A 71,479-nucleotide genomic window follows, 5' to 3' on the forward strand; every position below is an offset into this window, starting at 1 on the left:
AACCAACACTTGACAAATGTGCAGGAGAAAGGGCATACACATTAATTAATATCACTTGCATGAATGCATCACAGGGATAAAAAGAAGCAATGAGGTTTGAGAGCTTACATTAAAGCCGGGTGGGGGTAATGCTGTCCACTTATTGGAGAAAATAGGGTAATTAGAGGAACAGATGGAAGTAGAGAGGTTATGACAGGGAGTGTCTGCAAATGGTGTCAACTTCCTTTTGCCTGGCTGGTAATTAGTTCATATTCCCTGGCTGAAGAAACTTCACAGACAAGATTCATGACAATCTACTTCTTTTTGAAGGGTCTGTTAGGCAGCTATGAGAACAAGGGCAGAGAAAACTCCGATTTGCTGTTTTTCCACTCAAAATAACCAACATACCAAAGCATTCTATTTTGGATGACATTCTCATTTCTCTCTCCATTCCTCTGTGTGTGTGTGTGTGTGTGTGTGTGTGTGTGTGTGTAATAGTGAACACAAAGACAAATGTGCTTTTCCTCAGGCTTGGGTGCTGTCCAGACCTTAGCCTAATTTTGTTCAAAGGTGGCGCTCTACTACTTGAGCCACACCTCCACTTCGCCACAGCTCCACTTCTAGCTTTCTGAAGCCTAATTGGAGATAAGAGTCTCCTGGAGTTTCCTGCCCAGGCTTGAATCTTGATTGGACAAGTGAAAGACCCCCGGCGGCGTGGGGTGTCCTTCAATCAGAAGAGACCCTTCCCCAAGGAACAACGAGACCACTTGTGCGGATGCAATCAGCAAGAGGTTTATTCGGGCAAGCCCTCGGCTCCCAGGTGCACTCAACCTCGAGATCCACAAGGTTCGGGTTGAGTGTCTGAGAACCGGTTACACGGGTACCCGGGGCAACAAAGTCTATCGGGAGACTTGCGCGCCGAGTGCTTGAAAGCACCCTCTTTTTATGGACAGCAGAAGCGAGGTTACAGAAGCGAGATGCGTGGTTACAGGGGGATGATTGGTTAATTTTAAATTACGTTCAGGGTGGGGATTGGTCAGGTTAAGCTAGCCAGATGGGGTAGGTGGGGTTGGGGGAAGGCTGACGTGTCGGTACTTGCCCGGACAAGTCTGTGCGGGTCGTTATGCACCGAAACTGTTCGTTCCCTGATTTTGACAAGTGATTTACTACATCCTGCCTCACCCTAGCATTAAGGCTGAGTTTTACGGGAAGGAATGTGGTGGTCGGCTATTTTACCGGAATGCCTGGTTTTAAGGCATGTACTAGGGTCATGCTAGGGTCTGCCGGCGGTGACTCAGAGGCTCGAGGTTTCGTTTCCTGGTTAGCGGCCTGCACTTATCTCCAGGGAGGGGAAGGTTTAGTGTTAGCGCAAGCAAGTTTACAGAAGCAAAACCAGCAGTTAGCAATTGTATAATATAATAACTCCAACTTTAATTTTTAATCTTTTGCTGGGCTCACTAGGGGCTTCGGGAGGAGCGTCTGGGGTCTTTCATTCCCCCATTTTCTTTTTGTATGAATGAAATCCTTCATTCAACTGGAGATTCCTCCGTCAATTTAAGTTGGTGGTATTGTTGGGTTAATACTAGGGCCTGTACGACCGATAGGCGGTCCTTTATAAATTGTATTAGGCGATTGATGATGCAGGGGCCCACAGTAAGGATTAACATAAGGAGTATTAATGGTCCCATTAATGAGGATATCAGGGTAGTAAACCAGGGAGACTTATTCCACAACCCTTCATACCAAGTTTGTTGAGACTCAAATTCTCGCTGTCTATTGTTCAGTCTTTCCTTAAGTTTATCTAGGGACTTGATTATTACTCCTGTCTTATTGACATAAAAACAACATTTTTCCCTTAAAGCTACACATAAGCCCCCTTCCTTTAAGAACAGTAGGTCCAATCCTCTTCGATTTTGAAGGACTACTTCAGCTAAGGAGTTTACTGAGTCCGTTAGTGTTTGGACGGTGTTTGCCAAAGTCTTTAAGTCGTTATTCATGGCTTGCTGGAGGTCTGAATAGTAATCCACTCTTGTCAGGGCGGTGGTTCCTGTGGCAATCCCAGCCGATATCCCTCCTATACCTAGAAGGACAGCCAATGTAATAGACACGAGCTCTCTTTTGCCTCTATGAGTTGGTCGGTCAAAGTATTGGAGGACAACGCTGTCAGGATGGTAAGTGATGCGAGGCCAGATCTGTACTAATACATAATAATCCTTACTTTGATTAAAAATAGCTGCCGACACACAGGGGGTTAGGCCTGTATTGCAAGCCCAATAGAGCCCAGTTTGGGGAACCAAGTAATGGGATCCAGGGGATACAGCCTGGTTGTTATTGCACAGTCTTTGATGGGAAGGGGGGATATTACCTAAACACGTCCCGCTCTCAGATACTTCTGGGAGTGTCAGCTGGTGGGAAGGCAGTGAGTTGCAGATGGAAGGGGGGTTGGAGTGGATGGAAAAATTGGCTTTTACAGCAATGCCTTCATAGTATGGAGGATTGGAGACCAGGCATAGCCAACAGCTCTCGGTGCGACTGGGATCAGAATAATTTAAAGCAGTATATGCTCCCTTTACAAGGTCAATGAGCCTGTCCCCTGCCTCTGATGCGGCCAGGACCGGCATTGAGGCGGATAGGTAGGGGGAACTGATCGCAGAAGGGGGTGGAACGGGGGCACTGAGCAAGGGGGTTTGTGGAGGATGTCTAGCAGTGAGGACTCTGGGTTTTGATAAAACTGGGTTGGGCCCGATTGGCAGGACGGGTGTTATTGTTTGCCTGCGTAGTCTGATTTGGAATGTCACTCCATAGGGTCCAGATCCAATTGTATGCCATCTAATTCCCCACTGTCTGCCTGCCATCCATAGGGCAGGAAGTAAAGCTCTTCCTCTGTCTGTAAAGGATATTTTTAAAGGCAGGCACGTACTTTTGAAGTAGCATGAAGTACCCCAGGGCCGTCCTTTTTTTACATTAATCAGGTCCCAAGTTGAACTTGGGTTCCAATATGCGTCACCCGTGGTCTCACAACCCCAAGAGGCACAAAAGTAGTCACTCTCCTGTCCACACTGGTTAGATGCTGCTCTACCTTCTCGAGGGCAAACATAAAAATCAACCTTGGCTAAACTCGTCCTTTTGTCCGGGGAACAGCATCCTGCATTAAAGCCCCCCATATTGGGTATGCCCGAGCAGTCTTTTACCGGGAGCTTATCAAAGGTGAAACCGGGCAGGTCCCAGGGGCGGGGCGATCCGGCTACTAATTGGCAAACATCTGGGGTTAGATCTGGCCACCAAGCTCCCCACGGATGGCGGTCGGAGCTGATCTGCCAGACTACATCTGCTGTGCCAGACAAAATCTGCCAGGTCTGTCGCACGGGCTGGTGGGGATTGGGAGAAGCAAAACTCAATAGGGATAGGAATAGCAAGTAAGCAAAGGGAATCATATTTGCGTAAGTCTTATCTTTAAAGGATTTTGAGTGCGCTGAACTTTCCAGTCCGGGTCTGTTGAGGTCTCTTCCGGGGTCCGGGCGGCCTTGACGTGGGACGCGTGGATCCAGGCGGCGATTCCGTCCACTTTCACGGCTGTAGGAGTGGTGAGGAGAACGATGTATGGTCCTTTCCACCGTGGTTCCAAGTTTTTGGTCTGATGGCGGCGGACCCACACAGAATCTCCTATTTGGAAACGATGAGGCACGACAGGGTCGTTTTGTTGGTCCCGGTATACTGCCGCAAGAGGCTTCCAGACTTCACGCTGGACAATCTGAAGTGCCTGCAAGTGAGCTTGTAAAGAAGGGCTATTAGCATAGTCAGATATATGAGGGTCAAGAAAATTGACGGCCGGCGGGGGAGCTCCGTACAAGATTTTAAAAGGGGTAAGGCCATGGGGGCCAGGGGTATTGCGAGCGCGGTAGAGGGCAAGGGGCAGGAGGAACACCCAGTCCTTTGAGCCAGTTGCAAGTGTTAATTTGGTTAAAGTCTCCTTAATCGTTCTATTCATTCTTTCTACCTGCCCTGAGCTCTGGGGTCTGTAAGCACAGTGCAATTTCCAATCAATCCCCAACAGTTTGGCCACCAACTGACTTACCTGGGAGACGAACGCAGGCCCATTATCAGTCCCTAATACCTGTGGCATACCATATCGGGGAAAAATTTCTTCCATCAGCTTTTTTTGTTACCACTCTGGAGGTTTCATGTTTGGTAGGGAAAGCCTCTACCCAGCTTGAGAAGGTGTCCACAAATACTAGGAGATATCTGTAACCATACTGTCCAGGCTTAATCTCCGTGAAGTCGATCTCCCAGTGAGTCCCAGGTCGCTGTCCTCGTACCCGCACTCCTGGCCCTATTTTGGTCTTTCCAGCGTTGACACGGGCACATATTGTGCATTGATCTGTCACTGCTTGTAGGCTGTCCTCTTTTCCCAGAAGATGCATTAGCCCTTCCTCACGCTCAAGGAGGGTCTTCATTTTTCGGTTGCTAAGATGGGTTAGTTTGTGGAGGCGGTCTATCATTTGACGAGTCCACTTTCTTGGCCAAACAGTCTTCCCATCGTTAGTCCAAGCCCCTCTCTCAGGGTCAAAGGTGGCCCCCATTTTCTTTAGATCGTCCATGTCCTCTGGACTGTAGGGGAGCGGACTGGGTCTTTTTGTTTGCGGCTTGGTTGTCATGGGGAGGAGGACCGGGGTGGTTGGAGTTTCGGCTAGCGCTGCCTCCCGGGCCGCCCTATCAGCCAGTCGATTGCCTCTCGCTTCCGAGGTCTGTCCTTTTTGGTGTCCCGGACAGTGTATAATGCTCAGTTTTTGGGGCAAGAACAAGGCCTCCAATAGGGCCAGAATTTCCGGCTTATTTTTAATTTCCTTGCCCTCTGAGGTCAATAAGCCCCGCCTGCGATAGATTTCTCCATGCACATGGGCCGTAGCAAAAGCGTAGCGACTATCGGTGTAGACGTTAAGTCTCTTGCCTTTTGCCATTTTGAGTGCATGGGTCAGGGCGATCAGCTCGGCACGCTGTGCTGACGTCCCAGGCGGAAGTCCCTCCGCCCAAACTACCTCAGTCTCGGTGGTGACAGCAGCTCCGGCCTTCCTCTCGCCATGGTCCAAGAAGCTGCTCCCATCTGTATACCAAGTGAAATCAGCATCCCGGAGGGGCTGGTCGGTCAAGTCCGGTCGAGTTCCATGTACTTCGGCCAGGATCTGCAAGCAGTCATGGGGCTCCGCCTCCCCCGGTTGTGGCAGCAGGGTAGCGGGGTTCAGAGTTACTACAGGCCCGAACTGTATTCTGTCTTTATCTAGGAGCATGGCTTGGTAGTGGGTCATGCGGGCGTTAGAGAGCCATCGGTCTGGTGGTTGTTTGACCAGGGCCTCTACGGCATGTGGGGCCAGGATGACAAGTGGCTGGCCTAGGGTAAGCTTACCCGAGTCTTTTACCAGGACTGCAATCGCCGCAACCATCCGCAGGCACGGGGGCCATCCAGAAGCAACCGGATCCAGCTTTTTGGAGAGATAGGCCACAGGACGTCTCCAAGGCCCCAGCTTCTGGGTCAGGACTCCTTTTGCATATCCTTGCTTTTTATCTACAAACAGCTCAAAAGGTTTGGTTAGATCTGGCAACCCCAAAGCCGGGGAGTGTAAGAGCGCCTCCTTAATGTTTTGGAAGGCTTTTTGTTGGATCTCTTCCCAGACAAATAGCGTCCCTGGTTTTGTTAACGGGTACAGAGGGGCGGCTATCTCCGCGAAGCTGGGAATCCACAGTCGGCAGAATCCAGCTGTTCCCAGAAACTCTCGCAACTGTCTTGGACTCTGGGGTGGGGCAATATCCATAATTGCCCGTTTGCGAGACTCTGTCAGCCACCTCTGCCCGTCTTTGATCTGATATCCTAGATACGTTACTTGCTTCTGACAAATTTGCGCCTTTTTGGCGGAGGCCCTGTAGCCAATGGCACCCAGGGTCTGCAGGAGATCTTCAGTCCCTGAGTTGCAGTCCTCCTGTGTCTGGGCTGCCAGCAGGAGATCATCTACGTACTGGAGCAATATTAACGTGGGATGTTGAATTCTGAAGTCGGCTAGGTCCCGATGTAACGCCTCATCAAATAGTGTGGGGCTGTTCTTAAACCCCTGGGGCAGTCTAGTCCAAGTCAATTGCCCCGACACTCCCAGCTCTGGATCCTTCCATTCAAAGGCAAAAATAGGCTGGCTACTGGGATGGATTCTTAAGCAGAAAAACGCGTCCTTCAAGTCCAAGACAGTATACCAGATATGAGTGGGGGGCAAACTGCTCAGTAGGTTGTATGGATTAGGGACCGTGGGGTGAATGTCCTCAACCCGCTTATTAACTTCTCTCAAGTCCTGTACTGGTCTATAATCTTGAGTTCCCGGCTTTTTGACCGGGAGGAGCGGAGTATTCCAGGGAGACTGGCAGGGGGTTAGTATTCCTTGGTCTAACAGTCTCTTTATGTGAGGACGAATTCCCCGACGGGCCTCTTGGGACAGCGGGTATTGTTTTATAGACACAGGGGAGGCAGCGGCCTTTAGTTGGATAACTAAAGGAGCCTGGTGGACGGCTAAGCCTATGCCTCCCGTCTCAGCCCACGCTTGCGGGAACTTTCGCACCCAAGGCCGTATATGGGCGTCCTCTTTGTCCTGTCTTTGTTCATACAACCTGTACTCGTCCTCTATTCCGAGGGTCAGTACATGTAATGGCTGTCCCTTGGGCCCAGTAATGCGTGTCCCTGTCTCCTCAAAATGAATTTGTGCCTTTAATTTGGTTAACAAGTCTCTTCCCAGTAGAGGGTAAGGGCAGTCGGGAACATGCAAGAAGGAATGTGTTACCTTACCGGTGGCCAGTTGCACTCTTCGATCGGTGGTCCACCGATACCGCTTCCCTCCAGTGGCTCCTTGCACCCAGGCTGATCGGTCACTCAGGGGTCCGGGGGTCGTGGTCAATACCGAGTGTTGGGCCCCCGTATCCACCAGGAAGGTGACGGGTTGCCCCCCAACTTCCAGAGTTATCCTAGGCTCAGGGGGGGGCTCCTGGCCTGGACCCCCCTAATCGTCTAAGGTTAGCAAGGATGTCTGGGGTCTTGGTCTCCGATGTCCCCTGGGTCTCTTTGGGCAGTCTCTCATCCAGTGTCCTTTTTCCTTACAGTATGCACACTGGTCTTTTTCCAATGGGTGGCCCGATCTGTCTCCCTTCTGCTTTTCCTGCTCCTGTCGCTGCCCTGATACTATGGTGGCCAATAGCTTACTCATCTCCTTTGTTCTTTTACGATCACGTACACTTTCTCTCTCTTCAGCTTCCTTCCTCAGCCTTTCCTCTCTTTCTTCTGGTGTCTCTCTCTTATTATAAATGCGTTCGGCTTCCTTAAGCAAGTCCTGGAGGGACAATGTCTGAAGATCCTCCTGTCTCTCTAGCTTCTTTCTGATATCAGGAGCCGATTGCCAAATAAAAGACATAGCAACATTCGTAGCCTGCCCTGGATCCTCAGGGTCGTAAGGAGTGTAAATGCGATATGCCTCCTTAAGACGCTCAAGAAAAGCCGAAGGCGACTCCTCTACTTTCTGAACTACTTGCTTTACCTGCGCCAAATTGGTGGGCCGCCGAGCGGCCCCTTGGAGACCCACTATTAGCAACTGGCGGTAAAGGCGTAGGTGGTTCCTACCTGCATCCGTATTGAAGTCCCAATTGGGCCGTTCCAAGGGAAAAGCAGCATCTATCTCATTAGGCAGTTGAGTGGGACGCCCGTGGTCCCCAGGGACGTTCTTTCTCGCTTCGAGGAAAACACGCTGTTTTTCCTCGGTAGTCAACAGCACCTGCAATAGTTGCTGGCAATCGTCCCAAGTTGGTTGATGAGTCACTAAAATAGATTCAATTAAAGAGGTTAGTTTTGAGGGGTCTTTACTAAAGGGAGGGTTGTTAGTCTTCCAATTATACAAGTCTGAGGCCGAAAAGGGCCAATATTGCAGCTGGCCGTTCGTCCCTGCACGCAAGGGAAACACCTGAGAGGTGGAGGTAGAGTCCGGGACCTGCTCTCGGCGTCCGCGGAGTCGACCGGCCACCGGGGATGGTGCAGGGTCGGCAGGCGGTGGAGGGGCGGCAGCCACTGCTTCCTGAGGCTGCTGAGCATGTCCCTGATAGGGAGGCGGTTCTTCCGTCAACAAATCCAGGAGAACTTCTTCCCCTGGTGGCAGAACCTTTGGGGTGGCAGGTCTGCCTTTTTCCGGAGGCACCTGTTTTTCACTTTCTAGGGGAACAAGGGCTGGGTAAAGTGAGGAATGTGAGGGGGGTTGGGGAGCTGGAGAGGGGAGAAGAGGAGGAGGGAGTTGGGGTTGGGGAGTCAAGGACGGAAGGAGTGGGGACGGGAGTTGAGGTGCAGATGGAAGGGTTAAGGGGGTAGGGAGTTGGGGCGCCGGGGCGGGTAGGAAGGGTCTTATCCACGGGGGAGGATCAGAAATAAGAGCCTCCCAAGTGACAATATAGGGGACCTGGTCTGGGTGTCCGTGTGGTCCCGGATCCATGACTTTGGCCTTAACCTGTAAGGCAATGGTTAGGTTAAAGGTTCCTTCTGGTGGCCAACCACAGTTGAAAGTGGGCCATTCTGATGAACAAAAAGTTATCCATTTTCTTTTTTTAACTTCTACTGAAAGATTGTGAGCTGATGTTTGCACATCTTTCCAGTTCTGTAAAGTAAGGTTTAGTGGGGTCGCGACAGTTTGTCCCATTTTAAGACTTTAACGAACACAGACACAAGACAGACAACACTTAGCTTCGCTGCGCGTGTTTGCTCACAAACTGAAAGCAAAACCTGATGGAGACTTTATTGAGAGTCCGGATCTCTCGTCTCCCCTGATGAACCACGCGTCCTAGAGGACCGGGTTCCCTGACGGGCCACTTTTTCAGGCCACCCTGATGAGCCACTTTTTCAGGCTCGCAGAAGCCCCCAAGACGTCTCCTGGGGACCGCGGTCGGGAGTATGAGCTCGTCAGCTCCTCCACGGGTCCGCCTGATACAGACGAGAACGGCCGAACTCACCAGATTCGCAAGCGCACAGAAATTGGCTACACAAGACTTCAGACAACTTACAGACAGCACACAGACGACACACAGATGCTGGCCAGCTTACCTCCCGGAAATGGGTCGGTGGTCCCTGGGTGGGGGTCTCTATCCCGGACGAGCCCCCAGATGAAAGACCCCCGGCGGCGTGGGGTGTCCTTCAATCAGAAGAGACCCTTCCCCAAGGAACAACGAGACCACTTGTGCGGATGCAATCAGCAAGAGGTTTATTCGGGCAAGCCCTCGGCTCCCAGGTGCACTCAACCTCGAGATCCACAAGGTTCGGGTTGAGTGTCTGAGAACCGGTTACACGGGTACCCGGGGCAACAAAGTCTATCGGGAGACTTGCGCGCCGAGTGCTTGAAAGCACCCTCTTTTTATGGACAGCAGAAGCGAGGTTACAGAAGCGAGATGCGTGGTTACAGGGGGATGATTGGTTAATTTTAAATTACGTTCAGGGTGGGGATTGGTCAGGTTAAGCTAGCCAGATGGGGTAGGTGGGGTTGGGGGAAGGCTGACGTGTCGGTACTTGCCCGGACAAGTCTGTGCGGGTCGTTATGCACCGAAACTGTTCGTTCCCTGATTTTGACAAGTGATTTACTACATCCTGCCTCACCCTAGCATTAAGGCTGAGTTTTACGGGAAGGAATGTGGTGGTCGGCTATTTTACCGGAATGCCTGGTTTTAAGGCATGTACTAGGGTCATGCTAGGGTCTGCCGGCGGTGACTCAGAGGCTCGAGGTTTCGTTTCCTGGTTAGCGGCCTGCACTTATCTCCAGGGAGGGGAAGGTTTAGTGTTAGCGCAAGCAAGTTTACAGAAGCAAAACCAGCAGTTAGCAATTGTATAATATAATAACTCCAACTTTAATTTTTAATCTTTTGCTGGGCTCACTAGGGGCTTCGGGAGGAGCGTCTGGGGTCTTTCACAAGGATCCTCAGATCTTAGCCTCCTGAATAGCTAGGATTACAGGCATGAGTCCCCAGTGCCCAGCTTCCTTTACAGTGTAATGCTTTGTTCATTATAAGTAGTTTTGTTTGTTTTTTTTTTTTGGGGGGGGGTCCGGTCATGGGGCCTGAACTCTGGGCCTGGGCACTGTCCCTCAGCTCTTCAGCTCAAGGCTAGAGCTCTACCACTTGAGTCACAGCACCACTTCCGGCTTTTTTCTTTTTGCTTATGTGGTGCTGAGGAATGGAACCCAGGGCCTCAGCCATGCAAGGCAAGCACTCTACCACTGAGCCACCTTCCCAGCCCCATCATCACAAGTAGTTTTGAACTGTAGAATTCAATAATTCTGAATTGTAGAAACATTGCACTTAAACATAATTCACCTTGATTAGTTTTTGGAGTGCCTCTTCCATTATGAAGACTCTTGATCTCCAAATGAAACATTGGTGAGACCCGCCCCCAGTTTATTCTCAGACAACAAGATAAGGGCTGTGGGGATACACATCAGCAAAGAACAAAGCCCAGGTTTCTCCATGGTGCACCCTTTCCTGCGCCAGGCCTAATAGCGCCCCCCCCCCATTTTTGGGGGGGAAGGAGGGTCGGTCATGGGACTTGAACTCAGGGCCTGGGCTGAGCCTCTTTCAAGGCTAGTGCTCTAGCACTTGAGCCACAGCCTTTTCGTTTTCTATGTATGTGGTACTGAGGAATCGAACCCAGGGCTAGGAAGGCGCTCTACCACTGAATCAACTTCCCAGCCCCCTCCTAATCCTTAGCTATTCGTCCCCTCCACCCTCCTTCTTCGCCTATTGGAGGCGGAGGCCTGGGTAAAAGGCTCCTAGGTCCGGTTCAAGGGTCCTTCGCTGGGGGGGTTTCCAGGGTGTGAGGCGGGACGAGCGCTTGGCTTGCTGGGCGGGGCGGGTCGCGGTGGAGAGGATCGGGACCCCGCGAGCTGTTGAAGCGGGCGGTCAGAGGGAGAGCAGCGGGGGAAGGAAGGGGCAGGGGTGTCGGCCGGGGTGCAGACGGAGGACGGGAAGCGTGCGAGGGCGGGGCAGCGCGCCGGGGCCGCGGGAACGCCCGGGCCCGGGAGGCAGGCGCGGCGGCCCGCGTCCCGGGACGCAGCTGAGTGTGACCGTCCCTCCCTCCTCCAGGGACGGGGGCGTGGCGGGGGCGTGGCGGGGGCGTGGCGTCGGCACCGAGAGAGGCGGGGCGCCCAGACCGGCTCGCTGCGTCCGCGGGCAGGTGGCCGTCCGCCTGGGGAGTGAGCGCCTGGGGGACATCTGCCGGCTGGTGGCCGGTCCCTGCCGAGCTCCTGCTCCAGCCGGTGCCTGCGCGCGCCATGGTGGACCTGCTGGGCGGGCGGCACCTGGTGACCCGCGAGGGCAAGGCGGTGGAGGCGGAGGCGGCGCTGCAGAACAAGGTGGTGGCCCTGTACTTCGCGGCGCGCCGCTGCGCGCCCAGCCGCGACTTCACGCCGCTGCTCGGCGAGTTCTACGCGGCGCTGGTGGGCGAGGCGCGGCGGCCCGCGCCCTTCGAGGTGGTCTTCGTGTCGGCGGACGGCAGCGCGCAGGAGATGCTGGAGTTCATGCGCGAGCTGCACGGAGACTGGCTGGCGCTGCCCTTCCACGACCCCTACCGGCAGTGAGTGTGTGCGTGCGTGCGGGGGGGGGGGGTGCTGGGAGGGGCGCGGGCCGGGGGTTCCCCTCCCTGCTCCCCCCCCCCACCCCCAGGCCTCCTCTCCTGCATCCCGGTGCAGATCTCCATCTCTGAACTTCCTCCCGCCCTGCGGTGCCCGTCCTGGTTCAGGCAAATTCTGTACCATCGGTTTCAAACTCCCCCCCGGATTCGCAAAGCCACGCACAGTCAAAACTTGTCTCTGAACCCCGCAGAGTGTGGGGGTCCCGGGATCTGCGTTTCTCCGGAGCCCTGGGCTGGAGGGTGTCTTGATCACCGCGCCCTCCTGCGCGTGGTGGGCGCGGGGAGATCCCCGCCCGAGGTCGGCTGGATCCGAACTGTGAGCCGAACCTGCCAGGCCGTGCTGCGGGTGCAGGAATGCATTTCAATGCTATATAGCCCGTGGAGTTAGGCGATGTAAGTCTGGTTTTTGTAAATGTAGGAGGATCTCAGGTGGAGGCAAATGTTAGGATCTTGGTCCTGCTGTTGTTTTAGACCCTCAGCTCTCTGTTCTGGGTGTCTGGATTTGAGAGCGCACTTGGATTTAGTGCCTTTGAGAGCAAGGTGGGGTGGGGGGTGGGGGTGGGAGGAATAGGAGGAGTCTGGCTGGCCTTGGTATGATGGTGACAATGGGGTCCTGCGATGTAAGAGCCCCAGGTGAGGCTAAAATCACGTCATAAAGTACATTGCCCTTGCTTCTCCTCTCCTCCTCCCTCTTCATGCAGATGTGAATTTCTAGGTGTTGCTTGAGGCTGGTCTCTTGAGTGTATTCATTTCGGGGTTTAGTAAAGGGAGAATGGGAAGATAACTTTCGGATGTTTCATAGACACATAATTGACTGGAAGGAATCACATTATTCTCTTACACACACACTCGGGTGAGCTGGGCACACCACCCAAGTCAAAGTTATTCAACTGTGGGGAGCTGAAGGAACTCTGTTACAGCAGGATAATAGCCTTACTTACTAGCTGGGCGCTGGTGGCTCATGCTTGTAATCTTAGTTACTTGGGAGGTTGCTATCTGAGGATCGCAGTTCAAAGCCAGCCCAGGAAAGGAATACTTGTGAGACTCTTATCTCCAATTAACCACCGGAAAACCGAAAGTGGTGCTGTGACTCAAGTGGTAGAGCACTAGCCTTGAGCTGAAGAGCTGAAGGACAATGCCCAGGCCCAGAGTTCAAGCCCTATGACCAACGACCAAAAAAAAAAAAAGCCTAGGTGTGAATGACAGCCAATTAACTTTGCTAAGGATCTGTGAGAGAATCATATGATTTGCATGACACTCATGACACTCAGGTTCATATGACACTCGTGTGTGTGTGTGTGTGTGTGTGTGCCTGTGTGTGCCTGTGTGTGCCTGTGTGTGTGCCTGTCCTACTTCTTGAACTCAGGACCCAGGGCCTGGGCACTGTCCCTAAACTTTCTTCCTCAAGGCTAGCACTCTACCATTTTAACCTCAGGTCCACTTCTGGCTTTTTGGTAGTTAATTGGACATAAGAGTCTCATGGACTTTCCCTCCTGAGTAGCTAGAACGACAGGTATGGGCCACTGGTGCCCGGCTATATGCAGCTTTTTGAAAGGACACACTTGTTTTGAAAGTGAGGGGGATAGTGTGGTTAACTAGGCAAAGAACTCAGACTCTGGGTGAGCCCAGCTCTAGGAATGCCCACTGGGATGGTATGTAAGTTGTTTTATTCCTGAGCATAGACTACATGCAGTGGTTAGGGGTTGATTCGTTCCAGGAAAGGGCTCCCAGCAATGTGCAGCACTCTGGTCTATTGTTCCATTATACAGGAGTACCGGTGAGATACAGATTCCAGTTCTCCTATCCGGGGTCCATTTTTCTGCCCTGGCCCTTGTGCTGTCTCCAGGGCAGGGCAATTAGCCTTAGCCCCTGGGGGCAGTGTAGACTTGATTGAGAAGGATATCACTTTTGTTTCCTTACACAATTCACTGTGTCCTCTAGTGGTCTGGTTAGAACCTGTGGCTCTAACCTGCTGGCTGGAGGCAGATGAGCCCTGCTGAACATGGGATGGTCTTGTGTTTGGGTCTGCCCTGTATGCTTTTGGTCTGTCTGGTCATCTGGTCTTCATCTTCAGATGAATTTTTCTTTTGTGAACTTAGCTCTTTGCCTCTATCCCTTTCTGGGCAGAATGTGGTGAGCCCTGTCATTGCCATATGTAAACTAGGATGTAGGTATTGTGTGTGGTATACCCTAAATTCTGCTTATCACAGCCCAGGTTTATAGAATCACATCATGAGCCACTACCAAGAACAGTTCATAAATAGCTGGGTGTTGGTAGCTCACGTCTATAATCCTAGCTACTTAGGAGGTTGAGATTGGAGGATTGTGGTTTAAAGCTAGCCAAGAGCAGAAAAGTTCATGAGATTCTCATCTCCAATTAAACACCCCAAAGCAGAGCAGTGGTAGAGTGCCATCCTTGAGTGAAAAAGCTAAGAGATAGTGCCCAGGCCCTGAGTTTAAGTTCTAGTACTGGCTTGTGCACATGCAAGGATGCATGTATGCATGTACACACACACACACACACACACACACACACACACACAGTCTTGTTTGCCCTCTCTCCTTCCCCAGCCTGGCTGGCGGCAGGTGAGGAAGATACTCATTGGTGATCCCCTTTATTCAGGAAGAAGTGTAAGCTTAGAGTGTTAGAGTGTTCCTGTAACTTAACTCCCAGGTTGCTGTGCCCCCATTGAACTGGCTCTCCATTCAAGGGCACTTCTGATAGGTGCTGGTGGCTCACGCCTGTAATCCTAGCTACTCAGGAGGTTGAGATCTGAGAATCACAGTTTGAAGCCAGGCTGGGCAGGAAAGTTTGTGAGACTGTTATCTCCAATTAAACACCAAAAAAGCCAGAAGTGGAGCTGTGGCTCAAGTGGTAGGGTAATAGCCTTGAAGAAGCTTAGGCCCTGAGTTCAAGTCTCAGGACCGGCACCAAAAAAAACAAAAACAAGGCACTTCTGGTCTCAAACTGCCTTGCTCTAATTCTCCAGGGGTTCCCTGATTCCTGTTGCTCAAGGGACCAAGGCAAACATGGATTAGTATTTGGTATCCATGGTGTGTGTGTGTGTGTGTGTATGTGTGTGTGTATGTGTGTGTGTGTGTGCATGTTTGATGGGTGGCTGGAGCAAATGAACAAAAATGCTTTAGAGAGATTTGCTTGTTAACAGTCTACAGCCCACTGGGAATAACCTGGAGTTAGTAGTTGCTACGGCAACTTCTTAGGAAAGGAAACACCTTTAAGTGAAAGACAAGGTTATGACCCGGTTAGGTGATGGAGAGACAGACATTTCAACAGCACTCAGGACAAGGATGAACTGGGCTCTGGGATATTTTCCAAAACTGGTTAGATGACGATGACTTCCTCCTCCAAAGCATTTCTATTTTCTGTGGACATCACCCACAAGGGTGGAGAGGACTCCAGGGAAAGGTGGCTGTGGGCCTCTGTGGGCCTCTGTGGGCCTCTGTGGGCCTCTGTGGGCCTCTGTGGGCTTCTGCCTATCAGTTGCAAGGTTCTGTTTGTCCCTAGGTCAGAGGCAGTCATTTTGAAAACTTGAGGGCTAGCACTGGACTTTTCTAAGGTTAAGGGGGAGACAGTAACGGACAACCCCATCCTCTTAGGTTCCTCTCAGCCCAGCTTGCCTCACTCCCCCCGTCAGAATTCAATTTAGTGTTACAAGTGATGAAAAGAACAGTGATGTAGCTGAGTGCCAGTGTCTCAGGCCTATGACCCTAGCTACTCAGGGGAATGAGATCTGAGGTTTGAGGTTTGAAGCCAGCACAGAAAAACCCATCTGAATCTTTTCTCCAGTTGATCAGCAAAAATAGTCAGAAGTGGAGGTGGGGCTCAAGGGGTAAAGCACCACCTTTGAGGGAAAAAGCCAAACAAGAGAGTGAGAACCTGAGTTCAAGCCCCAGTACCAGCAGAAATAAAGTAATAAAATAAAGTAACATGATAAGATAAAACAAAAACTAAAATAAGAGAAAATAAACCAAGTGTTGGGCTAGGAATGTGGCTTAGTGGTAGAGTGCTTGCCTTGCATGCATGAAGCCCTGGGTTTGATTCCTCAGTACCACATAAACAGAAAAAGCTGGAAGTGGTGCTGTGGCTCAAGTGGGTAGAGTGCTAGCCTAGAGCACAGAGAAGCTCAGAGATAGTGCCCAGGCCCAGAGTTCAAGCCCCAGGACTGGCAAAAAATAAAATAAAATCAACAAAGTGTTAATAACTTAAAGAGCTTAAACAATAGATGGTCTGGGCTGGCTTAACGGAAACATCAGCAGCCAGGAGCTTCTCAGACGCCAGAGGCCACTGAGGATGGAGTTTCTGCTTGATGCTAGGGTACAGGAAAATTTGCCTGGTGAGTCAGTCTAGTCTCTCCTCAGGGTGGTAGAATGGCTGCAGTGGTACCATCTTCATACATTCTGCCTTTTCGGCACTCAGCAGATGTTCTGTATTCTGGTTCTGACCTTGCTGGTTAGTAGTTTCTGTGTGAATTAGGGGGGGCAGGAGGAATGTTGATTGAGTACTCACTGTCCCTCTGACCCAGTGTTTTTTAATTTTAGTTTTCATATTTTTCTACGAGGACTGGGATGTGAACTCGAGGCCCTTAGCTTTTTTGCTCAAGCTGGCACTATATCACTAGAGCTGTGGCTCATGTATTTCCAGACACTAATGGCAGCAGGACCCACCAGCCATCAGAACTGTAGTCCCTGACCTGGGGATAAAGCAGAGATTGTTTTGTTTTGGCATAGGTTAGCTGTAAGGGGTAGGGGGAAGTTTCTTGTGACGTTACCATACATACATATGATGTACCCCATCAACCTCACATCTTATCACCCCACCCTTAAAAATAGTTCAGCTGGTTTTTTTTTTTTTTTTGGTCGGCCGTGGGGCTTGAACTCTGGGCCTGGGTGCTGTCCCTCAGCTCTTCAGCTCAAGGCGAGCGCTCTACCACTTGAGCTACAGCGCCACTTCCGGTTTTCTGGTGGTTTATTGGAGATAAGAGTCTCACGGTCTCTCCTGCCCGGGCTGGCTTTGAACCGAGATCCTCAGATCTCAGCCTCCTGAGTAGCTAGGATTACAGGCGTGAGCCATCAGCGCCCGGCAGTTCAGCTGGTTTTATTGTTCTATTTTCACACATGCATGTATAGTAGATTCACCACTTTAAAAGCCTGCCCTGCTGGGGTCTCCAGGGCTTTCTGCCCTAGAGGAGGGAAGAGCAGCAGGTGCTGAGGAAGATAGAGGATGTCTGAGGACAGAGTGGGTCAGAGCATAGGTAGAGAAGTGTGGGTTTGGGGTCAACATCTGAGGCCTTCCTTGGGAAGCCAAGCACCCTGCATTCTCTGGTATGAATTAGCTATGTGATTTGGACACGGTGCTTCGTCCCCTTACACTCCAGATTCTTTCTCTCCACTGAAGGAATAACTGAGCCCACGTCCCAGGGTGGCTGTGAGAATTAAATGATTGATTCATGAGCAATTTGGCAAAAATAGAGGTGGGGGCGGATAATCACATAGCAAATACAATGGGTGTGCCAGGTGCTGGTGGCTCACATCTGTACTCTTAGCTCAGGAGGCTGAGATTCAAGGATGGAGGTTCAAAGCCAGCCCAGGTAGGAAAGTCTGTGAGACTCTTATGTCCAATTAACCACCAAAAAGCCAGAAGTGGAGCTGTGGTTCAAATTGTAGAGTGCTAGCGTTGATCAAAACAAAACAAAAAGCTAAGGGAGAGAACCTAAACCCTAAGTTCAAGCCCCAGGACCCATTCCAAAGAAAAAGAGGAGGAGGAGGAGGAAGAAGAAGAAGAAAAAGAAAAGAAATGCCGATGTAGTACCAGTCAGTTGGACTCAGGTTCTCCCAGTGATTTCTACGGGAGGTTCTGCTGCTGCTGGCATCCCAATTCTCTTGCTGCCCCTCAAATGTGCCTGGGATGAGTCCTAGTTTGAGGGGGTGGGGGTTGCTGAGTCTCTGAGATGACAGTCCTGCCAGGACTGGCCATAGCCATACTTTCCCAAAACCTAGCCAGCAAGCACTGTCTTATCCTTTCCCACCCATTCCTCAGAGTTCAGACACTGAATAACTGATTTGTCAAAATTACCATTAGGCCACTGTCATTTGGCCTCAGTTTTATGGCAAGTACTCTTAGGGTTTTTGCCTTTTCATTTTATGCTTTTATACCCTTGAGACATGTCAGTTTCAAATTTCAGCTGTGGTACAGGGTACTTAAATCCCTGTGGAGAGACATCTTTGCCACACCTTTCTCGACTCCTGTGTGGTTTCAGACCTGTGCAGGTCCTGCTGGATTCTTTTCAGACTTGGGCTTGATTGGCTGTATTTGTGAAGGGTCCAGTGCCTTTGAAACTTGCAGTTTTTCTTTTTCCTCCGTGTGCAAGTGGCTGGACCCCAGGGTCAATTGAGATTGCAGCTGGGGTGCTGATTGGGTGCAACGGTCCAGGAAAAGTCAAGGACCGCTTGCGTAGTATTTTCTTTTCTTTTTGTCCATTGTGGGGCTCAGGGCACTGTCCTTGAGCTCTTTTTGCTCAAGTCTAGCACTCTACCACTTAGAACCACAGTGCTACTTCCAGGGTTTTTTTTTTGTCCATCATGGAGCTTGAACTCTGGGTGCTGTCTCTCAGCTCTTCAGCTCGAGCCACATTGCCACTTCTGACTTTTTCTGTTTATGTGGTACTGAGGAATGGAACTCAGGGCCTCATGCAGGCAAGGCAAGCACTCTACCACTTAGCCACCTTTCCAGCCTGCCACTTCCAGTTTTAGAGTGGTTAATTGGAGGTAAGTCTCACAGGGACTTTCCTGCCTAGGCTGGCTTTGAACTGTGATCCTCAGATCTCAGCCTCCTGAGGAGTTAGGATCACAGATGTGAGTTACTGGAGCCTGGCTGTTGCTAGTATTTCTATGAGGAGGGTCAAATCTACACTGGGCCTCTGTGCTGGCAAGACCTGCCTGCCTGATTCCAGATACTTGTGGATCATCTCTTTTTTCTCTTCCTCAATCTTGCAGATTTCTTTTTTTTTTTCTTTTTTTTTTTTGGGGGGGGGGTCCAGTCGTGGGGCCTGAACTCTGGGCCTGGGCGCTGTCCCTCAGCTCTTCAGCTCAAGGCTAGCGCTCTATCACTTGAGCCACAGCGCCACTTCCGGCTTTTTTCTTTTTGTTTATGTGGTGCTGAGGAATCGAACCCAGGGCCTTGAGCATGCAAGGCAAGCACTCTACCACTGAGCCACCTTCCCAGCCCTATCTTGCAGATTTCTTGCACTTTTTAGAATTTCCAAAGAGCCAATTTGTGTTTTATTGTTCACCGATTTGTTGACTCATCCAGATTTTCTATCAAACGTAAAAATTCTGGGGTGCGTGTGTTCGTGCCTGCCTGTGTGCCTGCACCTGCTAGTCCTGGGACTTGAACTCAGGGCCTGGGTGCTGTCTCTGAGTGCTTTTTTGCTCAAGGCCAGCACTCTATTCCTTAAGCCACAGCTCCACTTAAGAGTCTCACGGAATTTCCTGCCTGAGCTGGCGTCTTACCTCAGATCTCAGCTCTTTTGTTTTTCCTGTGTGTGTGTGTGTGTGTGTGTGTGTGTGTGTGTGTGTGTGTGTGTGTGTCCATCATGGGGTTTGAACTCTGGGCCTGGGCACTGTCCCTCAGCTCTTCAGCTCAAGGCTAGTGCTCTGCCACTTGAGCCACAGCGCCACTTCTGATTTTCTGGTGGTTAATTGGAGATGAGTCTCATAGATGTTCCATCCCTGGGCTGGCTTTGAACTGTGATCCTCAGATCTCAGCCTCCTGAGTAGCTAGGATTACAGGCGTGAGCCACCAGTGCCCAACCAAGATCTCAGCAATTTTAGTAGCTCAGATTACAGGTGTGAGGCACCTGCCCTGTACTTGTTGAAAATTCTGTTTCAGTGTGTGTGTGTGTGTGTGTGTGTGTGTGTGCGTGTGTGTGTGTGTGTGTGTGCGTGTGTGTGTGTGTGTGTGCATGTGTGTGTGTGTGTGCGTACGTGCACTGGTACTGGGGCTTGAACTCAGGGTCTTGCACTCTTACTGTTTTTTTCACTCAATATTGGAGCTCCACCACTTGAACTATGCCTTTTTGTGGTTAATTGGAGATTAGAGTCACAGATTTTCCTGCCTGGGCTTTCTCTGAATCATGTTCATAAAACCTCAGCCTCCCGAGTAGGTATACTAGCAGGTATAAGCCACCAATGCCTGGTTAAATTTTCCTACTTTTTTTTGGTGGGGGGGGAGGTTGGTTTATTATTTTTTCATTGTTTTATCATTTCTTTAAGAATACTATTTTTTTTGTTAAGAAAAAGTTCTATGTAAGTACAGGTGCAATTTTTTTTCAGAATATTTTCAACTTGAGGTTGAATCTATGGATATGTTACACTTGGATATGGAAAGCTGACTGCATGCTCATATTTGGTTTTAAATATCTTATAGTTTGCATGGCTATTTCACATACAACATATAGCTACTTGATTTTTTTTTCTTTTGTTGGTTGTGGGGCTTGAACTCTGGGCCTGAGTGCTGTCCCTCAGCTCTTCAGCTCAAGGCTATCGCTCTACCACTTGAGCCACAGTGTCACTTTTGCTTTTTCTGTTTATGTGGTGCTGAGGAATCTAACTCAGGTCCTCATACATGCAAGGCAAGCACTCTACCACGGAGCCACCTTCCCAGCCCAGTTACTTGATTTCTAATCTCATTCTCAATAATCATTTCCTACTGGTTTCTAATTCCATGATATGGTTGGATGAAAACAGTCTTGTGTATTATTAGTCACTTGAGATTTATTAATGAGACTATGATTAGTTTTGCCATAGTTTCCCATGTCTTTGAAACAAGGTATAGTCTCACGTAGAAAAGTATGAACTTTCCCCTGCTTGAGTGAGTTTGTATTTGACTTGGGCACTGGAAGCAGTAGAAGGTCTTGATAGGGATTGAGGGAGAGAGTTTGCTAACAGGAGGGGCTCCTTGTGGTGAGTATTTTCTTCTTCTCAGGGAAAGCCTCAGAGCTCTACAAAGAGGAAATCAGATTACAGTCACCTTGAGGCCCTTGTGACCCACTCAGTAAACAAAAAGGGATTTGCCCCACTGCACTGTCTGAGGGAGGTAATCTCTAGAAGATTACTGGGAGATCTGCAGAACTACACGCAGTTGCTCCTGTCTCTCAAAGAATCCAAGGAACTGTAACAAAGACCACTTAGGGGTTCAGCTTAGGATGCAAAAGAGCTAATCACATCTGCCACACATCACTGAATTTGTTAGGGAGAGAGGGAGTCTCATATGGTTTTAGATGTATTTAGAAGTTTAAATTTCACCAGTATATGTACACCAGAGTTTTCTTCTCTTTTATATTTGTGTGTTTAGTTATGTATTTATTTGTTTGTGCCAGTCCTGGCACTTGAACTCAGGGCCTGGGCACTGTCCCTGAACTTCTTTTGCTCAAGGATAGTGCTCTACCACTTGAGCCAGAGCACCACTTCCAGCTTTTTCTGTTTATGTGGTACTGTGGAATTGAACCCAGGGCTTCATTCATGCTAGTCAAGCACTCTACCATTAAGCCACATTCCCAACTAGGATGTGTTTTCTCTTGAGAGAAGGATATACAAAAGGTTCCTGGCTTTATTTGTGTGTTTAGAGATGCACTGTAAGTTTTAAAATGGTAGGACTAGGAGTCAGAGTTCAGTGGTAACTGCTTAGCGTGTTTAAGACACTGGTTTTTGGGGCTGGGAAGGCGGCTCAGTGGTAGAGTGCTTGCCTTGCATACATAAGGCCCTGAGTTCAATTCCTCAGCACCACTTAAGCAGAAAAAGCCATAATGGCACTGTGGCTCAAGTGGTAGAGCTCTTGTCTTGAGCTGAAGAGCTGAGGGACAGTGCCCAGGCGCAGAATTCAAGCCCCATGACTGACCTAAATAAATAAATAAAATACACTGATTTTGATCCTCAGGACTTAAAAAAAAAAAAAAAGCTTAAAAATAGCAGTTAATTGAGGTGAGAAATTCAGTTTCTCAGGCAGGCTTGTCACCTGTTGAAGGTACCACCTTCTTACATGGCTGCTGGCCACAGTGTTTGGTAGTGTAAATGGACAACCAATACATCACTGCAGATGGTTCTGTGGTCAGGACTGGTATAGAATAGGAACCTATCACCTCAGCAGGCAGCCTGTCTGTACGTGTGCCACACCAAGGCCAGAACTGTGTGCTCTTCCCTCGTGCATGTGAAGAAGTGCTAACCCTCTGATCTGATCTGCTCTCCCACAGTGAACTGAAGAAGCTATACAACATCACTGCCATCCCCAAGCTTGTGATCGTGAAACAAAATGGGGAGGTCATCACCAACAAAGGGCGGAAGCAGATCCGGGAGCGAGGGCTGGCCTGCTTCCAGGACTGGGTGGAGGTGGCCGACGTCTTCCAGAATTTCTCAGGTTGAACAGAAGGGCCCTGGAGGGCTGGACAGGTGCAGCTCCTGGTAGTGTGAACACTGAAGAAAGATGAACTCCTTTGTTTCCCCTTCCTGGGCAAATTTTCATTTTCTTTCAAAACAGAAGTGGTAAACCATGACAAAATAAATTTTGCTAAGGGGGAAAAAAAAATTCTTCTCATCCTGTGCCTAGCAGGGATGCTCGTGTGTCTCCACTAAGCTCTCAGAAATCTATGCAAATGTTTATGTGTACAAACCTCTTCAGGGAAAATGATCTATTTATTGATAAAAACTTTTGGTCAGTCTCATTTTAATATTCTATAACTATATTCATTAATTAGATTTGTAGACTGTATACTTTAATAAATAAATATTTATACCTTGAGTGGTTCTGTTGTTTTTCTTTCTGATACTTGACCAAGTGCCATTAGGAGAAAAATGAGTCACTCAGTACATCCCATGCTTCAACTATTTATTTCTCCCCCCTCCTCCCCACCCATCTGAGGCCTTGAAGTCAGGGCCTGGGCACTGTTCCTGAGCTTTTCTGGGTTCAAGGTTAGCACTCTACTATTTGAGCCACAGCACCACTTACAGCCTTTTCTGTTTATGTGGTGCTGAGGAATCGAACCCAGGGCTTCATGCATGCTAGGCAAGCACTCTACCACTGAGCCACCTTCCCAGCCCAAGTATTTCTTTTTCGCAGTGAGAGTTTTAAATTATGTAGCTTCTTGAAATTTTTCTCTAAGTTATCTTTGTTTTTGTAAAATATCTAATACTATTTTTGTAGTGCTAAATATTTTTGTCGAAGTAGACTTCCTTTGCCTCCCTCTCTTTCCCTTCTTTTCTTTCTTCCCTTCCTTTCTCCATTCCCTTCTTTTCCTCCATCTCTTCTTCCCCTTCTTTTCTTCCCTCACTCCCTCTCTCCTTTCCTCCTTCCATCCCTCCCTCCCCCTTTTATATTTCTTTCTCCCTCCCATTCCTCCTCCTTTTCGTCTTCCTCTTTTCATTGTTAAGCAAGCACTCTTAACACCAAACTTCATCCTCGCTTCTTACTTTTTATTTTTATTCTTAATATTTTAAGAATTTTTAATTAACTTACATTAGTTTTACAGAGGAGAGCTTTCATTGTCACATTATAATGCTTCAATAGCATTTTAATAGCCTAGAGACAAATAAAAGTTTCAAGGCTATGTACTGTCATGCACTTAATGGCATTTTGCTCAGCATATCCATTGGTGGTCCCAGAAGATATAATGATGCCAAGAAATTTTTATCAGCTACTGACAACTACCATGTTTACCCAGTACCCTGCCTATACTCAGTCTGTGTCTGTCACTGCACAATGTAGGAGTATATGTACATCTTCGAGATAAATCTCAACATTTCCATGCACACAATCCCATGCCCTATAATCCCATACCACACATTCCCCGCCCCCACACAAACATCACACCACATAGCACACCCCCCCATACCACAAAACCCCCAACATTCATAACACATAATCCACACATATCACCTGTATTCAACACTACACACCTTACCACACAACACAAAATGGTCATTTTCCACACATGCCATGTAATGCACACATATAATAGCACATACACGCGTGCGCGAGCGCGCGCGCACACACACACACACACATACACACACATCTCCAGAGGAAGAGAGGAGATTAAGACACAATTAGGTGAATGGAAGTTGTTGGCTAGAGTGACTTACGTTGACTTCACAGACATAGGAGACACACCATACAGGTGTTCACCTTTATTTTGCAAAATTTTTGGAAACTTCCTCATGATTTAGTCACCTCTCCTTCGTAATCTTTTCAGTATTTTTGTCCGTTTAGTAAACTGAGGTTGCTTTTGCTCTCCTGTTTTGGTTAAAAATTGTCTCATTTGTTTGTTTCTATTTCTTTTCTCTCTTTTTTTTTGGGTCCTGTCATGGGGCCTGAACTCAGGTCCTGGGCGCTGTCCCTCAGCTCTTCAGCTCAAGGCTAGCACTCTACCACTTGAGCCACAGCGCCACTTCCGGCTTTTTTCTTTTTGCTTATGTGGTGCTGAGGAATCGAACCCAGAGCCTCAGGCGTGCAAGGCAAGCGCTCTACCACTGAGCCACCTTCCAGCCCTTCTTTTCTCTTTTGACCTGCTATGATCTCTATGTCTATGTTCCCCTAGAGTTTATGATTTGAATCCTAACTCCAAGATGATGACAGAGTGGAACAGAATGGAGGGCCCAAAATGAATCCACACACTTACAGCCCTCTGAGTTTTGACAAAGGAACCCAAAATATATGTTGGAATAAAAAAAAAAAAAACCTCTTCAACAAATGTAATGCTGAATGTATATGCAGAAGACAGAAACTAGATTCCTATCTCTAGTATCAATTCAAAGTGGATCAAAGACTTCAATGTCAGACCTGAAACCTTGAAACTACTATAGGAAAGAGTAAAGGAAACACTAGACTTTATTTGTAGAGGCAAGAATTTCCTGAGTAGAATTCCAGGAGCTTAACAATTAGAACTGACAAATGAGCTTACATCAAGCTAAAAAACAGTGAAGGTCATAGTCACTAAGCTAAAAATACAGCTATACATCTGACAAGGATCTAATTAGCAAGATACATTATTTCTCTCTAGGTTATTATAATGCTATTAAAGCATTATAATGTAAAAAAAACCCACTTAGTCTCCCAAAGAAATAATAATGTATGGGTAAAGATGCTAAATAGACACTTCTCAGAAGAAGAAGCATAAATGGCTGATGAATATGTTAAGAAATATTAAAAATCCCCAGTCATAAAAGAAATACAAATCAAAACAATAATGAGATCTCAATCATCAGAATTGCCATCATCAAGAATATGAACAATAAATGCTGTTAAGGTTGTAGGAAGAAGGCACTCGAATACACTTTCAGGGGGATGATAAATTAGTGTAATCACTATGGAAGTCAAAATAGAGACTCCTCAAAAACTAAAAATAGAACTACCCTATAATCCAGTCATACCACTCTTAGGCATTTATTGAAAAGATTGCAAGTCAGGATACAAATGTAGACACTTGCATACTCAGGTTTGTTGTGGCACTATCCACAATTGCCAAGTCAAGGAAATAGCCCAGATGTCCTACAACTGACATGGATCAAGAAGATATAAGCATGTATACTGGAATTTTATTCTTCCATTAGGAAGAATAGTACCTCATTTTTAGGGAAATTAATGGAACTGAAAAAATACGAGAGTGAAATAAATCAGGTTCAGAAAGAAAAAAAGGTGCACGTTTTCTTTAACATATGGAAGTTAGACCTACCTAAAATATAAAGCTATGAAAACATACAGGGCCGTATGCTGATATACACAACCAAAGTGATTAAAGTATGGTATGTGCAATGGTGGATTTCCATTGTGTTACCCATTTGAACAATGAACAGTCTAACAATATCATATCTGAGGAAAATGGTTAAGGGGAAGAGGGCAGATGACTAGAAAGAGGAATCCCCAATGTATCTAGAAATGTATCTAGAAAACATTAGGAGCTGGGTGGGGAGGGGATCAAATCAGGGAAAATGATGGAAGGAATTACACAAAGCCAAAAGTATTATGCACATAAATGGACATGTTAAATTGAAATCCTTTTGTATAGCTATCTGGAGACAAAAAAGAAAAAACCCACATAAATAAATAAAGAGGTAGGTTCTTTGAGAGGTGGTAAGATCCTAAGAGTGGAGCCCCCAAGAATTGGATTAGAGCCTTTATCTAGAAGCCCCAGTGAACTTGTTAGCCCCTTCCATCCTGAGATGACACAGAGAGGCAGGGCTACCTATGAACTAGACAGAGGGCCCTCATTAGACACAGAATATCCCAGCTCGGTAAGCTTAGACTTCAAGCCTCTAGAACTGTGGGCAGTACATTTCTGTTGTTATACACTCCCACATCTGTGATATTTTGTTTAAGGCAACGTGAATGAACTAAGAAAAAAAAACCTACAAATAATTGAACCTGAACTCTGCACTGGTTATCTTGAGTCTCTTTGTGAGACATTCAGATGCCTCTGGTGGCATGTCTACCCCGTTTTCTCAGGGAAATCTCTTCTGGAGGCTTCCAGGCTCCCTGCCATGCCAGGTTACCTACACTGGATACCTGATGCCTTGTGGTCAACTTGGCATTGTCCTTTGTAATCATCCCAAAGCGGCTCCACACCTCTTGCCTGCACTCAACACTCTTATTTTTCTGTCTTTGGTTTAGTCTCTTGCATAGAATATTGCCTCTCATACTGTCCTGAGAAGAAGTATATGGTAGCTAAAGCCTTTTAGCCTGTATCCTACACATACTTAATGGAAAATTGGCTGAGTGTAGAACTTTAGAAGTAACTTTCCCTCCGTGTTTTGAAATCCCTGTTGCGTAGTGCTCTTGTTTCTTTGTTGTATCTGGGAGGTCTGACCTTTTGGGTGCGGTCTGTTCTCTCTCAGAGTTCCTCAGACCCCTGACCTTCCTGCACGCTGCATTGGTGCAGTGACTAAGCCAGCCTCCTGCTTCATCCGGGTCCATAATGTGTGAGTTACAGTGGCTCCACCCATCTGTAAACACATACACTTACTTCCAAGAATTGTTTTTGAGAATTTTCTTTTTTTTTTTTTTTTTTTTTTTGAGAATTTTCTTTCTTCTGGTTTCTTGCCTTTGTCTTTCTATACTTCCTAGCATTTGGAGGTTAGACTTCCTTCCTAAATCAACTCTCCAATTTGATTGTGTGTGTGTGTGTGTGTGATCTGCCACCTATTATTATTTTTTGGTGATTTCCTCAAATTTACCTTCTAGCACCTTTATCTGCTGTCATGATTTTACTCCACAAGGTTCTTTGTTTTTCTGAGTCAGTTCTCTCTTTCTCTCCCCCCTTTCTTTACCCCCTCTCTCTTAACATCTGTTCTAGTTCCCCATAGGCAGTATTTTGCATCCCTCCCAGGTTATTAACCACATTCTAAAGTATCTTCTTCCAGCGTAGCCTCCGTTAACTCATGTAGCTCCTCAGCCCTGCGTGTTTTGGGAGGCTCTAAGGAGGATGTTAGCAATGTTTGGTAGCCCTGAACTCCTCTCTGGCCTGGTCTTGTCGGGAACATTTCTTTCTTGGGCTGGTCACATTTATCAGAAGATATTCTTTTACCTCCCATCAGAAGTGAGTGTGGCTATATCTTTTTATCAGGAATAGGCAAGGCTGTCAGATTGGCTGGAAGCATACCTGTTTATAAAAATGGAATTCCATTTTGGTGCTGCCACTTTCAGCTACATCTTACCCAAACAAGACAGCCCCTTCCCCTCTGGGGTGAAAGTCTTCACTCAGAACATGAGGAGAAGGAAACCAGGAGATCTGACCATTTAATGAAGAGATAGTTCCCATGCTTGAACTTCAAGGGTGTGTGTGGAGCTATTCCTCTGGCATAGGTCACTATGTTCTCATGGCCCCTGGTGTCAGCTTAAATTGTATTTGTGGGTCTGCAGTAGGCTCCATCCCTTTCACACTTCAATACACCTTTGTTCTGTCTCTCCTCATTCTTCTTCCTCTTCCTCCTTCTCTTTTTTCTTCTCCTCTTCCTTTCCTTCTCCTCTTTTTTGTTTCTGTTTTTCCATCATTTAGCAAGAAAAAAAAAATCCCCTTTCCCCCCATTTGATGGCTTTATTAGCGAGTGGAAGTAAGTGCACATGTTCAAACTGTATCTTAGTACTTTTCAAATATGTTGTTGCTTTGGCCATTACAAAGAGAATCTTCCCTCTTTCCCTACCTTCCCTACCTTCCCTATCTTCCCTGTCTCCCTTCCTCCTCCTCCTCCTTCTTTACGTTTTACTCTCTCTTTTCCTCATCCCTTCTTTCTTCCCTCTTTTTTTCTCTCCCTCCTTCTTTACCTCCTTCCCTCCTTCCATCCTTTTATTATTCTCTTGTTTTAATTTTTCTTCCCTCAAACTGGTTTTCCCTGACAAATGGAAAAAGGGCTTGCTGCCAGATACTTTGTTGTTGTTTCTTACAGTTCTTCCTTTGTATCTGGATTTTTCCAAGCACACGGTGTCTCCATCTTTAATGTTTGTCATCTTTATAATTTTTCTCTCTGTAGTTCTTCTCTGGCCTCCAATTAACATTTAAATATTGAAGAGGCAGACTGAGACTGTATGTGATGTTTCAGGTTCAAGTTTAATAACTTTGTCTAGGATATATTTGTTTTTTTTTTTTTTTATCATAATCAAAACTCCACTTTGTTGTTATCAAGTGTTTTAAAATTTTCACCAGGAATACTAAAATTTTAGATTCCATGTTAGCCACTATCCAATTGAGGATAATGATGATAATATTTTGGGGGTTGGAGGTACATGTTGGTAAAACTTGAGCCAATGAATGAAAGCATCTGATGCTAATTTTGAGTCCTGGTGTTGGACCTAAAAAAAAAAAAGAACAGAAATAATAATATTTATTATTTTCTTTGACTTATTACTATGGTGAATTACTCATAAATTTCCTCATTTGAATTATCCTTGCGATCCTGCCAGATAAATTCTACTTGGACTGTGGTTTATTGTTATTTTAATGACCTGTAGAATGAAACATACTAGTATTTTGTCTAGGATTTTTTGCAGGGATCTTTGTGTTGGCGTCTACCTGTGGGTCCCAGCCCTGGCCATTCCCAGCAGTGTGTTCCCTGCTTCTGCAGCCTTGTGCTGCCTGCCCATGGAGCTCAGCGCCCATCTTCCCTTTATGCACCCACCACCAGTGGGACCTCCACTGTACTTGGAAACTTTTCATGGAGTGCAACTTTGTTTTTGTTTGCTTTATAATTCCTAATGGTGTACTTTTCTTTTGGATGGAAAGGGTATGGCACCATATTGGCGTTGGATCTACATTAATGAATTATTGTGCCAGAACTAGTGCTTGAACTCAAGGCCTCACACTTTTTTTTTTCTTTTTTCTTTTTGTCAGCCATGGGGCTTGAACTCAGGGCCTGGGCGCTGTCTCTGAGCTTTTTCTCTCAGGTAGGCAAGCACTTGTACCACTTGGAGCCTCAGCACCACTTAACAGTTTTCTAAGTGGTTAATTGGAGATAAGAGTCTCATGGATTGATACTTGCTCATCTGATTGACTTCTGGGAATATAGGTTTAAATGGAAGAACCAACATTGTTTCAATGCCTCCCACTGACCAGAGCTTAGAGATGTAGGTGTTTTGGGAATTGTGAACAGGAAACTGAGTCTCGTAGATGGGAGAATCTTACAGACCTAAAAAAAAAATCTGAACGCTTGGCAGCGGCTGAGGTAGCATCAGTTTGAGGTGTGAGTGATGTAGCAGTTGCTATAGTGAGACATGCTGGTTCCAAGTGGGAGTTGTTAATTTAACTTATGGTAAATTCCTGGATTAGAAGATAGCGTGTGGGCCCACCAAATTCACCCCTGGTATCATTTGTTTGGAGAACTGCCCAGAGTAGATGAGAGGAGCTAGGTTTGCTGTCTAAATGTGACAAAGAATTGAAGGAAAGGACACCAGAAGATAGAGTAAGAATTTGGGAATTTAGCAAGGAGAAAAGTCCCAGATCATTTGTCTCCTGGTAACTGGCTGCTCTGGAGGACCTCCTGACCAGAGCTGCTTTGGGCCACTTTATCTGGTGTAAGGCCTGAACAGTTGGGAGGAGATGTTTAAAGAACAGAATGTCAAAAGACAGAGTGTAGGAGTAAAAGATGGATTACACAAGAACTGAGCTAGCTGGAAGTGAAAGGAACAGACTTCTGGGAAGAGAAAACAGGAGACCTGTGAAGTCTTCCTAGGTTGCTCCTCATCATGTTTTCCCCTTCCCCCTTCCCTGTTCATATGTCAATCAGAGTCCTGTCTTTCTCCGATTGGCTAGTGTAATGTTTATGTGTTCCTGTGAGCATCCTCATTGGATGCCTCAAAACACAGACAGGCTGGCACTGGGCCATGGGCCTTAGCCCCACTCCTCTGGAGCCGATATTGACCCTCTTCTCTTTTCCTATGTTGCCTACACAGTTCTAAATCTCCCTCACAGTGGGGTCATCTCCCCAGAAATATGTGCTCAGCAAAGGTGGGTGGTCCCTCCCCTGGGCTATGAGGGGTACAGGTTCCTCAGCGCTCAGATCCCATCCATACTCCTGGTGGAGTGTCTGTACTACCTCTTGGTCATATTTAGGGGACCCCCATCAGTGTTGTCCCCTGAAATCTCACCCCCAAACGAGATTGAGGGAGTTCTGGCTTCCTTTGCCCCCAATCACTGCTTGCTGTTGAGGCCTCAGGGCAAAGGTGAGAGGCTCCTCCAGCCTGGAGGCAGCTGTGAGGAGGGGCAGGCAGGGAGGAGGAAACGGAAGAGGAGGGAGGGATAATTGTGCAGAAACAAGTCCAAGTGCATAGACAGCTGTGATCAGGGGCTGGAGAGCTGTCAGAGCACTGGGCAAAGAGAGAGATGGGAAGCGCATAGACTTCTGAGTCATTCCTGGCTCTCGGAAGAGGAATGCAGTCCTCTGCTCCTTTCTTTCAGCCCATTTCTACCACCAGTGGAAAGGTGTATTCAGTGTCATTGCTGGTTAGTGGCCCTCTACTCATTCCCAGTGCTGTTGTGCAGCAGGTGTTGGAAGCAAGTCACTAGGCAGTGACAGGGGTCATGCCCACCTCTGCCTCTGCTACTTAATATCACACATTGGGATTCCCACAGCTCTGGCGGTTTCTGTCTGAGGTCAGGGTGCTGGTTTCTGGTGAGAACTCTTGCTGGCTGGTAAATACGGTGTCCTCACATGTTCCTCTCTGAATGTGGAGAGATAGATGTCTGGTCTCTTCCTTCTGCCTTGCTTTAGGTTACCTTTGCTTAGTTTTTCCACTTATGGCTGGAGCTCTACCACTTGAGCCATACCTCCATTTCTGTCTTGTTGCTAATGAGAGTAAGTGCTTCCCAAATGTTCCCACTCAGTCTGGTGTCATACTACAATCCTCAGATCGCAGCCTCCTGAGTAGCTGTGATTGCAGGTGTGAGCTACTGGTGTCTGGCTTTCCTTCCTCTTTTGAGATCCCACAGCTTCCACATTAGGGACCCACCCTATGACTGCATTTAACCTGAACTTGCTGCCCAAGGCCTCATTTCCAAACAGTGACCTTGGAGATTACAGCTACCCAACTGACAAATTGTGGGTGACATAATTTAGCTTATCACAAGAACTCTGAGAACTGAGAGTCATCATTGCCTAAAACATGGAGTCCAGGGCCTCTGTAGCAGGAGGCCATGGTGGTACCATCAGGACACCTTCAGTACCACCTTTTTTGTCTTCATTCTTGATGCATTTTGTGTCCAGACTAACCTTCGCCATTAAGGTGGGATGCAGGGAAATGTGACACATCAAATGCCCACGAATTTTAAAAAGTAGAGTGAAAACGGCATAAAAGTGCCTCTGGGAAGGTGCTTGTGAGTGTACCGAGAAGGTGCTTGTGATTTAGAACAGGCTATCAATGCCACTACAAGAATCAATGGACACAGGCTGGCTATCAAGAGTAAACATCCCCCTTCCTCTCGTGACCCAGGAGTGCCCCATCCCTGCTGCTTTTCCTGGATCTTTGTAGTTGGACAGATGTGTGAACATGGACAATGCAGTTCCCCATTATGATAGAGAAACAGACACATTTTTAAATTAATAACATTTATTTGGTGATAATCCATTATAAGAAATTTGGAAGCCACCTGAGAGGGCAGAAATGGAATAAAGGTCTCTCCTCAAGCCACATCGGGCCTGGCTATCACTTGCTGGCTATAATTTCCTTTCTTTGGCAAGGCCAGTTCAGATAGGAGCTGCTCCACACTGCCCCCTGGTGCCCACTTTCTGGGAAGCCCCTTGAATCTGAGCAAAGAATTCAACCTCTTCTGCTTAAGCTACCATGCAGGGGCCAGCTAGGAGCTGAGCCTTTCCTGGAAGCTCCGATATCATCCATAGGGGTTTTTCTGACCAATCTCTCTCCACACAGGGAAGAAGAGAGACAGTGGAAAACAGGGCCAAACCCTAGGGCAGAACTTTTCTTCCCCCTCCTTCTCCCCTCTCCGCCACCCACCTTGTGGCAGGTGTGTCGCCTACCTGCATCTGTCTGTGTGTGGCCACTGGCTCCCTGATGGGGAACTTGGAAGGAAGGAAGGGGACGTGGAGATTTCAGCTGACTTGATTTTCCGTTAATTAAGTGGATAGGTTTTCATAGATACCACAGGTGGTACCTCCTCTCTTCTCTGTGCCCTTGCCATTTACTCGGGCTCTGGTTGCTCTGTTATGCCACTGTGTTTAGCTTGGATAGACTTACCTCTTACTTGCAAGAGACAGTGACAATCCAAAGTGGCTGAAGAAGGGATTCGGTTAGCTCTTATTATGAAGCATCTGTGGGTTGGATGGGAGCAGGTGTGGTTTGACGAGGGATGGAGTGGCATTGGCAGGGCTGATGTCTGTTCCTTAGGGCTGGCTACTTCCTTGGATGGACTCTGGCCTAGGTATGGCTGGCCGAGGCAACAGCGTTGGTCTCCACGATTCTTGTTCTTGGATGTAAGGTTTGGACAGGATAGTTGGCCCTTCTGGTTGACCCAGCACTCTCAGAATCAAGCCTCCATCTCTGAGTCTCATTCCCTTCCCTTCCTGGGTGTCACTGTGGCTCAGGATATAGAATATTGACTGGCTGGGACTTGGCTACTCAGCCATTTCCTACAGCTGGCTTCAGGGGCATCTGCAAAACAGTCTCCCAGGACTGTGAGTCAGGGAGGAAGGAAGTCCTAGTGAAACTTGGGGCTGGTTACCAAAAAGAAGGGGGGTGGATGTGGACTGGATCCACTAGGTGGCTTCCCTTGAACCCTAAGAGGAGGGAGAGTAGAATGAAATTGCACAATTATTATTCTTTTTTTGGGGGGGGGGGGTCCAGTCGTGGGGCCTGAACTCTGGGCTTGGGCACTGTCCCTCAGCTCTTCAGCTCAAGGCTAGCACTCTACCACTTGAGCCACAGCGCCACTTCCGGCTTTTTTCTTATATGGTGCTGAGGAATCGAACCCAGGGCCTCAGGCATGCAAGGCAAGCGCTCTACCACTGAGCCAACTTCCCAGCCCACAATTATTATTCTTAAACTGGAATCTGGTGGGCTCACACCTGTAATCCTGGCTACTCAAGAGACAGCTCCAGAAGTTTGAAATTCAAAACAAGTCTCAACAGAAAAGTCTGAGAGATTTTTATCTCCAATTAACTATCAAAAACTGGGCTGGATGGGGCTGGGAAGGTGGCTCAGTGGTAGAGCACTTGCCTTGCATGCCTGAGGCCCTGGGTTCGATTCCTCAGCACCACATAAGCAAAAAGAAAAAAGCCGGAAGTGGTGCTGTGGCTCAAGTGGTAGAGCGCTAGCCTTGAGCTGAAGAGCTGAGGGACAGCGCCCAGGCCCAGAGTTCAGGCCCCACGACAAGACCCCCCCCCCAAAAAAAAAAACGGCTGGAGGTATAGTTCAAGAAGTAGAATACCAATGCTACTAAGCAAAGTGAGCAAGAGCCACTGAGTTTAAGCTCCAGATCAGATTATGTCTCCCTTGCTCTATCTCTCTCTCCCTCCTCCTCCCTCCCTCTCTCTCCCTCTCTCTCTGTTTCCCGTTGGGCATATGGTATATGCTTTCACTCTTTTGGCTTCTTTCTCCTTCTTTGGCACTAGGAAGCTTAGACTGGAAGATTGGAAGTTTGAGGCCATCCTTGGCTCCAAACTTCACAAATAAAACAAAACAACCAAGAAACACCCCTTCCACCCACCAACCAACTCTTTTTTTTTTTTGGTCCGGTCGTGGGGACTGAACTGTGGGCCTGAGTGCTGTCCCTCAGCTCTTCAGCTCAAGGCGACTGCTCTACCACTTGAGCCACAGCGCCACTTCTGGCTTTTTTTCTTTTTGCTTATGTAGTGCTGAGGAATTGAACCCAGGACCTCATGCATGCAAGGCAAGCCACCTTCCAGCCCCTCTTTTTTTTTTTTTTTTTGTCAGTTGTGGGGCCTGAACTCTGGGCCTGGGCACTGTCCCTCAGCTCTTCAGCTCAAGGCTAGTGCTCTACCACTTGAGCCACAGTGCCACTTCAGGGCCTCATGCATGCAAAGCAAGCGCTCTACCACTGAGCCACTTTCCCAGCTCCCCCAACCAACTCATCATTCCTTTCCTCCCTAAATTTATGTATGTGTATAAATCATATGTATTTACATATGCATTTTTGTGGTGCTAGGGATGTAAACCAGGGCTAGGCACCTGCTCTACCACTGAGCCACACCCTAAGTCCTACCTAAGAATAAAGGAGATGATTTCAGCTGATAGTTTCCTTTTCCCCTTCTCTCTCCTCCCCCTACTTCTCCTCTTCTGGTTTTTCTTCCCTCTCCTTCCCTGTCTCCCTCCCTCCTTCCCTCCCTCCCTCCCTCCCTTCCTTCCCTCTCTCCCTTCCTTCCTTCCCTTCTTTCCTTCCCTCTCTCCCTTCCTTCCCTCTCTCCCTTCCTTCCCTCTCTCCCTTCCTTCCCTCTCTCCCTTCCTTCTCTCCCTCCCTCCCTCCCTCCCTCCCTCCCTCCCTTCCTCCCTCCCTCCCTCCCTCCCTTCCTCCCTCCCTCCTTCCCTCCCTCCCTTCCTCTCTCTTCCTTCCTTCCTTCCTTCCTTCCTTCCTTCCTTCCTTCTTTCTTTCCTTCCTTCTTTCCTTCCTTCCTTCTTTCCTTCCTTCCTTCTTTCCCTCCCTCCCTCCCTATCTCCCCCCCCCTCCTTCCTTTCTTTATTCTATACCAAAGTTTCAACTCAGGGCCTCAAACTTGCTTAGTTTTTTTGCTCAGCTGATGCTCTCCCAGTTGAACCATGCCTCCAGCCTATCTTTTTGCTGGTTAATTTCAGATGGAGTCTCACAGACTTTTCTGCCTGGGATGGCTTTGAACTGGATCTTAGCCTCCCGAGGAGCTATGATGATAGGTTTGAGGTGCCGATGCCTGGCTCCCTCCCCTGTTTCCAGAGAAGCTCAGTTCTGTGCAGCTGTCCGTGGCTGGGATGATTTCTGGCTGTTTCTCTGGACTTGGACAACTGGACTCCCATCAGACTCCATGACAGAGGTGGTGCCAGCTCTGATACCCTGGGGAACCTCCCATTCCCATTGTCCTTCCTGCCGATCACAGCCTTTCCAAATGGAGGCTGGCTGGTACTGACTTTTTGCCCTGTGACATGAGAACATTTACTCAGTCTCCTCATTGCTATCAAAAGGTGAGATAATTGGATAGAAAGGTTTGGAAAGTTGTTGGTGGTAAAATCAGAGGGGCCAAAGCAGGTTGTCTTCCCAGGAACCGCAACAGTAGGTCCTGGAGGGCTTCCCCTGGGGGGCAGCAATTGGCCTTGCTCATCAGGCAGCCTCCCAGCACCCTATTTTCTTTGGAATATCAGGGTTCCCGCAGTTAGCGGCCTGAGCGGGATGCGGAGAATCCTGCCTGCAATGACTGTCTTCTGGGAAGACAGTTGTTTAAGTAGTGTTGATTCTCATTGTTGTCCATTTATGTTGGTATGGCAACACACTTTTCTCTAAAACAAAATTATTTATCCTAACGAGAGTTTAGTACCTTGTTCCCCTCTGAGGTACCCAGCTTTACTCCTCAGAGTTATTCACTGTTAAACTTTTGTGGGTTTTTGTTTTTGTGTTTGGTGTGTGCTAGTCCTGGGGCTTGAACTCAGGGCCTGGGTGCCTGAGCTTTTATGCTCAAGGCTCGCACTCTACCACTTGAGCCATAGATCCACTTCTGGCTTTTCTGGTAGTTAATTGGAGATAAGAGCCTCAGGGATTTACCTGCCTGGACTGGCTTTGAACCATGATCTTCAGATTATAGCCTCCTGAATAGCGAGGATTACAGATGTGAGCCACTGGTGCTTGATTTAAACTTTTTTTTCCAAAGGCTGCTTCTTCTGGAAATTACTTGCATGATATTAGTATGCTCATATTATTCTTTCTTGATTTAATCAATTTTAGACATTGTAGACTGGCTTTCTTTAGTGACAGATTTTCTGTGCTTCCTTCTTTCTTTCCTTCCTACCCTCCCTTCCTCCCTCTCTCTTTCTCTTAATTCTTCTTTCTTTCTCTCTTTTTCTTGCTCTCTCTCTGCCTCTTTCATTTCCTTTCTCTCTCTCTCATCTTTTCTTTCTTGTGCTAGTACCAACGCTTGAATTTACCTTACATTCTTACTCTGCTGTTTGCCCACAGTGTGGTGTGGGCTTGAGCCACACCTCCCATTCAGTTTTTTTTTGCTGGTTAGTAGGAGACAAAGTCTCACAGACTTTTCTGCCCAGGCTGGTTTCCAACCTTGATCCTCTGAATCTCAATCTCCAGAAGAGCCAGGATTATAGGTGTGCCTCCAGCACCTAGCATGCATTTATATTCTCTATCATATCTTCTAATATATTAAGTTCATAATCAATATTTATATTGCTCACTTAGGTCCCAAGGAATGAACAAGTATTACATACATTTCTGGTCCTGTGGAGTTTTTAGTTTCCCCTGGAGTTTCTAACTGCATTATTGTTTTCCATTGGTATAATTTTCTCGCCAAATTTCTTTTTAGTGTCCCCAAATGTTCAATTGAAAAATCGTTTTTTAGCATGTTTCCTCTTCCCAAGAACCTTGTCTTTTGGAAACTTCTATAAACCCACCGAGATCTGCACTGTTTGCTCTCTAGTGGCACATTATTTCTCTGGAGGGCAGACTTCACTTGGTGAGGGATTCAGTGCAAAAAGGAGCCAAAAAAGTGAGAGGGCAGCAGAGGGAGCCTGGGGGGCGGGGGAGGGGGCTCCAGCCTCCTAACCCGGACAGCCTTGGAGGGGGGTGGCTCCAGCCTCCTAACCCGGACAGCCTTGGGGACTGCCAGTGATGGAGTCTGCTACCAGCTGCCGTGTGGTCTCTGCTCTCTGCGGAAGAGAGAAACAAAAGTAGTAGAACCTCACTTGGTTTGTGGAATGGCATCAAAATTGATTCTAATTTTGATACTAAAACCCCCAGTGCTCTGAGTCCTGGAACATGAGCCATCTTCAGAAATATATTCTGAAATGTTTTTAAGATCCAGGAAGAGAGCTGGGCGCAGGTGGCTCACACCTGTAATCCTAGCTACTCAGGAAGCTGAGATCTGAGGTTCACAAGCCTGGGAAGGAAAGGCCATGAGACTTCTATCTCTTATTAGCCACCAACAAGCCAGACGTATAGCGGTGGTGCTAGTGGTAAAGCGCCAGCCTTGAATGAAAAAAACCTAATGGAGCCGGGCGCTGGTGGCTCACGCCTGTAATCCTAGCTACTCAGGAGGCTGAGATCTGAGGATCGCGGTTCAAAGCCAGCCTGGGCAGGAGAGACCGTGAGACTCCTATCTCCAATAAACCACCAGAAAACCGGAAGTGGCGCTGTAGCTCAAGTGGTAGAGCGCTCGCCTTGAGCTGAAGAGCTGAGGGACAGCACCCAGGCCCAGAGTTCAAGCCCCATGACCGACAAAAAAAAAAAAAAAAAAAAAACCTTATGGACAGCACTCAGGCCCTGAGTTCAAGCCTCACCCCCAGCATATATAAAAATAAATATATATAAATAAACAATGTAAATAAATAATATAAACAATGAAATAATATAAATAAATAAATATATAAATAAATATATAAATAAAATAAAACTATCAAAAATCCAGGGAAAGGACCTCTACTTCTGCCACTAAAGGAAAGGGAAAGCTCACATTTCCCCTTCGCACAGGCATCTGCCTGCAGTGTCTGAGGACTTCAGAGGACAAGGACGAAGGCAGGCAGTCTGCTCCATTTGGACGCGAGCCCTCTCCCTCTCAGCCCCCTCCCAGCATGGCTCCCTGGTGCTCATTGCCCCTGCAGTGGGCAGGCCCACATGAACCCCACACGGTGCATCCCCTGGATGCACCTATGCTCATTGGTGCCCTCTCACAAGGTCTGCACACACTCCTGTTGGGTGTGGCCTGAATAGAGGACCTCAGGCCTTCCCCAGGGGGGAGGTGCAGACAGCTGCCTGTATCCCCAACTCTGAGAGAGCCAGCCCCCTCCAGTGTACCCTGTAAAAGGAAAGCAGGGCCCAGGCTTGTCGGACAGGGATGTGTGAGTTGGGCAATGATGTCGTCTGAGGGGGTTGGGAGGAACTGGTCCTGAAGGCCCAGAGGCCTTTCCACTCTGCAAGCCGTGGAGGCTGGAAATGGAAGCAGTCCTCACAGCTTTAGATCGAAGGATTGCAAAGGAGGCCAGATACCGGCTCCATTCCTCAGCCTCTAGCTTATTTCTAAGGGAATTATTGACTTCATGACAGATAGTATTGTGGCTACCACAGTTTCTATGTCTAATTAATGAACTAACCAACCCTCATTTATGGACCATCTGCCAGTTCCTTGCTAAGCATTTTGCCAACATTAATTCACGTGTTTTTCACAAGTACCACCTGACATAGGCTCTAACCTTCACTGTTCCTTCACTCTACCTTTCAGTGTTCTGTCTAGAACACTGGAGCTCAGAGATACTTAGGGACTAGCCTAGTGTTACACAGCTTTTCCCTGTGGAAGTATCTGATTTCAGAGCTCAACTCTATTCAGAGTCTCATGCTGCAAAGTTCACACAGCATGCGTTCCTAGGACAAAATGATTCTCAAGGTTACAGAAAGAAAAGAGAGACATTAATTATTTTATTATATGTATTTTTAAATTTTTACTTAAAAATTTAACTTAACTCTTTTTGTGGAGGGGCACATGGCTGGTTCTCTACCCTTTGAACCATACCTTTAGTGCTGCTGGCTAACTAGAGATGAAGTCTTGTGGTCAGGCTGGCTTTGAACTGTGATCCTACAGATCTCAGCCCCTTGAGTAGCTTGAATTATAGGCATGAACCACTGTACCCTACTAGAGACATCAATTTTTACATCCCCCCCTACCCCTGATCCTAGGGCTTGAAATCTGGACTTGGGTGCTGTTTCTGAGCTTCTTTTGTTTAAGACTAGCACTCTTGAGCCACAGTGCTGCTTCCAGCTTTTTCTATGATTGGGAGATAAGAGTCTCATGGACTTTCCTGCCTGGCTTTCAAACTGCAATCCTCAGATCTCGCCTCCTGAGTAGCTAGGATTACAGATGTGAGCCACCAGTGCCAGGCTGAGACATCAATTTAGACATGTCCGACTTGCTGGGCTATGGAAAAAGGTATTGGTCCATGGGACAAGGTACTGCTGGAACTCAGATCCTATCCTGCAGGTGGGCAGGGACGGTAAGCAGGCATTGACAGAGGAGTGCTGCCTATTTGTGGCATGAGGTTCCATAACCTGTGCCATCCAAGATTTATAGTGTGTGTCCAGAATGGACAACATCGTCAAGAAGATGGACATCTTTCGAAAGGAACTGAGTTTAGGCTCCAAATTCCATCCTGTTCTGTCATTCTGCAGACACTTCCTTGATCCCCTGTCCTGCCATGATGTTCAGGGACTTGCTCGCTATGGGGTAAGGCAGAGAAGTCATAAAGTGGAATGTTCTTGGGGACAGAGGGAAGGCTGGAACACCACTGTGTGCCTGAGGCTGGTGGGAAGGGTTCTCTCCAGCAGCTGGATCCAGCCTAGTATAAATGTGCCCCTTGTCTAGAGACAGCTGTCCCTGCAGTCAGAGGCAGGTGGCCTCCTCTCTCCCATGAGCCCTTCCTCAGCTGGCACTCACTGAGCAGAAGACATGACACCTGCCAGGTACCTGAGGTAAGGCCAGGAAGGGCAGACATAAGGGTTCCAGGATAAACACAAGGTAGTAAATGAGCTCTAGTTCTCTAGTCATCATTGGACCATGATCTTCCTTCCCCTGGCCTTCCACATCGCTGGGATAACATGGAAGCACCACTTGATCTGGCTTATTAAGATGTGATCTCACTGTTTTTCTTTTTTTTTGTTGTTGTTGTTTTTGCCTAGACTGGTCTCAATCTGATTCTCCTGACCTCTGCTTCTCAAGTAGCTTGGATTACAAGCCACCCATTCAAGACCTTCGCCTTTCTATTATGGAAGGGTGAGTTGCTGAGCTGACGTGTCCCTCAGCTCCAAAAGTGACTGTTTGGTTTTTAAAATGGGGCAGTATGCGGGGCCCCAGCAAAGTTCCACTAGAACGATGAGTTCTGTGATGGGGAGAGAGGTTGAATACTTTTTGTAATAGCACTAGAGAGGCTGAGCAGGAGGAACACCTGAGTCTAACAGTTTGAGGCCAGCCTGACCTCTCATTAAGACCACCTGCTGAAACAAAAGCAATTGTGTACTGGAGTGTTGGTACCATGTTCTAGGAGCTGACTCATTCTTGGCAAAGCCAATCGTCGGTGGGATTCAAAGACCCCATACCAGCCCAGCACATTGCTAGAACAGTATTTGTTGATTCTTCTTTTATGTTACCATACATCATTGTGTGAGAAGGGTCTCACTGTAGCATTTCTATACATGTACAAGGTATGCCAACCACGTTCACCCCATCTATCACCCTCCTCCATCCCTCTCCCTTCTTAAAGCAACTTCAACAGGTTTCGTTGTTCTATTTTCAAACTAACTACTTGAACCATTTTCATCCTCATTTACCATCTTCTCACTGGCTCCCATTACACCACAGAACCTGTTTATGTTCCTGTCATTCACATTATTTATTAATTAATTTTTAGTGTGTATTGAAGGGGGGTTTACTCTGGTATTTCAGACATGAATATATATTTTCTAGAGAAATTCTATTGCTTTCCTTTTCCTCTCTCCTAGTCCTTCATTGATCCACTGTTAGGTTCTTTAAAAGAGGTAGTCGAGTAAGAACAGCACCACGCATGTGGTATCCAGGTAAGGGGTAGGTTTATTCATCGTTCAGGCTGGCACCAGGCCATCTTGGTCCTCCACGCGGTGGGGAAGGGCCTGGGAAAGAGAGCTGGGAGAGCTGGGAAAAAGAGAGAGCTGGGAAAGAAAAAGAGCTAGAAAAGAGAGAAAAGAGCTGGAAAAGAGCTAGAAGAGAGAGCATCTGGGAAAGGTGGGAAAGAGAGAGCTAGGAAAGAGAAGAGAGCTGGAAAGAGAAGAGAAGGAAAGAACTGAGAAAGAGCTAGAAAAGAGCAGAGAGATAGTGTCCGGGCCTGGGCTAGGCCTTATCTAGGGTTTGGGCAGAGAAAGGTGTGGCCACATCAAATTCAGATGTGACCTCAGCAGATGCAGGTGTGACCTCTTCCAGGTGTCCCAGTTGCCTAGGTAACGCAGGTACTGGGTGGAGACTTTGCTGCGAGGAGGGTGGAGTCTGCTCGCCATCCAGGAGCCGACCTTACATCCACAATTCCTTTGGGATTACCTATGCCAGTGTGTGTGAGTGTGTGTGTGCTCATGCACATGCACGTGAGTGTGTGCATTTATTAAAGATAAGAATCTCATGGACTTTCTTTTTTAAAATTTAATTTAAGGGCTGGGAAGGTAGCTCAATGGTAGAGTACTTGCCTTGCATGCATGAGGTCCTGGGTTCAATTCTTCAGCATCACATAAACATAAAAAGCCAGAAGTGGGCACTGTGGCTCAAGTGGTAGAGTGCTAGCCTTGAGCTGAGCTGAAGTGCTGAAGGACAGCACCCAGTCCCAGAGTTCAAGCCCCACGACCGATCAAAATTTTTTTTAAATTTAATTTTACTGTAAAGGTAATGTACAAAGGGATTACAGTTACATAAGTAAGACAAGTCCATTTATTGTCCAACCTTGTTACCCCCTCCCTCATTTTCCTCCCACTTTCCCTCCTCCCTGACTTCCTTTACCCCCCAAGTTGTAAAGTTCATTTCCAACATATTGTCTTGTGAGTATTGCTATTGCTTTGGTTCATTCTTTGTCAATTTTCTTTTCTTTTTTGTCAGTCGTGGGGCTTGAACTCTAGGCCTGGGTGCTGTCCCTCAGCTTTTCAGCTCAAAGTGAGTGCTCTACCACTTGAGCCACAGAGCCATTTCCAATTTTCTGGTGGTTTATTGGAGATAAGAGTCTCACGGACTTTCCAGCCTGGGCTGGCTTTGAACCCAGATATTCAGATCTCAGCCCCGTGAGTAGCTGGGATTACAGCCATGATCCACTGGTGCCCAGCTTACCTTTGTCCTTTGTCTCACCATTTTGTTACTCCCTTTCCCTTCCCCAAATCAGATAAGTGCATATACAAGACACAGGGTACCAAAATTAAAAACAGTGACAACAAGGGACAAACCAAAGGCGGGAAAACTCCCGAAGGAAAAAAGAAATAACTTACGCAATACATTAAAAAAACCCTTTGTTTCCATATCTTGGAGTCCATTTTGATTAGCATCATTTTATATGGTCATATGTACTGTACATAGCTATTGAGACTATTGTGGTCCTCACAGACTTTCTTGCCTGGCTTTACTTTGAATCTTTACCCTCAGATTTCAGCCTCCTGAGTAGCTAGGATTACATGCTACTGGTGTTGTTTTTATACATTGTTCCTATGTATTTCAAAATTATTCACATCTTTCTCCTTTTTCTCTCTCTCCTTCCCCTCAAATATTCCCATAGTTAGAATCACTTTTTATATATTAGTTGTTAATTTCTAACAGTAATCTTTATACACACACACACACACACATATTGTTGGTTGTGGCACTTGAACTCTGGGCCTGGGTGTTGTCCCTGAGCTCTTCAGCTCAAGGCTAGCAGTCTACCACTTGAGCACAGCACCACTTCTGGTTTTTGAGTGGTCAATTGGAGATAAGAGTCTCATGGAGGGGCTGGGGGTTTAGCCCAGCAGAAAGGCGCCCGCCTGGCGTGCGCAAGGCCCTGGGTTTGGTCCTCAGCCCTGGGGAAAAAAACCAAAAAAGAGTCTCATGGACTTTCCTGCCTGAGCTGCTTTGAACTGTGATCCTCAGATCTCAGCCACCTGAATAGCTAGGATTATAGGTGTGAGCCACTGGCACCCAGCTATACATATATTTATTAACACACATCCATTCTTTCAGTCTTTAATGGTTCTGAAATTGAGATGCATCTGATCATTAGCAACGAGACAGACTTTCTTGATTTCAGGTACAAGGTGGAGATTGGATACCCTCAACAGGCAAATCATTACTCAAAGTAAGAGGGGTAAAGCTGAACAAGAGTGACTAGGCTCCATGTCAGGCCTCTGCATGGCCAAGGCCTCCTGGCAGGCCTCTCAGCCTCCAGTGAGGCCACAGCCTCCAGGGATACTACCCAGGGTGGGCAGGGTCCTGGCCAGTGGGATTTGCAGGTGTCACATGGCCTCCTTTGTTCCTTGTGAGGGAGAAACAAATTCTTTTCCCTCTGGGTGGTCATAGCTCACAACAGCATGCAGTATGCACACACACAATATGCCCTCAGCAAGCATTGAGGGTTTTTGGAGATTCCACCAGCAGGGGTCCCATAACACCAGTTAAGAGCACCCTAGGAGAAATAAAACCAAGCCCTTTCCCTGCTGCTGCCACAATGGACAGTTTGCCTTTTCTCTCCAGCCTTTCTCAGGTGTGTGTGTACTCTTTCAAAAGTCTTTTCCCAAGATAATTCTTCCCAAACTTTTTTAATGGCTACATAATACTCCACTGCAGAGCCACACGTTTACTGTTCAGCATTTAAGTTGTTCTCCTTTTTGATCACTAGTTATAACACTTTGGAAATGGTGTGGTTGCACTTTTTTTTCTTCTTCTCAGTTTTGTTGTGTAAATTCCTAGAAGTGGAATGATTTGAGTCAGACATTTTGAAAACATTAAAAAAGTGTTCTTGGTACATATTGTTAAATTCTTATTTTCAAACATTGCTGCAATTCGATAATTTCACCAGTAGAGGTGAGTGTATGTGCGTGTTTGTGTGGGGTGCGCATGTGCATGCTTACGTGAACATATGTTGTATGCACACGTGAGTATGCTTGCTTGTGTGATGTGTTATTTGCAGGGAAACGGATGGATCTGGAAACCATCATATTAAATGAAGCAGGCCAGGTTCAGGAGGGCAAAGGTCACATGTTTCTTCTTATATGTAGATGTCAGACTGAAAATGTAAATTTATTTATTAACACATACAGTATCATGCATGTGCACACACACATATGATGAATCTGACTAAAGTATATATTTTTGTGAGATACCATGGTGAAAACCCTTTGAATAATTAACATACACTTTAACAAAAAAACTTGGTAAGCTGACTGTTTTGTCTGGGGTATAGATACTAGTGCAAGAGGGGGCAGGTGAATGGAGATGGGGAAGGAGACAAATATGGTCCAAATACTTGATATACATGTGGTAAATTGGAATAAAATAGTTTGATGAGATTGGTTTGGGAAGAGGAATAGGTAGAATGACGAAGGGGTGATTATGATCAAAATGTATTGCATATACAAATGCATTTATTAAACTGAACCCCCTTGGCACAACTAATTGATATTAGTTAAAAAAAAAGAAGAAAAGAACAATTCTTGGAAATGAAAGACTATGAATATCATTAAGGACTTAGATGTATGTACTGCCTGCTTTATCTTGAGAACAATTAAGAATGTTTCCTTGAAATGGCATATTTTATCCTTATTTATTTTTGATTGGCTACACATAATAATGGGTTTCATCATGACATTTTTGTACATGTATAAGCATATTTTGATCATATTTGTCCCTTCATCGCCTTTTGCCCGGTTCCCTTTTCTGAAGGTTCCTCTCTTACCGTAAAGTCTGTCTTTTATATTTATGTCATTTGATTACGTATGAGGATTTTGATTCCTTCAGGTATGTATGCAGGAATGGGATAGCTGGATCATATGATAACTATTTTTTTTTTTTTGCAAACTCAGGTATTTTATTCTGTAAAGCACATACGCACAAACTTCAAACACAAACAATGAACCGAAGGTGACTGCCATCGCAGATCATGCAGCAAGAGAGGTACATGGACCCACCGGCTCTCGCAGCCCCACAGTGCCTGCTGGAGGGCTGGAGACCACAGGAACCACAGACACCAGAAAGGGAAACTCAGAATCAAAACTGACTCAAGTTACAGAAGGAAGGACAGAGGAAAAAGGAAAGAGATCAATATGATCTGAAATAACCATTTTAACTGACCTACTGGATCTCTAGTCAAACAACCCTCTTGAACTCTTCTACCACTAAGGTCCACCAGCAAAACAGCACAAAATGAGGGCCCTGCCCACTAGAACCAGACCCAGTCCCTCTGAGGCCCAAGGTCCCTACCCCAACCCCAAGAGGCCCAGCTTTCCTGCAAACACTTGTTCACTTGAAGACCTCTGAGAGTCGCCTGCAATACAAGTGATGGGCTTTCAAGTATGTGAGACTTCAGGACAAGAGATATTGTCCAGGCATTTTTTGGCACTTCATCTCCTCATGCCCACCAGTGTCTGGCCCACCCAACCTCACCTTAGTCCAGTTCCCCCCAGGACTAAGGAACAGCAATGAACTGCATAGGGAAAACCAGCAAAATGGGATTTGAAATCTCCATACTGACTCCCCACCAACAGTGTACAAGAGTTTTTCTGGTTCATTCCCCCAGCATCCTTACCAGCTTTTGCTATTGTTGTCTTGGTGTTGCTATTCTGACTGGTATAGGATGGAAATTCTTGTAGTTTTGATTTCCTTTATGGCTAATAATGTTAAACATTTTTTCGTGTACTTCATTGGAGACATACCCAGTTCATGTTTCCTTTTATTGATTGCATTATTATTTTTTTTGGTGCTTAATTTTTTGTTTTCTTTATACATTCTGGATATGAGATCAGATTGGGTAATTGGCAAACGTTTTCTACCATATTGTAGGCTTTTGTTCATTCTTTGCTGTGTAGAGATTTTTAATTGGTTATCATTTTCTTTGTCAATTCTTGGCTAGTATTTCTTGAACACTTGGTCTTATTCAGAAAGTCATTTCCTATGCCTAGATCTTCCAATGTTTTCTTTATGTTTTTCTGCAGTACTTGAAAACTTACAGGCTTCACATTAAGGTCTTTGATCCATATTGAGTTTATTTTTGTATGGGGTAAGAAAAGAAGTCCAGCTTCAGTCTTCTATGTGTGAATATCTAGTTTTCCAGTACCATTTGTTGAAGAGGTTGTTTTTCTCCAATGTATGTTTTTGTCACTTTTCTTGGGAATCAAATGGCTGTCTGGCTGTGTGGATTTATTTCTGGGTCTTCTATTCTGTTTTATTGGTCTACATGTTCATTTGTGCCAATAGTAATGCTGTTTTTGTTACTATATATTCTAGTTCATCAAGCTTGTGTTAATGCCCTGAAGTTCTCTCCTCTGCATGCTCTAGTCTATTGGTGAGACTTTCCACTGAGTTTTTCTTTTTAACTTTGACTGGTAGAGCTTTTAATTTACATTATTTGTTTATTTTTCCATTAAACTCTCTATCTTTGTTGCACTACTCATTCATATCTTGCATTGTTTTCCTTAATTCACTCAGAATTTTTTTACACCAATCCTGGGGTTTGAACTCAGGGTCTGGCCACTGTCCCTGAGCCTCTCTGTGCTCAAGGCTAGTGCTCTAAAACTTGAGCCACAAAACCATTTCTGGCTTTTTCTGTTTATGTGGTACTGAGTAATCAAACCCAGGGCTTCCTGCATGCTAGGCAAGCATTCTACCACTAAGCCACCTTCCTCGCCCATTCAGAATTTTTATTTTTGGTAATTTATTGCAATTTATTGATCTTTTCAATCCAATATCTTTGGAGTCAGTTTTTAAAGAATTATACACTTTTAGAAAAGCTAAATTGCTGTGTTTTCTCATTAGTAGTAGCTTGCATTGTGTGTGTGTGTGTGTGTGTGTGTGTGTATGTGTGTGTGTATGTATGAGTACAGGGATTTGAACTCAGGGTCAGGAAACTTTTGCTCAAAGCTGGTACTCTACCACTTGAACCACACTACCACTTCCAGCTTTTTGTTGGTTCATTGAAAATAAGAGTCTCATGGACTTTTCTGTTGGGATTAGTTTCAAACTGTGGTTCTTGTATCTCAGCCTCTGAGTAGCTGGGATGACAAGTGTGAGTCATTGGTATCCAGAACAACCAAGTTTGAATTCTGTGTTGAGATGTACACATCTGCTGGGATGTTTGAGGGAGCAGTCTTCTCTTGGCTCTTGGTCCTGGGATATCTGGTTGTTGTGAAGTGATGCTTACATTTCCAACTAGATCTGGTAGCATACTTTTCCTTGTTACTTCTTTGGTGAGGACTGGTGTATTTTGATACATGGTAAGAGCCTAAGGATTCTGCTTTCTCTGTAGATCTCTGAAGAGGGGGGTACTTCTAGTAGATCAGGCAGATGTGTGGAGTACATAGGCTACTTCTCCCTCAGTCTAGTCAGCAGTGTACAGCATGAAAGAGTGTGGCAGCAACCTATGCTGTGGCCCCAGTAGGTGCTATGTTCACAGTCTTGTTGCTTCTCTCTATTGTCGCTATGGAGGTGAATAAAAAGGAGCAAGTCAAGCTGGGCACTGGTGGCTCAGGCCTGTCATCCTAGCTACTCAGGAGGCAGAGCTCTGAGGATCATGGTTCAAAGCCAGCCCAGGCAGAAAAGTCTGTGAGACTCTTATCTTCAATTAACCACCAGAAAACCAGAAGTGGAGCTGTGGCTCAAAGTGGTAAAGTGCTAACCTTGAGTGCTAACCTTGAGCTCAGGGACAGACATGTGGGCCCTGAGTTCAAGTTCTATGATCAGCCAAAAAAAAAAAATGGAGCAAGTCTTCAAGCTCCAACCGCCTTACCTCTATAAATTCTTCTTATAGATATGTGTGTGTGCATGTGTGCATGTGTGCATGTGTGGATGCTGGTCCTGGGGCTTGAACTTAGGGCCTGGGCACTGTCCCTGAACTTTTTGGCTCCAGGTTTAAGCTTTACCACTTGAGCCATACTTTCTTCCTTTATGGATTTTTTTTTTCATTAACTGGAGATGAGTCTCTCAGACTTCTCTGCCAGGGCTGACTTTGAACTGTGGTCCTCAGATCTCAGCTTCCTGAGTGGCTAGGTTTACAGGCATGAGCTGCTGGTACTCAGCCCAAACTCCCCTATTCTTTGAGTTAAAGTTCTGGCTGAAGTTCAAGTGGGATGGGCTGTATGATCTAGGTGTGCTGCCTCTCAGGTGGCCTGGGAAGGTAGCTCAATGGGAGAGCATCTAGCTACACCATGGATGAAACCCCCAGCACTGCAAGAAAAGGGAACCACGGGGGCTGGGAAGGTGGCTCAGTGGTAGAGCGCTTGCCTTGCATGCTCGAGGCCCTGGGTTCGATTCCTCAGCACCACATAAGCAAAAAGAAAAAAGCCAGAAGTGGCGCTGTGGCTCAAGGGGTAGAGCGCTAGCCTTGAGCTGAAGAGCTGAGGGACAGCACCCAGGCCCAGAGTTCAAGCCCCCGACCGGACCCCCCCCCCCCCCAAAAAAAAAAAGAAAGAAAAGGGAACCACGTATCAGTGAGGCAGATACAGAAACAAAATATAAACAAACGTATGCTGCAGCATTCACAGCAACAAAAATGGTGGGGTCAAAAACAATGGAAGCCAGATAGCTTTAAGAGATAATGAAAAACTAACAGAGAAGAAAATGGAGAGTGGGAAGCAAAAACGAAGAAGCAGATAAAAAGGGGAAAGGGAAAGCTATAATTACAAGAAAAAAGGAAACTAAATAAATAATGTAATACTTGATAATTAAGAGGGTGAAAGACAGAGAATAAGAAATAGAAAATATACAGAAAGAAAATAGAGAAAAAGTATTTGTATGTGTGTATGTGTGTATGTGTGTGTGTTGTACAGGTATATATGCATCAATCACTTAGCAAATACAAAAAATACAAGAACAGCACTAATTAAAGAAAAAATTTCTAGGTGCCTGTGGTTCACAGCTAATCTCAGCTATTCAGGTGGTCGGGATCTGAGGATCTTGGTTTGAAGCCAGTGGGGCAGACAAAATCTTGAGATGCTTATTTCAGTTAACCAGCAAAGAACTAGAACTAAAGGCATGCTCCGTAGCAGGGTATCATCCCTGAGTAAAAAAGCTGAGTGAGCGCATGAGGCTCTGAGTTCAAGACCTAGTACCAGCCCAAAGAAGAAAAAAAATAGAAAAAGTATTGTTTTCATTGAGCATATACACACTACCCTTTTTTTTTTTTTTGGTCAGCTGTGGGCTTGAACTCTGGGCCTGGGCGCTGTCCCTGAGCTCTTCAGTTCAAGGCTAGTGATGTACCACTTGAGCGACAGCACCACTTCCAGCTTTTTCTGCTTATATGGTGCTGAGGAATCGAACCCAGGGCCTCATGCATGCAAGGCAAGCACTTTACCACTGAGTCACCTTCCCAGCTTTTCTATCTCTTTTTGAGCCCCAAGAGCAAAATCTTGTGCATATTCATCCTTTTTCCTTTTGTGTGTTGCTTACTAATTGATCGGGGAGATGTTTTGGGACTGGAGCTGGTAGGGATAGCCTTGCTTCGCTGCTTGCTAGCACAAAGTTGTGCAGAATGCAAGTTTCCTAAGCTGGAGTTCACTCAGGGGCACAGCTGGTTGTATCTTCAGGACCAGGCTGATGTTGAGCTCCATTACATGTTTGTATTTCTGTGCCCTGTGAAGGCCACACAGAGGATGTCACAATAAATGTATTGGGTGAAGGTGTGCAGCAGGCCCCACACGTGGCAGCCCTTCCCACAACTGTCATTTTCTGAGGCCTAGTCCCTTCTTGCAATCATGTATGCCTGCTCAGTCAGTCCCTAGGTCCTCTTGAGCTGGCTAAGGCTATGGGAGTCACCAGCCTTACAAAACAGCAAGCTCTACTCCAGTCTGTGCTTCCCACACAATCTGGCTGGGTGTATTTTTCAATGAGCTTATTACTTCAGTGACATTCTGTTGGGTTCACACGGGGCTACCCAAGATAGATTCTGGCTGAGACAGCATGGAAATACTGGCTGTGAATTTGAAGGGAAAGGAAAATGTAGGGACTTGTTTCTCAAAGCAGTAATGTCGTGCACCATGTTAGAGCACTACACATTGTGTGTGTGTGTGTGTGTGTGTGTGTGTGTGATGGCTCTGGGGACTTGAACTCAGGGCCTGGCCATGGTCCCTTAGCTTTTGTGCTTCAGGATTCTGCTAGCTTTACTTCTGGCTTTTTTGGTGGTTAATTGGAGATGAAAATCTCACAGATTTTCTTGCTCATGCTGGCATTGAACTGTGATCCTCAGATCTCAGCCTCCTGAGTAGCTAGGATTACAGGCATGAGCCACTGGTGCCTGCCCAGCTGAGAGTCACACCTAGGTTGAGACATGCCGCGCACTTTTCAAGCACCAGCATGCAATGTAGCTTCTGGGTCAGCTGAAACGCAGACTCACACACTGTTTTGCATCTCTTTTGCCTATGTCAGTTTTCCTTCACCATGTTCTTCCTTCTTCCTTTTGTGTTGGCCCTTCCCCTCTGCCAGACAACGTTAACTTTCATGCCCTGATATTGCTGTTTCTTGACCTCTGCTGGTCCAATAACCAGAGTCTCTGGGTTGGTCCAAGTCTCTGTCCGACCAATCTAAAACTTTATTGTCTTTCCTCAACCACCCACCTTGCTGAGAAGCTACTTTCTGGCTGTTTGGACTTTGAGCTGCTGAGAAGCTGGAAAATACTGCTTGCTTCTGATTTGTTGTCTTGACTACTTCTCTTCTGTGTGTGTGTGTGTGTGTGTGTGTGTGTGTGTTTTCAAGGTCCCCCTGTTTTCCTCTATTAATATATGCTTCATTTTATCTAGATTATTTTTTCTTTTATGTATTATAATTTATTTTTATTGTTAAAATTGATTTGAGTATTTAACAACATTTCTATATTTCTACTTGTTTTTTTCTGAGTGCTGGTTGTGGGGCTTGAACTCAGGCTTCCTTGAGGTTTTTTTGCTCAAGGCTAGCATTCTAACAATTGAGACATAGCTCCATTTCTGGCCTTTTTGTGTTTTCAATTGGAGATTAAGTGTCTCATAGACTTTCCTGCTTGGTTTGGCTTTGCAATCCTCAGATCTCAGCCTCCCTGAGTAGCTAGGATTACAGGTGGGAGCTCAGGGCCTGGACACTGTCCCCCAGCTCTTCAGCTCAAGGCTAGTGCTCCACCACCTGAGCCACAGCACCACTTCTGGCTTTTTCTGCTTATGTGGTGCTGAGGAATCGAACCCAGGGCCTCATGCATGCAAGGCAAGCGCTCTACCATTAAGCCACCTTCCTAGCTTCCTTATTTTACTTTTTAAAATTATATTTTTGTTACTTTAATTGGTTGTACAGTTATAATTCAACAAGTCAGTTTATGAGTATAAAGCATTAATCAATATCACTCCTTTTATTGTTCTCATTTCTCCCAACCTCATTACCTCAATTTTCCTAGATGTATATTGACTATTATGACTACATCCCTCCCCAGAATGTTCTCCCTAGAATTTTTTTTCAGAGCTGATGATCACACTCAGGGCCTTGCACATATCAGGCAAGTGCGCTTCCATTGAGATAAACACCCTCCAACCCTCAATGCTTAATGGTGGTTTCTATGTCATCTTCTATTAATTCCCACACTTGTTTCATTCTGGGCTAATTTTGATTGATTGATTTTATTCTTCATTCTAGGCTTTTTAAAAAAAGTCTTTTGCCTGACTTGATATATTTTTTTTAATTTAATTTTATTTTATTTGAGAACATACTGTACAGAGGGGTTACAATTACATGGGCAGAATAATGCGTACATTTCTTACCAAGCATTGCAGCCTCCTCCTTTGTTTACCCTTCACCTCCCTTCCCAGCCTCCCCCCTCCCCCCCACCCAATCATACCCCCCTTCCCCCCCCCCCCCACCGACATTGTAAAGCTGGTTTTGACATGACATTTTGTACTTCTCATTGTTGCAACAGGTCCACCTGAATCCTTAAACGACCTGTTTGTCCCCATCTCCTCCACATGTTATACTGACAACAAATATAGTGAAAGCAGGGGTTACACTGTGGGGGAGGGACATACAAAGCAACAAAGAAATAATCTTATAAATGTGTTAGAAACACATGCATGAAAGAAACAAAAATATTAAAATACATATTTAAGGGTTCGTTTTCCTAACATCACATTATCTGACCTTTTCCGCTTGACTCATACCTATACTAGATATTGCAAATAAGGGAAACCATGGGACCTATGTTTCTTTGGGCCTGGCTTATTTCACTTAATATAATTTTTTCCAAGCCTTTCCATTTCCTAACAAATGGGGAAATGTCATTCTTTCTGATGGAGGCATAGAATTCCATTGTGTATATATACCACATTTTCTTGATCCATTCATCTACTGAGGGGCATCTGGGTTGGTTCCATATCTTAGCTATGGTAAATAATGCTACAATAAACATAGTTGTGCTGGTAGCTTTAGTGTGGTCTTTTTTGTAAACATTAGGGTAAATGCCCAAAAGTGGGATTGCTGGGTCATAGGGGAGTTCTATGTGAAGTCTTTTGAGGAACCTCCATACTGCTTTCCAAAGTGGTTGAACAATGAAGTAAGGTTCCTTTCTGTCCACATCCCCTCCAGCATCTGTTGTTGTTAGAGTTCTTGATTTTTGCTGTTCTAACTGGAGTGAGCTGATATCTCAATGTTGTTTTGATTTGCATTTCTTTTATGGCTAGGGATGTTGAACATTTCTTCATGTGTCTATTGGCCATCCTTCTTTCTTCTTCAGAGAAGCTTCTCTTTAGTGACTTGATTTTTTTTTTTTTTTTTTTTTGTCGGTCGTGGGGCTTGAACTCTGGGCCTGGGCGCTGTCCTTCAGCTCTTCAGCTCAAGGCGAGCGCTCTACCACTTGAGCTACAGCGCCACTTCCGGTTTTCTGGTGGTTTATTGGAGATAGGAGTCTCACAGTCTTTCCTGCCCGGGCTGGCTTTGAACTGCGATCCTCAGATCTCGGCCTCCTGAGTAGCTAGGATTACAGGCGTGAGCCACCAGCGCCCGGCATGACTTGATATTTTTTGATTGAAGGCAAGACACTGTGAATTTAAGGATGCTGGGTGCTGAACTTTGTTTATTTATTTATAAATGAGGGCCTGGGCACTGTCCCTTATTTATTTATTTTTGGTTCAAGACTGGCATTCTACCATGTGAGCCACTGCTCTGCTTTAGGCTTTTTTCCCCTGGTTAATAGAGAATACGAGTTTCACAGTTTGCCTGCCCAATCTGACTTTTAACTGTGAGCCTCAGATTTCAGCCTCCTGAGTTGCTAGGATTACAGACTCGAGTCACTGGTGTCTGGCTTACTTTCATATCTTTATAAATATGCTTGATCTTTTTATTCTCCCTACCCTGGGAGTATAACTAAGTTCAGAGATACAGTTTGATCTTTTCTATTCCACAGGTAGATTTGTTAATTGCAACTACAGGAATATTTAGTCTGAAGATAATCCTGATTACAGAGGTAAGATTTCTTTTTTTTAGGGGTCCGGTCATGGGGCCTGTACTCTGGGCCTGGGCGCTGTCCCTCAGCTCTTCAGCTCAAGGTTAGCGCTCTACCACTTGAGCCACAGCACCACTTCCGGCTTTTTTCTTTTTGCTTATGTGCTGCTGAGGAATTGAACCCAGGGCTTCATGCATGCAAGGCAAGCGCTCTACCACCGAGCCACCTTCCCAGCCCCAGAGGTAAGATTTCTGAATACTAGATTGTAGATTTGCAAGGCTCTTCCCTCTGGCAGATAGAAACATGGTAGTCCTAGTCCTAGGAGAGCACTGGGCCCTGTTTTCTCCAGTCCTCTAATTCCCTAGCTAGCCTTGACCAGAGTTCTCCCACACAGGTGGTAGTTATCAGGGACAACATTTGAGGGTCTCTGAAATTGTCAATGCAGCTCTTTCCTCTGGACTCTTGCCTCTGTACCATCACTTCGGAACACCACTGAATGTCTGGGTTCTTCTTCCTGTAGCATGCACTGACAATCTGGGATGAATGAGGACTCACACTGTCACTGTCTTATTGCCTAGTCCAATGTAGAAAGGCCAAGTACCTTTTCTGAAGAACATACAGCTTATAAAACCAGACCCAGTGCTGTGTCAAAGATCCAGACTTAAAACCTTCACAGCACAAAGCCAGTGAACGTTTGTTTACAAAAACAGAGATAAGCTAGTATAAAATTATTTCTCTAAATGCTTGTCCTTGACCAAACTCTTACTCCACTCATGCTACGATAATTCTGCGATATAAGACAGACACCAAGATGAATCAACAATACACCTCCTCAGTAAAAATATACATCCAAGGCAGCAAGAGTAATACGGCAATGGACTTACACTACAATGGTAGTGAGCTGTTGCTGGAAGGTCGGGTCAGACTCCACTATAGGGCAAAAGGTAGGGTTTCCATTCTAAGACTGGATAAGATTACAAACAATTCCAGATCTCCATGCACACTGCAGACTCTAGGCCAAGACTTAATTTATATGTGTGGCTCCTTCAGCTTTCAATGACAGCCCTTTGCATTCAGGGTTTCTACAGAAGAGTGATCACAGTGATGAGCTCTCCTGCTATCCAAGAGTATGACAACTAATATTATTGTAGTTAGAGAAGGGATGAGCTGCTTGCCTTCGGGGATTGAAGGCTTTATTCTGTCAGGAGGGCCAACACATTTCCCATTTAACTTGGCTCATGGAAGCCCACAGGTAGACATGACACCTTTTGCTCTATCTAGGAAGAAATATATAGGTACAAACTCTGACCTCCATAAGCCAGACAAAATGGTTTGGTTCATGAAGGTTGTAGTAACACAGACCTCTGATTCCAATACTCAGGAGGTAAAAGCAAGAGCTAGATCAAGGCCAACTTTGTATGCCTAGTGAAACAATAACAACTATGATGATGACGATGATGATGACAACAAAATGAATTGGGTGCTAGTGGCTCACGCCTGTAATCCAAGCTACTCAGGATGCTGAGATCTGTGGATCGCAGTTTGAAGCCAGCCTGGGCTGGAATGAGACTCTTATCTCCCATAAACTACTCAGAAGAACATCTTTGTGCTCAGATACAGCACACAGGCCCTGAGTTCAAGCCCTGGGACTGGCAAAACGACAATAACAAAATGGTTGACTTACTCAGGCTGGGATAGATGAGGTGTTGTTCTCTCCTGTAGCTCCTCTTGAATCATGCTCGAAGGCTGTTCTTCCAGGGTGGCAGAGGACCAGCGCTGTTCTGGGGAGGACATTTTGAGATATTCTGGGATAGGTCAGGTTGTGATCACTGGAATGTAAACATGAATTTAGTCACTTCCACAATCTGCCCTCACATCCCTACCCCAGCTGAATCTCAGTTCCCAAAAATGGGCAGGGAGCTAATTCCCTTGGCTTCATCTCAAGAGCAGCTCACTATATTCCCGAAGTCTAACTTGGCTTGAATATCTTCACCTATTAGGGTCATTTCTCTACTGTGGTGAAATTACCCTTTTCAGTAGCTAAAAGCAATTCAGATTGTGTTTTTCTCAGTGGAAAGTCCACAGAGAAGCAAGTGTTACTGGAAGTTGCTTGTTCTTCTCATTGTCTGACTCCTTCCACAAATGACCATAATTAATAAAGAGATTTAAAAAGGGATTAATTTTGTTCTACAGGGTGTAATCAGTGGAGCAGATAGATGTAATTATAGTTATAGATGTGATATAAATATAATCCTCTCTTGTCCATTTTAAATTCTACACAAATTTTTGCTTTGGGGCATAATACAATTGAACAAAAAAAAAATCTAGCCAGTAGCAACAGAATAGCATTCCAACTGGGAGATTTATGATTGCCTCTGGAAGTAAGTCAAAGCTGATATTCTGGGCTGCGTTTACTGTAGCATGTGATCTTACTTAATCAGATCAGGTTAAATATAGGCTTGGAAAGGCTCATGGCAAAACATCTTTGGAGACCATGAGCTGCCATCTGGATTTGTGTGTGTGTTTGTCTTTTTCAGACATCAGTGAGATGCAGTTTCCTTAAGATCATTTAGAGGGGCCAGCTCTTGCTGTTTCCTGGAGAGAAACTCAAACTAATGTGAAAATGTATCCCTAGTTATATTTGGCGTTGTCAAGTAAGAGGACAAAGTTCTGCTACCATTTTGCAAAACAATCCTCCTGGGTGCAATTGAGGGAGTCGGGGTGGGAGGGGAAGAAATATGGAAGGGGCGATATTGATCAAGATCCATTATACTAATAAACTGACACATTGAATTGAAACCTCTTTGTGTAATAGTTAAAGATGATTAATAACCCTCCCCAGTCTCCCCCCAAACTAAGGCAATTCTCCATCCCTGAGACCTGACCCATGTTACTCTTTTAGGCTGCCACACATGAATATTACAGAAGCATTAATAATAATGTGTCTTCCTGGTTTCCTGAACATGCTCCCAAGGCATCGTTGGATTTTTCTGGAAATAAAGACCTTCTCAGATATGTAATGTATAGCAAAATATTAGAGAGGTTTGGAATTGATTGTTCTAGTTTAAATTCTCTCTCCAGCCCCTCTATCATCTCAGAGAAGAACAGAACAGAATCTTCCAGAAGGATGGAAAACTCCCCCTGCTGATCAAGCCTTCCAGCAAACATTCTCACTCCTGACCAGCTCTGCTCTGGGCAAATGCTTTCTCTTGAGCTTTTCCTGTTTTTGGTGCAAGGCTTTAAGATTATAGAACACCAGTGCTACAGGGGACGGCACTATGAGCCCAATCTTGGGTTTAATAGGCCCAGAAAGTCTTAAGTTCTCACAATTAGTTGGGAGCAAAGATGAGGCCTGGTCTCCTGGGCTTGACAGAATATATCTTTTCTACTGTAACAGCTTTGTTTGAAGTTATATTTTAATCCTTTTTTTCAGTCTCCATTTGTCAAGCTGAGATGGTCTTTAGCCTTTCCCAACACGTATAACTTTACAAACTTCAGATAGTTTCTTCATATTCTTTCTTCTTCTTCTTGATATTCAGATTAAATTATGGTGTCCTGTGCTGGTCTTAGAACAAATAGCAGTCACTAATGAATGATGTCTGGGATGGCAATTCATTGAAATTCATTAAGTAAATAAAAATCTCTTGGTCTCTTCATAGATAGCATGCTCTGAGCATATAGAGGTGAAGTGTGTGTGTACCAGTAATGGGAGTTGAACTCAAGGCCTTTCACTCTTGATTTGCTTTTTCACTCAAGGCTGGTACTCTACTGCTTTAACCACAGCTCCACTTCTGGTTTTTGGCTGGTTAGAGTCTCATCGACTTTTCTTTTCTTTTTTTTTTTGGGTCCGGTCGTGGGCCTGAACTCTGGGCCTGGGCGCTGTCTCTCAGCTCTTCAGCTCAAGGCTAGCGCTCTACCACTTGAGCCACAGCGCCACTTCCGGCTTTTTTCTTTTTGTTTATGTGGTGCTGAGGAATCGAACCCAGGGCCTCATGCATGCAAGGCAAGCGCTCTACCACTGAGCCACCTTCCCAGCCCTCTCATAGACTTTTCTGACCAGGTTGGCATTGAACGATGATCCTCAGGTCTCAGCCTCCTGAGTAGCTGGGATTTCGGGTGTGATCCACCAGCGCTCATCTCATTTCTTTCCTTTGAATGATAAAGATCTTATGACACATAAGGAAATCCTGCTTCTGATCATGCTTCATTAATTTTAGCGACCTTTGTTGATTGCTGCCTCAAATAGTTGTGTCAAGTGGTGATCTTCTCATTTTATCTTTCTTTCTGCATGTTTTGTCAGTTTTTCCCTACGTGAAGGGCTGGTCCTTTCCTTATACCTGTATAGGGTGCATGGATTCTTTGCCCGTGAGTTTTCATTCTTTGCCATTGTTACTAAACTGGTTACATAATTCCTTTTCTTTCTTTTTTCATTTTTGTTGCTGTGAGACTGAGACTTGAACTTAGTACCGGATGCTTTGCTCATTGGCTGGCGCTCTACCATTTAAGCCATGACACCAACTCCTGATCAAATTGTTGTAACTGTGACTATTATGTTTTTTTCAACATGGCTCCTGGGTCCTATTGGTGTGGTTGATATTTCCTTACTTCTGGGGCTACATAGGGTACCAGGCTCACCTTGTGCTTTCCTCTTCCTACTCCTGGCTTCAGACCATCTCCAAGGAGCTCAGGAATCTCCTCTCAGGCGTTCAGGAAAGAGGACCACTCTCATCTGTGGGCTATCCCGGGGTCTTTCTCTCAGGCCCCTTTGCTCTCCAGCTCTGTGTCCATCCAGGCCTCCCTCCTGCAATCCAGGCTGATGGTTCATCAACTCATCCAACTGTTCCACTCCTATCTTTCAGGCAAGAATCAAACTGTACACCCTCCAAATCCATAGGGTGAAGTCTCAACTCTGGTACTCCAGAATGTGCCTGCATCTGGAGCAAGACCTTTATATGACTGGAGCCTAATCTATTCTGGCTGCGATGCTTATGGAAAAAGGGAGTGAGCCAGGTGCCAGTGGTTTACTCCTGTAATCCTAGCTACTCAGGAGGCTGAGGTCTGAAGATCAAGGTTTGAAGCTAACCCAAGCAGCAAAGTCCACGAGTCTCTTATCACTAATTAGTCACCAAAAAGCCAGGGGTGAAGGGAGCTTTGGCTCAAGTAGTAGAACATCTTGAATGAAAAAGTTACAGGGACAGTACCCAGGCCCTGAGTTTAAGCCCCAGGGCTGCCACAAAAAGAAAGAGGGGTTTAGGCACAGACACAGAGACTGTCCTGTGAAGACGCCAACTGTAAGCCAAGGAGAGAGAAACCAGCCCTGCTGGCGCCTTGATTTTAAATTGCAATCTCCAGATTTTGTTGTCGTGGCTACCTAGGCTGTGGTATCTTGTTGAGGCTCACGGAATAACTAGTACAGCTCCCCACCCTCAGTTGCTTCTCCTGTATGAGTAGCCCAGCTCAGAAAACGAGGTGGCCATCCAGTTAGATGTTTGCATCTGTCTGTCCTTCTTCTTGATCTTGCTCTTTGTCTCAAAGCTGGATAACGCTATAAAGGGAAGTTTCCTTTCTAATTTTGGGTTCTTTGGCCTTATTTATATAGAAAAGGTAGAATAAAAAAGCCTTGATTCATTCTCTGCATCCGACCATTTTCAGAATAACGACTTTATTTCTGAGGATCCTCTAAATATGAAAAAGGAGTTTTGTTTGTTTTTAGTGGTATTATGAATTCACAGGAGTTTCTAGCTCATGGAAGTGGAGCCGTGGTTTAAGTAGTAGAGCACCAAGAGACTCGGAGAGTTTAAACTCTAGTCCAGGTGCGTGTATGCGTGTGCGCACATGCACGCATGCACGCATGCAACACACACATGCATGTGAGTGTGCTGCCAGTAATATTTATCTCGTGTACTTTAAATTACTGTGGTTGTTCTTAGCACATTCACCTTTCCCCGTTTTAACTTCCCCTTGCCATGGGAGGTTAAGTATCCTCTTGGGCTCATTGGACATTATTTTAGTAGGCCTTCTGTGAAGCTTCTTGTTTTCAGCAATAAGGTGTCCCAGGAGCCAGCTGTGATAGTGCACACCTGTAATCCCAGCACATGGGAAGCTGAGGCAAAAGGGATGCGAATTTGAGGCCAGGCTGAGCTACACAGTGAGACCTTACATCAAAACAACAACAACAACAACAACATTAGAAGCATCAATAGTAGCAGCAGCAGCAACAACAACATCCCTACACCAGAAAACTAGAGCATGTTTTGGTTTCAGGCTCATTCTTTGCACTACCAGCCCCCATCTTTTTTTTTTTTTTTTGGGTCCGGTCGTGGGGCCTGAACTCTGGGCCTGGGCGCTGTCCCTCAGCTCTTCAGCTCAAGGCTAGCACTCTACCACTTGAGCCACAGCGCCACTTCCGGCTTTTTTCTTTATGCTTATGTGGTGCTGAGGAATCAAACCCAGGGCCTCATGCATGCAAGGCAAGCGCTCTACCACTGAGCCACCTTCCCAGCCCCCTAGCCCCCATCTTGAGCTGGCCATTTATTTTAGTCCTATTGTGAACTGGCATTTAGAGATAATTCAGGTGCTAGGAGTCTGCACTGCTATTGTGCTGATTTGTATTATTTGGACTTTTCAGTGGACAGAACTATGGAATGTAAATATAAAATATAAAAATTATGTTGCATCATGGATCTACACTGCTAATTTAATTTTAAATACAAGATGAGCCAGGCACAGGTGGCTCATGCCTAGCGACTCAGGAGATAGAGATCATGGAATTAAGTTTGAGACCAACTTGGGCTGAAAAGTCCTTAGGATTCTATCTCCAATTAACCTGAAAAAAGCTAGTCTGGAGGCATGGTTCAAATGGTAGAACATCAGCCATGAGCAAGTAAGCTGAGTGAACAAGGTCCTAAGATCAAGCCCTGGTACTGACAAATACATGCACGCATACATACATACATGCATACATATAAATTTGGGGTGATGAACTTTTTCCTTCCTGTTTTTTTTAATTTTGTGCCATCTTTGGATCTGGAACTCTGGGTCTGGGTGCTATCCTTTAGCTTTTTTACTTAAGGCTGGCACTCTACTATTTGAGCTATACTCTACTTCTGGCTGTTTTCTGGTTAGTTGCAGATACAAGTCTCAAAAAGTTCATACCTGTGATCCTCAACTCTCAGCTTCCTGAGGAGTAGAATTACAAGCATGAGCCATCAGCATCTGGCCATTTCCTTTCTTTTTTTTTTGGTCAGTCCTAGGGCTTGAACTCGGGGCCTGGGCACTGTTCCTGAGATTTTTTTTGCTCAAGGCTAGCACTCTACCTCTTGAGCCACAGCACCACTTCCAGCCTTTTCTGTTTATGTGGTATTGAGGAATTGAACCCAAGGCTTCATGCATGCTAGGAAAGTACTCTACCAGTAAGCCACCTTCCCAGGCCTTCCCTTCTTGCTTTTCAGTGTGGGAAAACTACCTATAAGACTGGCCACTTAAACCATTTTGAGTAAGAAATTACTGGCATTGATGACATTGATTATATGTAACTGTTACCAATATTTCTAAGTATTTCATCATCCCAACAGAAACTTTGTATGCACTAAGCAATCCATTCTCATTCTTCTCCCTGGTCCTGGTACCTTCTAATCTATGCTCCTGCTATCAATTCAGTTTGCCTACTCTAGATACTTCATATTCATGGGAGCTTACAGGATTTGTCCTTTTGCTTCTGGCTTATTTTACTTAGCATCATACTTTCAGGGTTTATCCATGGTACAGGATTATCCGAACTTCATTCCTTTTTCTTGGCTCAGTACTGTTTCATTGCATGTGTAGATCGTATTTTGTTATTTTGCTGAGAGATTCATCTACTGGTGAACACTTCTATTGCTCCACTTTTCAGCTGGTGTGTATGATGCTTCGATAAACACTGGTTTAAAATGATCTGTTTGAGCCTCTGCTTTCAAATTGAGTATATACCTAGGAGGGGAATTTCTGTGAAAGAGCTTGTTTCTTTTTGGTAGTTCAATCCCTGGGAATTGAACTCAGGGCTTGAAACCACGCTTCCAGTGCCTTTATTTTATTTTTGCCTTGGTTATTTTCCAGATAGGGTCTTACTTTGTGCTCAGCCTGGCTTATGCTTCCCTTTCGTCACTGGAAATGACGGGCACACATCACTGCACCCAGACACTGTGCTTCCATCCTAGTAGGGATAACAGGCACACACCACCTTGCCCAGCCATTGAGATGGAATCTCCTGGCTGACTGTGAACTGTGATCTGAAATCTCTGCTTTTCAAGTAGCTAGCATTACAGGCTTGAGACACTATGCCCTGTTTCTCTCTCACGCGCTCTCTCTTTCACACACACACACACACACACACACACACACACAGACACACACACACAGAGAACCACTAAACCATACCCAGTGCTATATCATTTTACATTCCCACCAGGCATGTCAAGGGTTCTATCTGTTATTTTTTTCTTAATCATTTAATAGGTATGAATGGAAGCTCACTGTGGTTTTGACTTGTAGTTCCCTAATTCTGAGTGGAGTTGAGCATGCATGTGTATTGGTCATTTCAATATCCTTGGAATACTTGGTTTGCTTGTCTTTTTTTGTTGCTGAGTTGTAGGTATTCTTTACGTATCTTCACAACATCCAGTTAGGATCCAATGACTTCACTAAGAAAATAGCAAGAGCCGGGCACTGGTGGCTCACGCCTGTAATCCTAGCTACTCAGGAGGCTGAGATCTGAGGATCGCAGTTCAAAGCCAGCCCGGGCAGGAGAGACCGTAAGACTCCTATCTCCAATAAACCACCAGAAAACCGGAAGTGGCGCTGTAGCTCAAGTGGTAGAGGGCTCGCCTTGAGCTGAAGAGCTGAGGGACAGCGCCCAGGCCCAGAGTTCAAGCCCCATGACCGACAAAAAAAAAAAAAAAGAAAATAGCAAGAAAGAGGGCTGAGAATGTGGCTCAGTGGTAGAGTGCTTGCTTTGCATGCATGAGGTCCTGGTTTTGATCCCTCAGCACCACATAAACAGAAAAAGCCAGAAGTGGTGCTGTGGTGGGGTAGAGCACTAGCCTTGAGCTGAGGAGCTGAGGGACAGCACCCAGGCCTAGAGTTCAGGCCTACCCCACAACCCACCAAAAAAAAAATAGCAAGAAAGAATAGCCTTATTAGATAGCCCATTGTAAATTATTTTTTCCCATAATGTAGCTTTTTTCACTTTCTTGATAATGTGCTCACACCCACACACACACACACACACACACATATACAGCTTTTAATGTCTATAAACTGAAAGGTCATTTGTGTTTCCAGTGTCATATTTAAAGATCCACCGACAAATTCAGGGTTATGAGCATTTTGCTCTTATGTTTCTTCTAAAAGTCTTAGCATACAACACAATATGGATCATAGTTACACGAGAAAGAAGAGGCCATGAGAGATTTTTTTTTTTGGTCGGTCGTGGGGCCTGAACTCTGGGCCTGGGCGCTGTCCCTCAGCTCTTCAGCTCAAGGCCAGCGCTCTACCACTTGAGCCACAGTGCCACTTCCGGCTTTTTTTCTTTTTGCTTATGTGGTGCTGGGGATTGAACCCAGAGCCTCAGGCATGCAAGGCAAGTGCCACCTTCCCAGCCCCTGGGAGATGTTTTTAAAGAAAAAATTTTCACTCACTTTCCATTGGTCTACATTCAGTCACATGGTCTTAGCTCTCTATGAAGGAAGTTGGGAAATATAGTCTAACTGTGAAGGAAGCTGGGAATTATACTTTTCCCTTTTTCCCAGGAACTTCACCTGAAGTTGCACTTCAGTATCCTAACTTCTCATGCACTCAATTACCAATTTTGTGTGTTGAACATGTAAAATAAGCAAAACTGTGTTTTATTTTATTTTTTATTTTTATTTTTTTTCCTTCTTATTTATTTATTTATTTTGTATACATTTTTTTATTGTAAAAATACTATACAGAGGGGTTACAGCTACATGAGCAAAGTAATGAGTACATTTCCTATCAAGCATTGTTACCTCCTCCTTTGTTTTTTCCCCTACCATCCCTTCCCTCCCACCTCCACAACTACACTCCCTCCACCTAAATTGTAAAGTTTGTTTTTCACCATTGTGTCTTGTGCATCTCATTGTTACAATGGGTCAACTTGTATCCCTATTTAAGCATTTTGTTTTTTCCCTTCCACAGGGAACTGACATCAAATACAGTGAGAACAGGGGTTATACTGTGAGGGAGGAACATACAAACAAACAAAAAAATCACATGGTATAAATACATTAAAAATAATAGCAAGAAAGAAAAAAACCACTTGTTCCCTATCTTGGGGTTCATTTTGCTTAACATCATCTTATCTGGTCATATGTCCATAGCTTTTGACCTCTTTGTCTTGTCCCAGACATATACTAGTTATTGCAAATAAGGAAAACCATGGGACTTATGTTTCTTTGGGCCTGGCTTACTTCACTTAATACAATTTTTTTCCAAGTCTTTCAATTTCTTAACAAATGGGGCACTGTCATTCTTTCTGATGGAGGCATAGTGTTCCATTGTGTATATATACCACATTTTCTTGATCCATTCATTTACTGAGGGGCATCTGGGTTGGTTCCATATCTTAGCTATGGTAAATAATGCTGCAATAATCATAGTTGTGCTGGTAAATGCCCAAAAGTGGGATTGCTGCCATTGTAACCTGCATCCCCAAACCAGGCAGGGACTCATCAAAGAAAGAGAACTATAGACTCATTTCTTTGATGAACATTGATGCAAAACTTCTGAACAAAATTTTGGCCAACCGACTTCAACAATTCATCCAAAAAAATCATACACCACGATCAAACAAGATTCATTTCAGGGATGCAAAGCTGGTTCAATATAAGCAAGCCAATTAATATAATTCATCACATCATCAAGAGCAAGGATAAGAACCACATGGTTATCTCAATAGATGCAGAAAGAGCATTTGACAAGATCCAACACCCCATCTCCTTCTTATGAGTGTTTGCACAGGCAGGACAAGCTCAGAGCCTTTTAATTTCAAAAAGCCACACCCTGAAGGAAAGTGCTCTTCAACTATCTTCTCAAACTCACCACTCTGCAAATAAAATTTCAGTCACTTTTACATAAACATGTTTTAGCATTTTGGCATCATTTCTAAAGATTGGGCAAAAGAAAATAGACAAGATCTCCTGTCAGTTAGGATTGTATTCAGTTGCATGTAACAGAAAGCTGGATCTTGGTGGCTTAAGTGAGTTAAGAGTTTTGTTTTTCTCACGTAATAAGGTCAGCGATTGAAGTAGGTGAATGCTAAAGTTGATCTGGAGGCTCTAGATAGTCACACATGACACTTTAACTCCATTTCTTTGGCTTTTCTCTGATGGTCCAGGGTGGGCAGGTCCAAACATATGTTGGAGTGTTCAAGGTGGAAAGACAGTCAAAGAAAAGACATTTGTCTATTTATTTTTAGACCAGGAAAGCGTTAAGGAAGCCTCTTCCTCCCACTCAGCAGGCTTCTGCTGATAGTCCAGATCTGGGGCACACAGTCACTGCTCACTTCAATGAAGGTTGAGAAAATGAGACCTTTCTCTTTCCAGCCTTCTTGAAAGGAAATAGGAGACTCGGAGTTGGAAATGATTTCCAAGTTGCCAAAGATTAGAGTCTGCCTTGCCGTCTAGGTTCACTAAATTTTCAGTAGCAATTATTTGGCTGTACAGTAGAATCTACCAGGGGAGCTTTGAAAATCCCATGTTCCAGGCAAATTCTATGCCAATTCTAGTTATGCAACACAGACAGCAGCATTCTCAGTCAGCTCAGTGTAAGGTGGAGGTAGAATTTCTCAGACATATTCCATTCCCAAAGGTATTTTTTAAAGCACATTCTCCAGATAACATTGGATTAGGTCAATGAAGAAAAGCGAGATTTCTTTTTGAAAATGATGTTACACTCTCCTTCATGGACAAATTCATTTAGATTTTTTTTTAAATTTTATTTTATTTTATTTGAGAGCATACTGTACAGAGGGGTTACAATTACATGGGCAGGATAATGCATACATTTCTTACCAAGCATTGCAGCCTCCTCCTTTGTTTACCCTTCACCTCCCTTCCCAGCCTCCCCCCTCCCCCCCACCCAAACCTTCCCCCCCCACCGACATTGTAAAGCTCGTTTTTGACATGACATTTTGTACTTCTCATTGTTGCAACAGGTCCACCTGAATCCTTAAACGACTTGTTTGTCCCCATCTCCTCCACAAGTTATACTGACATCAAATATAGTGAAAGCGAGGGTTACACTGTGGGGGAGGGACATACAAAGCAACAAAGAAATAATCTTATAAATGCGTTAGAAACACATGCATGAAAGAAACAAAAACATTAAAATACATATTTAAGGGATCATATTCCTAACATCACATTATCTGACCTTTTCCGCTTGACTCATACATATACTAGATATTGCATATAAGGGAAACCATGGGACCTATGTTTCTTTGGGCCTGGCTTACTTCACTTAATATAATTTTTTCCAAGCCTTTCCATTTCCTAACAAATGGGGCAATGTCATTCTTTCTGATGGAGGCATAGAATTCCATTGTGTATATATACCACATTTTCTTGATCCATTCATCTACTGAGGGGCATCTGGGTTGGTTCCATATCTTAGCTATGGTAAATAATGCTGCAATAAACATAGTTGTGCTGGTAGGTTTAGTGTGGTCTTGTTTGTAAACATTTGGGTAAATGCCCAAAAGTGGGATTGCTGGGTCATAGGGGAGTTCTATGTGTAGTCTTTTGAGGAACCTCCATACTGCTTTCCAAAGTGGTTGAACAAGTTTACTGCTCTGTGTTTTATTTTAAAAACATATCATTAAGCTGGGCGCCGGTGGCTCATGCCTGTAATTCTAGCTACTCAGGAGGCTGAGATCTGAAGATCATGGTTCAAAGTCAGGCCGGGCAAGAAAATCCATGAGACTCTTAACTCCAATTAACTACCAGAAAACTGGAAGTGGTGCTGTGGCTCAAGTGGTAGAATGCTAGCCTTGAGCTGAATTGCTGAGGGACAGCACCCAGGCCCAGAGTTCAAGCCCTACAACTGACCAAAAAAAAAAAAAAAAAAAAAAACCAAACCCAAACCCACAAAAAACCCATATCATTATTTAAATGATTTATTTTATTTTTCTGTCTGTCATGGGACCTAAACTCTGGGCCTGGGCGCTGTCCCTCAGCTCTTCAGCTCAAGGCTAACGCTCTACCACTTAAGCCACAGTGCCACTTCCGGCTTTTTCTGCTTATGTGGTGCTGAGAAATCGAACCCAGGGCCTCAGGCATGCAAGGCAAGCACTCTACCACTGAGCCCTATTTAAATGATTTTTAAACAACATTTTTTTTTTTTTTTGTCGGTCGTGGGGCTTGAACTCTGGGCCTGGGCGCTCAGCTCAAGGGGAGCGCTCTACCACTTGAGCTACAGCGCCACTTCCGGTTTTCTGGTGGTTTATTGGAGATAGGAGTCTCACGGTCTCTCCTGCCCAGGCTGGCTTTGAACCGCGATCCTCAGATCTCAGCCTCCTGAGTAGCTAGGATTACAGGCGTGAGCCACCAGCGCCCGGCTAACAACATTTATTTTGAAATGTATCATTCCGCCAGGCATTTTGTGGCTTGCTTTTTGTCTTCTTTGAGATTATAAATTGAAGCCTATGGTATAAGGGGAGATGGGAAGAAGAGGTGGAGAGAGAGAGAGATCACAATACTTGCCTGTATGCTGCAAATAGAAAGCAAATTACAATGTTACCTTTCATATTTAATAATTTGAGTTTCTTTTGTCTAGGGGGCTGCTGTCTGATGATGCTCCTTAGATCCAGGCAGTCACCGCAGGAGGGCAGAGTCTGTGAAGTCTTTACAGTGCCCTTGAGATGGCAGCCTGCTACCAGATAAAGAAGCGAAACAGACCTGTTGCTTTTGGCTTTAGGGGATATGCTCTTTGTAAATACGAACACTGGAGACTGAAAGAAAGCAGGGATGATGACAGAATTTAGAAAAGGAAAGAGCAGGGGAGAGAAAGCAAAACAGATGCTGCTGGAGAGAAGGGGAGCCACAGAAGAGGAGGGGAGAGAAGAGATATGAGCAGAGGAGAAAGAGAACCACGGGAGAGGAGAGGAAAGCTGCGTGGATAGCCACAGGAAAGAGAAGAGAAGTGGGTGGATGCAGGAGAGAAGGGAAGAGGAGAGGGAAGGCCACAGAGAGGAGGAGAAAGGGGAGCTACAGGAGAGAGAGGAAAGAGAGGAGAGAGAGGAGGAGAGGAGAGGAAAGAGAGCCATAGGAGAGGAAGGGAGAGGATGAGAGAGGAGATGTGGAGAGCCAAATAATAGAGGGGAGCCATAGTAGAGGAGTGGAGCGGTGAGAAGGAGGAGAGCACTGTGAGATGCTATGTGAGCCTTGTGCCAGTCCCAGCCGAGGAGAGAAAGCAGGCAAGCCATCCTGAACCTGCTCTAGCACCACTCATGCTTCTGGGAAGCTGTACCTAGCCCTCCCGACCTTATTTCTATCTTTTTCAAAACAGATGAACATTAGAAGGTTTGGAAAGTATAAACCCATCTCAGATCTGGGTATGAATCCAGGGGCCTAATTTACAGGGAAGATGAAGCTATGCTTCTGTGTTTCCAAGGCAGGCCATGTAACCATGGAGGCACCATGCCAGTCACAGTGCAGCCCTCTCTTTGGTCGCCAGTCACACTGGGGCTCTGCCCATCTTGGACACAAGGCTGCGGCATATTGGTCACAGGGAATTAACATTTATGGAAGGTCAACCCAGTGGATGTAACTGGAACACCTCATTGGGAAATCACTGGGGCTCTCTGATCTCCACCTCGGTTAAATGAGTTCAAAATGTGCTGAAAAGCTGTTTTCCAAGGGCCAGACACTCAACCCCCACTCTCTCCTCTCTCTCTCTCTTTCTTTCTTTCTTTTTTCTTGCTCTCCCTTCCCTCCCTCCTTCCTTCCTTCCCCTCTGTCTTTCTTTCTTTCTGTCTGTCTTTCTGTGTCTGTCTTTCTGTCCTGGGTGACTCCAGCTTTCTAAAAAATTATTATAAAGGTGATGTACAGAAGGGTTACAGTTACATATGTCAGGTAAAGAGTACATTTCTTTTTGGACAAGGTCACCCCTTCCCTCACTCTCTCCCATTTTTTCCTCCCGTTCTTGCCCACAAGTTGTATAGTTCATTTTCAACAGTGTCCAGTGAGTAATTCTGCTGCATTTGTTCATAGCCTTACTTTCCTAATAACTTCCATTAGGAATACATACACACATATACACAATCATGAGAATACTCATGAGAACCTTTTTCTCTTTCTCTCTCTTTCTACCCCTTCTCTCTTTCACACACACACACACACACACACACACACACACACACACACACACACAGTACGGGGGCCCTAAACTCAGGGCGCCTCTCTCTCTCTCTCTCTCTCTCTCTCTCTCTCTCTCTCTCTCTCTCTCTCTCACTCGCTCGCTCGCTTGCTCACTCTCTGCTTAAGGCTAGCACTCTACCACTTGAGCCACACCTCTACCTGATACACCACCATTGTCTGAGGTTAGCCAAAGGCCAGCAGAGGCGGGCTTTCCATCTGTCTCAGAGACCTGTGGCTTGTGCATCTAGGGATACTTTGCCATAGCATTGCCCACCTCCCCTTCCTCCCAGTGAATCTCATGGGCTTTTCAGCACAGGCTGTGCTGGCTTTAGACTGTGATCCTCTGATCTCAGTCTCCTAAGTAGCTAGGATTAAAGGTGTGAGTCACCACCAGTTCCTGGCTCAAATATAAGCTTGTATAAATAAGAAGTAAATTCTACAAGCCTAGAATATGCTACAAATCTCTGTTCAGTTGGACGGGTAACCCTTCAGTTTGCTCTTGGAGAACACTGGTCAAAATTCAACCAGGTATCACCCCTCAAATCTTCAGTCAGCAGCTTTGGATAGGCCCAAGCTCAGCAACGTCTTAGCTCCTTAAATCACAGCAACTCCAAGCAAGACGGCGAATATCTATCTCGGCCCCACTGCCCAGATCCCCATGACCTTGTCTGCCCTCACCAGGCAGTGGGCTCTGGAAAGAGGTGGCTGATAAGGGAGCAGAGGGCTGACTCATCCATTGTGGCATGCAGTGGCAAAGTGTCCCCAGATGCACAACCACAGGGCTCTGAGACAGATGGAAAGCCCGCCTCTGCTGGCCCTTGGTGACCTCAGGCAATAGTGGTACATCAGGAGGAGGTGTGGAAGGAAACGATCCAGATTCCCGGGAATCCTTAGTAAGCAAGATAGAGCTTATCAAGCCACTCCACGACTGAAATGCCCATGCATAAGGATCTAGTGCTCTTTAATGGGGCTTATTCCTGGGAAACGCATAGCTCCCCAAAGTAACCCTAGGGACTGGGTACAGAGGATAGAGAAGCAGAAGATAAGTCAGCTACCACCAAAAGCCCAGCCAGTTAGTTTGCCTGCTCTGGGGCAGCCTTGGGTTGGATAGGCAAGCTGTTTTTCAAAGTCTCTAATCTTCACAGAACAGAGTGAACCAGAAATGTATACACACACACACACACACACACACACACTCACACACACACACTTGCTACCAGCAGTTATTTAAAGATTCTTGAATGGGAATGCTTAATAACAGAAACACAAAACATATTTAAACTTAAGCTAAGTGTCAGTGGCTCAGGCTTCTAATTCTAGCTACTCGGGAGGCTGAAATCTAAGAATCATGGTTTGAAGCCAGCCAAGGTAGCTACTTATCTCCAATTAACCAGCAAAAAGCTATATATGGAGATATGGCTCAAGTGGTAGGGTGCTAGTCTTGTGTGTGTATATATATCTATATGTCTATCTCTCTCTCTCTCTCTCTCTCTCTCTATATATATATATAGATAGGCATGAGGCCCTGAATTCAAGCCCTAATTTTGTTACAAAATAGAAATATTTAAACCTTTTAGGATATGACTGAAGATTTTTACTCAAACTTTAAAAGTAACTCGGAAAGAAGTCCAAGTTAGAACATTGAGAAAGAGACCCATTTTTTTTTGTTAAAAAATTATGAAGTAGTTGTACAAAGAGGTTACATTCCCTTAAAACAGGTTATGACTACAAGGCATCTTGATCAATTTACCTCTTTGTGGGAAAGATCTTAATTAGAAAAACATGATAGAGTGAGTCTGGATAATCCTGAGCAAATGATTTAGCCACAAGGAATGATAAATTCAAGTGTCACATTAGCAGCAAGTAGCATAGATGGCCACTTGAATGAGACTTGGGAAAAGTGATTTTTTGTTATTCACCCCATTTCATTTCTCATGAGAGACTAGAGAAAGCGCTTTTGTAATTTTCTTTTATGATAGTGATTGATTCTTCTTTTACTACATTACCCAGCCATCGTGATATGGACAAATTCAACCTTCCCCCTCCTCTTTAGTTCTGAAAGTGCATTGATTTTTAATTTCCTGGAGACAATTTTCTGAGGCATAATATTTTATTCAGCTGGAGAACTCATGCTGCTTTCAAACATTTATAGACTTGTTTCTCCAGGGGGAGTGCACTGGCCAAAAAGAAAGATGAGAATTTCATTTGATGAGAGTCAAATGGCATTTGGGAGTTTCAATGTAAGAAAGATTGTTTTCTTATCCAAAACAGCCACTGGAAGTATCTGGCAATTTCTGTCTGTTTTTTTTGGAGAGGACATTCTCTCTCTCTCTCCTTCCTCCCTTCCTTCCTCCCTTCCTTCCTCCCTTCCTTCCTTCCTTCCTTCCTTCCTTCCTTCCTTCCTTCCTTCCTTCCTTCCTTCCTTCCTTCCTTTTTTCCTGTCTCTTCCCTTTCCCTTCTCCACCCCTTCCTTCCCTCCCCTCCCCTTTCTTCCCCTTCCCTTTCTTCCCATTTGTGCTGGAACTCAGGGCCTTACACTCTTGTTTAGCTTTTCTCATCACGGCTGGTACTCTACTATTT

General features: G+C 45.7%; 2 protein-coding genes across 2 annotated transcripts; one reads left to right on the forward strand and one right to left on the reverse strand.

The window, feature by feature from the left end:
• Positions 1-3,409: 3,409 nt before the first annotated feature.
• LOC122113713 lies at positions 3,410-8,684 on the reverse strand. The gene is given in 4 exon segments (XM_042686793.1): positions 3,410-4,138; positions 4,140-4,562; positions 4,647-7,000; positions 7,109-8,684. Coding segments are annotated over 4 exon segments (5,082 nt in total).
• A 2,519-nt stretch (positions 8,685-11,203) lies between these two features.
• Nxnl2 (nucleoredoxin like 2) lies at positions 11,204-22,458 on the forward strand. The gene is made up of 2 exons (XM_042686926.1): positions 11,204-11,599; positions 21,925-22,458. Exons 1-2 carry the CDS (start codon positions 11,298-11,300, stop codon positions 22,091-22,093), a joined length of 471 nt encoding a protein of 156 aa, XP_042542860.1. The 5' UTR covers positions 11,204-11,297; the 3' UTR covers positions 22,094-22,458.
• The last annotated feature ends 49,021 nt before the right edge of the window (positions 22,459-71,479 follow it).

Source organism: Dipodomys spectabilis, unplaced genomic scaffold (genome assembly GCF_019054845.1).
Source record: "Dipodomys spectabilis isolate Male_0828 unplaced genomic scaffold, ASM1905484v1 ptg000098l, whole genome shotgun sequence".
NCBI lineage: Eukaryota > Metazoa > Chordata > Mammalia > Rodentia > Heteromyidae > Dipodomys > Dipodomys spectabilis.

Excerpts from the sequence above, each read along its gene's own strand:
- Nxnl2 (XM_042686926.1), top strand. The coding sequence starts at position 11,298 with ATGGTGGACCTGCTGGGCGGGCGGCACCTGGTGACCCGCGAGGGCAAG. Across the intron at positions 11,600-21,924 it reads TTCCACGACCCCTACCGGCA|TGAACTGAAGAAGCTATACA; the intron begins GTGAGTGTGTGC and ends GCTCTCCCACAG.